Source organism: Lipophrys pholis (genome assembly GCF_963383615.2).
Source record: "Lipophrys pholis genome assembly, chromosome: 8".
NCBI classification, from domain to species: Eukaryota; Metazoa; Chordata; class Actinopteri; order Blenniiformes; family Blenniidae; genus Lipophrys; species Lipophrys pholis.
Genome location: NC_137630.1, coordinates 29,218,680 through 29,279,627, shown reverse-complemented (window position 1 = coordinate 29,279,627; position 60,948 = coordinate 29,218,680). Strand labels below are relative to the sequence as shown.

General features: G+C 44.3%; 2 protein-coding genes across 2 annotated transcripts in view; one reads left to right on the top strand and one right to left on the bottom strand.

The window, feature by feature from the left end:
- Positions 1–559: 559 nt before the first annotated feature.
- Positions 560–34,720, bottom strand: LOC308112870 (adenylate cyclase type 6-like). Its single transcript, XM_080468647.1, has 24 exons — positions 34,460–34,720; positions 32,004–32,208; positions 30,945–31,842; positions 14,863–15,012; positions 14,350–14,471; positions 11,177–11,288; positions 10,622–10,749; positions 10,234–10,392; positions 9,917–10,058; positions 9,632–9,760; positions 8,634–8,662; positions 8,241–8,388; positions 8,055–8,152; positions 7,842–7,929; positions 7,627–7,743; positions 6,222–6,377; positions 5,853–6,028; positions 5,651–5,683; positions 5,536–5,565; positions 5,327–5,459; positions 3,826–4,089; positions 3,501–3,705; positions 3,290–3,414; positions 560–1,218 (listed from the first exon to the last, which is right to left on the bottom strand). Exons 3-24 carry the CDS (start codon positions 31,839–31,841, stop codon positions 1,090–1,092), a joined length of 3,570 nt encoding a protein of 1,189 aa, XP_080324773.1. The 5' UTR covers position 31,842; positions 32,004–32,208; positions 34,460–34,720; the 3' UTR covers positions 560–1,089.
- Positions 34,721–42,384: 7,664 nt separating this feature from the next.
- The window catches only part of cacnb3b (calcium channel, voltage-dependent, beta 3b), a 19,099-nt gene continuing 535 nt past the window's right edge, over positions 42,385–60,948 (top strand). Inside the window, exons 1-14 of the mRNA XM_080468634.1 lie at positions 42,385–42,569; positions 51,731–51,850; positions 52,488–52,610; positions 52,988–53,109; positions 53,322–53,374; positions 53,622–53,641; positions 53,782–53,862; positions 56,872–56,930; positions 57,148–57,248; positions 57,407–57,558; positions 58,139–58,234; positions 58,327–58,497; positions 58,877–58,924; positions 59,013–60,948. The exon at positions 59,013–60,948 is cut by the window's right edge and continues 535 nt beyond it. Of these exons, the coding sequence (XP_080324760.1) occupies positions 53,075–53,109; positions 53,322–53,374; positions 53,622–53,641; positions 53,782–53,862; positions 56,872–56,930; positions 57,148–57,248; positions 57,407–57,558; positions 58,139–58,234; positions 58,327–58,497; positions 58,877–58,906 (798 nt within the window). The 5' untranslated portion in view covers positions 42,385–42,569; positions 51,731–51,850; positions 52,488–52,610; positions 52,988–53,074 and the 3' untranslated portion in view covers positions 58,907–58,924; positions 59,013–60,948. The remainder of the gene's footprint in view (positions 42,570–51,730; positions 51,851–52,487; positions 52,611–52,987; positions 53,110–53,321; positions 53,375–53,621; positions 53,642–53,781; positions 53,863–56,871; positions 56,931–57,147; positions 57,249–57,406; positions 57,559–58,138; positions 58,235–58,326; positions 58,498–58,876; positions 58,925–59,012) is intronic.

Sequence of the window (60,948 nt, the reverse complement as noted above, 5' to 3'; positions counted from 1 at the left end):
TAATAAATCAGGAATGGACACGCAACTCTGAAAAAGAATAAAGAATAAAAAATAAAAAAAAAACATGCCTCGCAGCAACCAGTTTGGCAAGAAAAGCATCTTCTTACAGATCTTAAAAACCTCACAGTGAATAGTTACAGTATGCCCCTTTATGAAGATCAGCATTCAGTTACATGTGCTCACACACACACACACACACACACACACACACACACACACACACACACACACACACACACACACACACACACACACACACACACACACACACACACACACACACACACACACACACACACACACACACATATATAAAAAGTTTCAAAACAGTTTCAACAATCTCGCGCTCTGCAGTTCCTTCCTTCACTTTAATGCAGCTGCTCTTCTTCCTTCTTTTCTTAACTTCTCGTTTTGGCCTGAACCAGAAATACCCATCAGCGTTCAGCCTGAGCGTCCAGACCGAGTGGAATCACACAAAGAAGGCCCCGATAAGGTACGCGGGAGTCCAAGCCAAGGTGTTAGTGTCTTCTTCTTCTTTCTTTTTTTTTTATTTTTATTTGCGTACGTGTGCATATGTGTCCATGTGCAAGTCCACCAGAAAAATAAGGGATTATCTCCGTGGCTTTTTGCTCTCAAAAGATGAATAAATTACTTGAGGTTACTGTACATCCTAACAGAATCATTAGTGTGAGTTTCATATCAAACGTTTGTTCTTTGGTTATTTTTCATCCGTCATGGCGTCCTTGCATATTTTCAATTTACGAAACGTGTGTGTTTTTTTTGTTGTTGTTTTTTCACGAAAATAAATAATGACTCCGGGTGAAATGAACTTGTACTATTGCTCATTAACACAAGCGTCGCCGCTTCCGTCCGTAAGGCAACTGGGCTTCGGCATCTCTCGAGCGGCAAAGAGCCGTTCGAAGGACGACGGCCGACACGTGTGCGTCAAGGTCTGTGGCGGCCGCCTCCCGTCCCCGAGGAGCTCGTCCTCCAACCGTCTCTCTCTCTCTCTCTCTCGCTCTCTCTCTCTCTCTCTCTCTCTGCCTGGTCAGTGCAGTGGGAGTCGCTCAGCGGGCGGCCCGGCTGTCGCTAGCTGCCCGGGGGGCCGCTGGTGAGGAAGTAGGTGGTCATCTCCCCCTTCCCCTTCACCTTCACAAGACCTCGGCAGTCCAGCTGATAGCCGTTGTTGGCCAGCACGTGGTGCAAGTCTGTGGTCACCTAGGAGAGGACACAGACATCCGACACGCTGGATATGAGACATCCAAAACCCTTCTGAAGAGAAACAGGGTCAGTCCCAGTTTCACACAGAACGAGCTCCCTGAAAGCAAAACGACGGAGAGCAACAGCTTCGCCTCAAAACGTCGGGATGTATCTGACATTTATGGATTTGATTAAATATTCTAATAATCACACATATTTTGTTATTTTCATGACTTATAAGCTAAGAGAAAGACGGAGGAGGGAGCTGCGTGAGGAAAAGGAAGCTGACCATTATAACACTTTGTGCTCATTATTCCCACAAACACATCGACAACATATTTGGGGTTAACATCCCAGAATCCATTTCATGGGTGGAGTAATGGTGATAAGAATTAATATTCTCACTGACTTTAAATAAAAAAGCATGGCTCAGAGTGTCTTTATCTCTTGTTGATGAATGGAAATAAATCTTTTACGAATTAGATGTGATTGGAAAGTAGTTTTCTCTCAAATGAAAAGTTTCATGGAATTTAGGCAAAATGTCCCGAGCATGTTAAACCTGTAAACCTTTACTTCATTTGAATGTCAAGAGATGTTTAAATATTTACTGCGTCCTTCAATCTGTTCCGTATGATGTTTAATTTAATGTCATCTTTTAAAAATTTTACTTTAAATCAGGGGTGTCAAACGTTCGGCCCGTGGGTCAGAACCGACCCGCCAGAGTCCAATCCAGCCGCAAGAGGACATTTTCCAGCTGTGAGAAATTATGACATTAACTGCAATATATTTTCGACCACCAGGGGTATAACTCTTGTTTTTATTTTAGTTTGTACTATATGGTAAATCCAAAAAGATGCAGAAGTTGACTAATTCAATCTCCCACCTGGTCCCAAGTGTCCTTTAGCAAGAGACTGAACCCCAAGTTTCTCCCAACGGTGTGTGACAATGAGGCAGAGCTGCTGCCACCAGTGCTGAGTGTGTAAGTGTGTTTGTGTGTGAATGACTGTGTGAGTGAATGAGTGATGGGTGAAGAGAGCTCAGACTGCTGAAGTGCTGCTGAAAACAAAGAATATCAGTTGGGCTGAAGATGTTTACTGGTATCTTTTGGCAAGTTTAGTAAAAAAAATTTAAATAAAAGAAATTTTGATTATTCAATTCATCAGTGTTCATCACCACTGTGCTGCTCTTGTGAAGGGGATTTTTTAACTGTTAGAATTCCTCAACACAGCAATAGTTTAATATTAGCAGCTTAGCTTTGTTTAGTAATATTTCAACAGTAAATGTAATAGTTTTTCCACATTTTGGACCAAAAAGAAAACCCAAAAGGACATTTCCTTCTTTGATTATTTCATTGTTATTGTTGTTGTTATTATTATTATTATTATTCAATCGAAAACTTGATCATAACATTGACAATAAAGAATAAAATGGTCCTGCCAAGAATTTAAAACTGTATTGTGCAGTAACACATTACATTCAATAGATGGCAGCATTGTGCTGTCTTTGAAGGGTTCAGTCCATATGTGGGATTTTGTTTTTGGGGGGGGTGGGGGGTGGGGTGGGGTGGGGTGGTTGGGGGGGGGTGAGGCCTGTGCTTTAGAACATGTGAGCAAGCAACAGCTCCACATCTGTGAAAAAGGCTTTTCCTCTCCGAGGAACACGACACGACTCTTCACCCGTGCGGATGATAATATTGGGGTGGCGACGCAGCTTCTATAGGGGATTTAAAATTAGCAGTCTGTCCTCCCTGGGGAAGCATTAAAACACTATTTTTTTGTTGGAGAACAGCACGTACTGTGCAGAGAGGAAGTTTTTTTTTTGTTTTTTTTTGCTCAAGGGTACTTCTGCAGAGTGGATGCCTCAGCTTAAATCCTTAAGATGAAAGACTTTGCACTGTCTGCGTGTGCAGGATCAAGTTTCTGCTTTTCAGGACAGTTGAAATTTCCCGCTGAGTCAACAAACTATATTTGCCACGATGTGAGTTGAGGAGGAGGATCTCTGAGGTTTTGTTTTCATGATGACAATTTCAGAGCATCGTGACTAGTGTCGGTACTTTGAGTGAATGAGGAGCTGTAACTGGGAAGGGTACCTGGATGTAGTCTGGTACTCCTGTGCTGTCCATTCGGCTTGCCACGTTGACCGTGTTCCCCCAGATGTCATACTGCGGTTTCCTGGCTCCGATCACTCCCGCCACCACAGGACCCATGTTCAACCCTGAGAACAAACCACCCGGCGTAATCAACCCGCCCTTTTATCGGAGGTCATCAGGTGATGTTCCAGGGCCGATTCTCACGACTCACCTATCTTCATCTGGAAGTTGTTGAAGGAGTGCTCGTTGATGTACTTCATCTGCTCCCGCAGCCTCATGGCGTAGTCGGCCAGAGCCAGGATGTGCGAGCGGCCTTCTTTATCGTAGGTGGAGTCGTTGAGGCCGGACGCTGCCATGTAGGTGGAGCCGATGGTTTTGATTTTCTCCAGCTGACGGAACCTCTCCTCACTTATGATCTGAGGATGAGCAACCAGCGTTGTGTGAGAGGAGGAGGCCGTGGTTATGACGATGACGGAAATGCCTCGTTCAATAAATGTTTCCTTCTCTCATTGACACCCACCGGTCTCCCTCCTCACCTCATCGAAGTCTGCGATGATCTCGTTGAGCAGCCGGAGACACTCCACCCCCTCGTTGTTGGCCTCCAGCTCCACGTAGAATTCGGAGAAGTTGCTGATGGAGGCGAACATGACGGCGACGCACTCGCAGGACTGGTAATACAACTCGTCATTCCGACGCTCCCGCGCGAGAAAGTGGGCAGCCACGTCCTTGGGCAGGATGTTGTGGAGCAGGCGGCGGTTGTACGCCTGCAGCTCCTCCATCTCCTCCTTCTCCTCCGTGGCCTGGAGACGGACGGCGAGGGGAGAGGACGCTCAGTCACAGGTCAGGGGTTCAATGAATTACCAGTGTGAGGATCCAGATCAAATGATGAAAGCAGATAAAATGGCTTTAATTCTATTATTGATTTCATTCCAACAAAAAGACTCTTAGTGAATATAATGAAAATAAAACAGGTCCAACTGTTGCACAGCTTTATATCAAGACAAATCTGACCTATCAGAGTCCAGAATTGTGACTTGAAATTAAACATATAATGTGCAGCATGGGTTGTTTTTTTTTGGTCAATCAGGTGAGTTTCACAATCATTTCATGAGAGTTGGCAGCTCTGCTTTATGTAACATACATTCAGTCATGTTTATAGCTGTGAAGTACCTTTAATTGCAATGAAGCCTTTAAAAAATACTTTAAAAGAAGTTGAATTGTACATTTGTAAGGGGTATAACGTCGTAAAAAGAAGGCCAGTCAGCATTTAATTCACCTATGTCACAAAACTAAAAATTTTATGCGTTTACATGAAAAGTGCATCATTTAAGGGATAAGCAAAAATAAGCCTTGGCTTCTGCTGAGACCCATTTCGGCTACAGATTTATTAAAAAAAAAAAATATATATATATATATATATATATATCAGAAAAATATTATTCAAAAGTGTCAGTAATATGCACAAAGATAAGCATTGGTCAAAATGAGAATAAAGAGTGTACCAAGACTAACATAGAAACAATTTCCAAAATTACAGCTGAATGCATCTTTTCTGGTGAAAAACTGGAGAATGAAAGTTTGAAACTTCAAGCTGAAGCAGCTCCATTCCACCAAAGAGTTTATCCTCAGAGAAAAGAAACTCATCGATATATTTCACATAACGTCTGTCTGTGAGGTTCCCCTCAACTTTTTCTAGTAACTGATCAGCAGGAGGTCGCTGAGGTTTACAATGACAAAACAGAAGTGGTTTTGGCACCACTGAACGAGAGGAAGGGAATATTCTTACATCGTATCCTGCATTGATTTATACTTACATTTTAGATGTGCATACAAATTCGTAATGAGATAAATAAAATGTCTAACTCTTAACATCCCATATGAATTTGGTTTGCACATGTTACAAGTCTTTAAAAAAAGATCCGAATCCATTTCTTTCTTCTTCTTTTTTTTTTTTTTTTTAATTTTAGTATAAGTGGAGTGGTGTATTTCTACTCCACAAGTCAACAGATCCTGAGTGGAAACGATCCAGTCATTTACCTGCAGTTTCCAGAGGAAGTCGAGGCGTGCCGTGGACTCCACCTGCTGGCCGTGCAGGTAGAGCGCCAAAACAAACACCGTCAGGATAATGGGAGTCATGACCTTCAGGTAAACCTTAGGCACGTTCTCCAGGCTGTGAGGGAGAAACGACAGTCAGGACTCAAACGTCCTGATGAACGGATGAACGAATCGAAGTGAGAACTACCTACCACTGTTCAGCAGTTTCATTGAAACTGAATCTGGAAAACAAATAGGAGAAATCAGGGGCACAAACCAGATTTGGGTCACTGGAAATTAAGTCATACGAAACACACAACCACTCACTGTTGCAGGGACTCGTTAACAGGTGATAATTGCCTGAAGGAAAAAAAAAAAAAAAAAAAGCACAGACGCAAGAATTAGGAGAAAAGTAGGTGTTTTATAATCTACTGTAAGCCTCATCGTAAAAAAAAAGTAGGTCAATATTAATAAACTCCAGCACCGCTACACAGACGGCGGAGTATCGGGGTAGGAAGTGTGTACTCACAGGGTGTTGGCGATGACCAGCAGGTCGGCGTTGTCGAACAGGGCCACCTGAGGCCACTCCACCAGCAGCAGGAAGGTGAGCTGGATGAAGAGCATCAGAGCCAGCTTCCCGATGCTGCTGATGTGGAGGAACACAGAGCAGGCCAGCAGGGTCAGCAGAACGCTGTAGCTGAAATACTGCGGCACGGAGGAGACAGTGGGGGGAGGAGGAGGAGGAGGAGGAGGAGGAGGAGGAAGGTTCAGGGTGAAAACTCCAATGTACTTTTCGGGCACTCAGGAAAGAGAAACGGGAGCACGCCGACACGCACCTGCGCTCCACAAGAGCAAACAGTAAGAGACGCAACGCGGTGGAAAACGTGGCGGGACTGACCTCGGGGAAATGGCAGGGCTCGACCTCGCTTCTGCACAGAGTCAGGCCGTCCTCTGCGCTCCTGGTCAGGTTGTGCAGCAGGCAGAGAGTCACCGACTCGTTTGTGTTCAGCTGTTTGGCCACGCAGGCCCTCAAGTCCTCTCTGCTGCAGGTAAACTGGCAGGGAATGAAGTAGTTTAATGGTCAGTGGGGAAGACCAGGAAACAGACATTCATATTCATATATTCTAGAAAGCCTTTATATTTCTAGTCTGTTGAGCTTGAGTCATTAGCGTTTCATATCGCAAACTTCCCTGATCAGCCTCCAAAGTCTGTTTGTGTTGGGACTGCATGTTCTCCCTGAGCGTTAAGGGTATTTTTTGACTCTGGAATGCACACTGACTAAGATATATTCCGATCTTATACATGTTCATACTCCTGTTTTATCACTGAGGTCAGCAAATCAGATGGTCTTTCATGTTCCAAGATCCAGATTAAAAATTAGAGGTGACCGTGCCTTTTCCTGCGGCTGCGCCCCGCCTGTGGAATCGTTTGCCTCTTTCCATTAGAACCACTCGTTCTCTTGAGTATCTCAAATGTCGACTCAAGACACACATGTACTCGCTGGCTTTTAACACCAACTGAGCACAGTAATAATTTCTCTCACAAAAAGGAGACATGTGAGCATTTTTGACGATTACCATCAATTTCCGCCTCACGACCGACGATACACGGGAGGAAACGTGAAGTCTAGTCACACAGCTCTAAGAGAAGCACAACAGACCGGTCTGTGTGTCACTGCACATACAAGAGAAGGTCATGTAGTGTTGATGCACACGGGAAACTATGACTGTGAAAATAAACAAGATTTCCGCAAATTATGACGCCCTCCTTCAGCAAACTGGACTTTGTTTAAAGTAAATATCATTAAGCTGCTTCTTATTACAGGAGCGTCCACAGGAAGTAAATACAACCTACATTATAAATAGATTCAAACCTGTTTAAACAAAACTCATTGCGCCAACAATAACTTTGTGCAAAATATTCTATTTAATCATTTGATCCAAAATGAGGCAGATCCACCTTTACTTCCTTTACTTCAACGTGTGAGTCACTCTAACACTGCTTGTTATTATAAATTACCCGCTTTACAATAGAGGAAAGGAGTGTCGAAGACTAATACTCCTTTTTTAAATTGCGGTGTAAGAAGCAGGCATTCTGGTCAGCTGTATAAAATATGTACACATTTCTCAGGCAATTAATAAAACTCAATCAAAATACACTTTAGTGAGCAAATTTTTACAGTCAAAAACTAAATATAGATCAAAAGGTATTAGTGTTAATTCAAGTAGTGTGTGGCTCCAAAGCAGATGACGATGTAACAGTATTTAACGTCAGTAACTCCTGATTCAAGCCCCGGACCTCACCATGTTAGCAAAAGAAGAAACGAAGACGAGGAGGATGGCGAAGACGCCCACCAACGTGCTGTTTGCTCGAGACTGGACGATCTTCCTGGATACCGTCTGCAGGGCAGCTGGGAAGAGCTTCAACAGGCAGATAACAAAGAGTTAATGCCATTAGGGACGCTGTAATAAAGACTGAAGAGATGAATCATATCAGCGGTGAAAGCGGCGTTTCTTACTGTGATGCAGGAGTAGATGGCACAGACGAAGAGGATGTTGGCCAGGATGACAAAGATGGAAATGTAGAGACCGACCATCAGTACTGTGCTGTGGAAGAGAAAACAGGCTCATTAGGAGTCACAAGTCCCATTAAGTCCTCGTAAACGAATCAGGACCACGACAAGTTGAGCGTGACCGACAAGGGCGACTTGTCAGGGAAGAGAGCGACTCACTTTGGAAAAACGATTCTCTGAATGAAAGCGATGAAACAGAAGACGAGAAGCGTGCAGGCCACGTATCCCCCGAAACGGTCGTCCACCTTCTTGGAGTACTAAAAGGAGAAAACCAAGTGGCACAACAGGTCGGCGACCAGATTATATTTGAGAGTTTTGCTGGATTTGGAACCATTTCTGACGCACCTTCTTCTCGAGGTCGACGGTCTGAAAGGTGAGCAGAAACTTCTTGACGTGATCTTTCCGCAGCTGGTCGATGCTGCGTGCGTCGATGGCCCGTCCGAGGAACTCGTCCACCTCGTCCTCGGGGTTCAGCGTCTCCTGTGTACAGCGGCTGTGAGGCACACGGAACAACAGGTCATCGTTTCTGTTTATCTCTGGGGAGTCGGCCCGCGACTCGGACGGGCTGCATGAGTCAGAGCTAATGTGGAATTAATGCTGTGTAGGATCTGACCGCGTTTAAAAAAACAACAAAAAAACCTAAACAACAACAACAACAGTGGGCTGAAAAGCAACAGCGACGGTAAACCACTAATAACAAAAGCATGCCCACACACAAGAACAGAGCGCAACACTCACTTCTCTTTACTGGATGCTGCATCGATGCCCTGTGGAAACCAAAAAAGACAGAGTAAGAATAAAAAAAGGAGAAGAAGAAGGAGAGATCATCATGTAGACACAGTACAAATGCAAAATAGACAGAGACTCAGACATCTGCACAGCTAATCCCTGTGAGCCAGACTGATGTTTTAATTAATGCTCGCAGGCTTCAAATTACACCCTCTTTGCCCCGAGGGCGCAAACCCTCAGAGATGGAAAGGACAAAAGGAGGAGGGGAGGGAAAAGGAGGGAAAGAAAATATAAAAAATTACACTTTTACCACAGAGAAAGTGAGAAAGGAAACATCTGCAGCCGCATCAGTCAACATGAACCCTGACGTGACACCCTCTTGTCGGTGTGGAGCTCTGCCAGCAGCTCTGTGAGGCTGCATGTTTATCATGTGACCACATTAACAGTAACGTCCAACGATCCCGGTTCTCTGCGCTGCATGTGTTTTTTTTAAGATGTCCACTGCCCCTGATTCAGATTAATGAGTTGTAATCAAACGCGGTCGGAGCGAATAACAACTCATTCATTTGAATTAGGTTTGTTGGATCCATCCATCTGGAGTGGACGTCTCCGAGGCGTGTAACCTTGAAAACACGTGAAAACAATCATTGCTGAAGTGCGGGCAGCATGTAAGTTTATCAGGACGACTTTTACTTCTGCATACGTGCCGGGCGTGTTCTCTAAAAGACGACATCGGAGGAAATCTGTGGGGGAAAGAGCGTTCGGTAGCACTGCTAGTACCTATTTTTATAATGAATGAACTGGGTTACAATAAAATTACATGCAGGTGGGATTATCTGGGCTAATTTTGGTTTAGTTTTTAATTCAATTCAAACAAAATACTCGAGAAGAATAGATTTGACTTTTTTTTCCCTCCACTCCGAGATTGTCCGTGCTTCATGTAGTTTGAGTTTCGCGTGAAGAGATCAACAGTGGAAAAGCTGAGGAGGCACTGCGCTTCATCTCACCATCTTCTTGTAGACTTTAGACTCCTTGGTTCTGGAGAAGGATCTATCGGGAACCCACCGGGGCATCAGTCCCTCCGCAGAATTAGCGCGCACCCGCTGCATCTTGGCCATCATGGCTTTCTCCTCCTTCTGGAAGTGAAGAGATCCCAGCAGGGTGCATGCTTTGAGAAACGAGGTCTTCAGTGCCAGGTGAGAATCCATTATACTGTTTGTGTCAAATATGGCACCAGTGTGATTTTCAGGAACACGTCCGTGCGTCTGCGTGTGTTTTGACCATGCACTAACCCTTTTCTGGCTGCAGCCCAGCACCAAGAAGGTTTCGATATTGTTCTCCTTCAGGTAAGCGTTCCTCTCCCCCCCGAATCCCGGCTCCACCTCGTAGTCTCCGTTCAGATACTGCAGCGTGGCTTTAGTGATGTGGATTCGTCTACACACACACACACACACACACACACACACACACACACACACACACACACACACACACACACACACACACACACACACACACACACACACACACACACACGATTTACAGATTGCCCTCAGTAAGCAGCAGGTGGGGGGGGGGGGGGGGGGGGGGGTTAAAGAGGTGGACTCACCCAGCCTTTCCCCCGGCCTCCATTTGGTTGGCGAGCGTCACGTCGTTGGACCAGACGTCAAACTGCCACTTGCGTAGGCCGAGGACCCCACAGTGAACGCGCCCGCTGTGAATGCCCACCCGCATGTTCACGTTAACTCCTGTCACCTCTCTCACCAGCCTGGAGATGCACACACACACACACACACACACACACACACACACACACACACACACACACACACACACACACACACACACACACACACACACACACACACACACACACACACACACACACACACACACACACACACACACACACACTGCTGTCAAAGAACCAGTGTCACTGCAATAACAGAGCCTTCACTTATAGTGTGTGTGTGTGTCTCTGCGTGTGTCCCACTCACGAGATGGCTTCGATCATGTCCACTCCCATCTCCACGCAGCAGTGGGCGTGGTCAGCGCGCGGCTCGGGCAACCCAGACACGCAGTAGTAACAATCCCCAAGAATCTTAATACGCAGGCAGTGATTCTCCTGCACATTAAACACACACACACACACACACACACACACACACACACACACACACACACACACACACACACACACACACACACACACACACACACACACACACACACACACACACACACACACACACACACACACACACACACACACACACACACACACACACACACACACACACACACACACACACACACAATGCAGAACAAAAAAGGTACACTTTAATTTCCAGCTCATTCGCAGCATGCCTATGTCACATAGATGCATAATTTAGATGACACATCAGCCTCTAATTGTCCAAGTCTAATTGGTGTGTTACACAATCCTTGAGTATCCACCCACCCCGGCAAGTGCTTCATATTGGCTTTGTCACACTAACAAGTGAAGGCTGCAGACTGTGGAGTTACGTAAAGAAGACGTGGTTCAGGCTCACCGAGGCCAGCTTGTCGAAGCGGGCGAACAGCTCGTTCAGTGTCATGACCAGCTCCTGAGCCGTGCACTGGGACGCCAGGCTGGTGAAGCCCTCGATGTCTGCAAACAGGATGCTGCGGGAGGGGCGAAGGTGGGGAGAGGTTAACCAAAACAGACATGGCGCGGCAACGGAGAGATAAAAAAGGAGACAGAGAAGGGGATCAATCAATAAAGTACAGGGTCAGTCAGCATGGTCTAACACCTCCCTGCTCCTCCACTGTCCAGCTGCCATGAGGGAGGGAGGGAGGGAGAGCGAGAGAGAGAGAGGGAGGGAGGGACACAGGCATTTGTTCAGCTCTGGCTCTCATCAACTTAACCGATGTAGGTCACCTCCTCCAGCCCTTCCCTCTGAGAACCCCCCCCCCATCCCCCTGTCTGCATGCCTTTCATTGCTAACTTTTGATAGTAATGAAAGGCGAGGATCAACAACAGCACACAGACGCGACTTCCTACCGATGGCGACAGATGGCGCTGTGCGTCCCGAGAGGTCATCCACTGGGGGAGGTCTGGAGTGTGAAGCCATGATGCACTCATCCAAATATGAAAGTATTAGACAACTTCTGACCAAACATGTTTTCTCCCTTATGTTTAGTGGCACTTCATAGAGTGGATGAGAGCTGGATTTTTACTTTGGCTTGCCACTGCAAAGAACGTTGCTGAAACAACTTTATAAAATGATGGTAACTAATCAAAATAAGCCGAAGATGTTAATTATATTTCAGAGTGATGAAAAATAATCATCTGACCTCAGTGAGGTCTTATACACAATCCATACAGCTTATTCTGAGGCGAGACTGGATTGGTTCTTTTTCTTGCCTATATTCCCCATTTCTTATTTTTATTCTATTTTGAATGACATAATTTGTCTATATTTTCTACTATTTTATTTTTGGTGATATATGTCCAAGGCAACAGAAAATTTCCACTGTGCGCCTGTACAGCAGAATTGACAATAAAGCTTACTTTGACTTTACGTTTTTTTTTTTATAATCACGTTTCAATAATATGCGCTGCAAAGTGCATCATCACTGTACTGGACTGAGGTTAGGTCAAGACATTAGAAAATATATTTATGGATAAATCCTTTGAAAAAAGATTAAAAATGTTAATTTTACCGATTAAATTGCGACACATTAGACATCTGTCTGAAGGACACAGACCATTAATGGGTCTGATTTACCAAAGTCGATGATTTGCTGCTGTTTTGTGCACAACTGGCCTGAGATCGGCGAGGGACAAAGACAGCAGGTTTTAGTCTTGTGTTGCATTCAGGGAAGCGGACTGTAAGTTTACACCTCGATGGAGCCGCGGTGTTGCAACAGATTGTTCCACTAAGTACATCACCTGCATCTATGTGGGTCACCTCTGACAATGCATTCCTGCTGCAACCTCGATTCACCGTGAAGCGTAACTGAACAGCACCGCTTGGCCTAATGGCGACAGGCTCAATCACCCACCCGTACCCAGTAAAAACCACTCAGATCCACCGGAGAATGTCGAGACACGAGGCCAACAAACTTTCCATTTGCTACAGAAAGCACAGCAGTGTGCCGAAGTCAATATCGTTACTGCAGCCGGTGCTGTCAGTGTCAATAAGCAACAACATGCATAATACATGCTGTCAGGGAAATAGCTGTTAGAGTGACTCTGTAACTGACACATCAGTCAGTGGAGTGAGGTCAAAGCCACGGATGTTCACTGTGACAGCGAAGTAAGCAAGTACGAGTGTCAGGGTGGAAGGAGGGAGGAGCCGGACGCCGACTCCAGGCTTCAAAACCAAAAGCCATATGATAACGTGAAAAAGAAGAGTCCAAACAAAAGCAGCCTTTTAGGTGTATTACCTGCTGCGCTGTTTAACTGCATGTTGCCAACCTCCACTGAATCAGTTGGCAACTGCAACAGCGTGCCTCAATATGCAAGAATAAAAACCTCCTCCAGGTACGCTGCTGTTGCCCTCAGGACATGAGTAAGTAAAGCGAACCATAAACCAGTAACGTTTATGTACACAGAAGAGGTTTGATATGAACGTTAACAGACAGTATGGACCAGTGCCAGCGGTCCACCTCAATAGGGGAGTCTATTGCTTGAGTCTACCACCAACTTTCAACTTTTTCTGCTGAATTTCTATTGGTTGTAGATCGTAGCAGCTGCAATGTAGTAAGATGGAGACATTTCTGTCACAAGAGTAACTCGGCCTACATTTGATCAACATTCAATATAAGATCAAGGTTTTAATGTCACAATGAGAGAGATCGGGATAAGAAATGCACAGCGGCCCCCTTTATACGACAACGTTTCAAATAAAAACGACTTGATTTTCTGTTTTCGATTCAGAAAAGTTTCACGTTTACTCGGCAACGTTCTGAAAAATATGTTACTTTACACTGCCAGGCAACGAGTGGATGCTGCGGTTTGTTTTTGTAATGAACCTACAAACACAAGCAGCAGAGAAGAATACGATATAGACACTAACAATGGGAATAAACTGACATTCGTATGAACAGACGACGAAGCTGGATCGTTATTAGTGACGGTCAACTATAAAACTACCAAGTCCCAGGAGAAGATGGACTGGGAGTCATGACACCACGGAGGAAACCTTATTCTGATTGTCCTTCTACTGAGCACGTGCAGAGGAACTATTTACTACGACGCTGGTAGCAAGCGTTAAAGTAGAGTTTTTCCGGGACTGCGAGCACCGTTGTCATGGAAACGAACACCCAAAAACGCGACAAAGGTTTTGCGTTTTAACTTGAAATCGTCGCCGTGTATACAGGCCCTTATATGAACAGAGGAAAGTCGGCGGGTATTCAAGGTACAGGTGGATACAATCAATGTAACCTGGAAGAGGAGAAGAGTAGAATACATGAAAATGAATGAGACCTGATAAAAACTGAACTTGTTTCTGCTGCTCATTCTGGATCAAGACCAGAAAGACGAAACAAGAATATTGACGCAGACTTCACCTTCAAAAACCATGAAATGAAGGATATTATACGATATGACCAGAAATAACAAAGCTGGATGAAAGTATTAAAATCTTGTCGGATGGTGAGAAACAACAGCCGAACACGACACAAGATAAAAACCACCAAGTGTGTTCGAGGCTGTCCGTGTTCGACTGTCAGCGTTTACCTGACGTTGTCGTGTTTTTGGATGTAGATCTTATGGAACATCATATCTTCCTTCTTGGCATTAATATCAGCCTTCATCTCCATGGCAACGTGCCTCGGCAGCACCGACAGCAGTAAGCGCTCCTGTGAGAGAGACCGAGGCAGAAAGAAAAGAAGAGAGAGAGAATATGAGAATGAGCAGAGGGAGAAATAAAAGAGAGAGAGAGAGAAAGAAATAATAAGAGGGAGTGAGTCCATTCATTTTCATCATTTTCCACTGTTTGAATGTTCGGTGAGTCACTCTGCCTCGTTGGCTCGTGCGTGGGAACGTGTTAGTCAAATAGAGAGGAGATGCGTGTTACACTCCTCAACATATTGTTGACCTTGAAAACGGAGACAAACAAATTAGGCGAGAAAATGGAGACGCCCATTTGTTGTTCTTTTTTGCATTTGTGTGCGTGCTTTGTACTCTGCTTTGGATGGACTCTGTGGTCGTGGTGTCGTGGTGTCGCGTGCGGCCGTGTAGGGCCAGTACCTGCTGCTGGTTTTCCCGCTGCAGGTGCAGCCGGGCCTGAATGTATCCCCGGGTCTCCTGGAAGGCTTGTCTCTGGGAGACCTCAGCAGGGTAGTGGGTGCAGATCCCGATCATGTTTGTGCACAAGAAGATCAGCACGTTGGCACTTATCTGAAAGCACACACACACACACACACACACACACACGTCAGAAAGGGAAAAAAAAAATAAAATAAAAAGTATGCGCAGAGAAGACAATGAACTCTGCCTGACCCGGGAGAGGTCACCGAGCCAAACCGATAAGACTCGATGTCACAGAAAGTGACTGCAAGGGGAAACATTCCTCAGCCGTCTGAGGCCCATTAGATGAGATCTGGTTAGAGACAATCAGCTCAGCCACATCGGACGGAGCTGTGCAAGAGGACGTTTCCTCACTTCGGTGAGCTGGAGGGTTTGGTGTAACACGTAATCAAAGTCATGTTAAGTCTCTTAAGACTCTATAAGAGCAGGGGAATAGCGTGGAGATTTACACGACGTGCAACAGATGATACAAGCTATTAAAAGAGGCTGTCTGTTGTTGGACTGAAGCGTTTTTTGTTTTTTTTGTTCACAGTAGCACAAAGCAGATGACGTTCATGCTTCTACTAATGGAACTGTACAGCTCCAGACAGAGCGGGGCGGCCCTTAATAAAACTTCCTTGTGTATAGTCGGTGTCGTGAGCTACGCTCGCGGAACAATGAGGCCCGGAGAATCTGCACAATCTGTATAACATTATCTGCAGCTTGAGTGAATTAAGTTTAGCTATGGTGTACAGTTAGCTTTGTGGGGTCATTGACCCTTCAGGCATTCCTCCGTGCTGGTGTGTGTGTGTGTGTGTGTGTGTTAGTGATTTTTCCTGCGCAGCCAAGACTGGACACACACACACACACACACACACACACACACACACACACACACACACACACACACACACACACACACACACGCACACACACACGCCCTCTCCATGTTCAGAAACACACTCCAGCCTGGGAAAGTCACTTGACCTCTGACCGGAGCAGAGAGTGCTTCCTCTGAAGATGATATCATCAATAATGAGAAAAAGACATGCAGGCACAGAGCACACATAAACGCTGAATTTCACTCCGTCTCACTCACATTAACCCCGGAGATCAGAAACATCTCATGACTGGTACCAGGATGTGTGAGCCATGCCTGGTATGTGGCCAAACCAGAATGAAGTGTGTGTGTGTGTTTGTGTTTATCAGGGGATGGATGCACAACTGAAGATGGAGGCTTGATTATCTGCACACCCACATACTTTGAGGGATGTGAATGATAAGTGTGAAAAATTGCTGAACCTCTGACTGGAAGAAGACAAACAAAAAAAACACAGCCTGAAAAACGCGGAGCGATGGGAGGGTTGCTACCGCGGCCCCGGCAGCAGGTTTACACTGTATACACAAGAACGTACCATTTGTTTTCACAACAAGACAAAGATAATCTAACAGTCAGTGCTTGAAACTGAACACCGTCTCCACAGGACGGACGGAGGCAGGCAAATTCCACTCGTTGTACTGGACAAGGAGTCGGGCGGTCGTCTCCTATTCCACCCGAAAACAAACGGCTAAAGCAGATTAGGGGCCATCCAGCAGTCGGCGAAAAATAAATACGCTGATGGCTCACAGGTGCAGCAGCAAACACACCTTTGATGAAGTGAGTGGATACCAATCCCCGGAGCAGGAGGAGAGACGCAGCATTACTCAGCCACCGACGACTGAGCATGCAGAGCCCGAGAAATCGTTTAAGGTCAGACGTGACGACCAACATAGAAAGACCCACTTGTCTGCGACCGACTGACTGACCGATTGTTCTCTAAGTGCAACATTAAATTTGTGCCATCTCTCACTTAGTGATTAGTTCATGGAGGCCTGACCACGTTAATCCCAAACAGATTGTTCTGAAAAGAGACTTCAGGGGCCGGTCTGAACTGCAGGACCACCCGCAGCTCCTCGGACCGGTATTGAGCTTCTTTTTCACTCCGTTTTCCAAACTGACTTTAATCCCGGTAATAGACATTCCTTGTTAATAGCTTTAATTCAGCCCAGGAAGACCCACAGTGTGGCTCTTCTCCATTTGTGAGCAACATGAAAACTCTCCGCATGTGCACACGCTCACTTATTTGCCAATGCAAATGTGGGTGCAGCCTGTACTGAAGCTGGAGGAATCCCACAAACACACCAGCAGGTACGTCCACGTTCAAGCGCAGCACAGGTAGCACTGCATCAATCCACATGGTGAAGGATGATTCGATGGCAACAGCCCGGCGGCCACGAACAAGTGGAGCTAAAGTGTGGTGAAACATGATGAATAAAGCTTGTGTTAACGCCAAGTTATATGCTTAGTCACCACACGGTCTTGAGATTAGAGGCAGTAGCATTCGCCGAGGGCTTTGAATAAGTCTGAGGTGTGAAGTATTTATGTGTGTGTGTGTGTGTGTGTGTCTGTGTGTGTGTGTGTGTGTGTGTGTGTGTGTGTGTGTGTGTGTGTGTGTGTGTGTGTGTGTCTTCTTTTGGACTGGCAGCTCTTTGATCCCGACGCGTGTTGTATCTGTTGCTGCTGGTGTATCTCCAGCGCAGCCTCACTCCAAACAGAGCTGCTTCCCCCGCCGTTCGCAGGGTGTCACAGGACTCATATCCAGTAATCTGGACGTTAAGACTCTTCCACTTCTGTCTCCCGGTGATCCTCCACGCAAACGCAGAGAAGATGAACCTGGCTCAACATTTACTTAAGCCGGGGGGGACCTCTTGGCGGCGGAGTTAAAAGGAGTCCAAACATTGGCTTATAAGGTGCGGCTCACGGTTCGGCGCTTTATAAAGAAAAGCAAAGAGGATAGCATGTAAGAGAACAAATGGAAGAAAGGGATGGAAAAGATTTCCACTTGGCAAACGCACTCCAAATCCATTCGGCCTTTAATAATATCCCACCGGACAAATTCCCTCAAGCACGAGCATGCTGGAATGTACATTTGCACGTATCAGGTTTTGACAGCAAGGTCATTATCCATTCAGTCGGGGGGCAACTGACCAACAACAACGGCCGGCTGATGGCTAATGTCACAGCCGCCGCTGTGCTGGTCACACACAAACCCGCCGCTCCGTCACACGTGTTTCAGTGGAGGAAGCTGCAGACGCTCACGTAGCGCGTCTCTCTGGCACACACAGATTTAAAAGGCGGTTGCTTGTGTAAAGGCATTGTCTGCTTGATCAATGTTTTTGACTCCAGATATTCCACAAACACTCGGCTCTGCCAAAGCTTAAACTCTGAAAGGCCACAAGCGTTACATCCCATAAGTCAACACACACAAGCTCCTGGGACAGCGGCTGCTGTTTACATGGGGAATACGCTCCAGCAAATGACCTTTGATAGGCATCTGGAGCTTTTTAAAATGTCTTACAGAGATGAACGTCAAAGCCCAGTCACACACTGCTGATCGCAGCCGGAAAAGATAACATGTGGTGCCGGAGCAGTAAAAATAGACAATAGCATGAGACTTTGTTGCACTGGTGCCGATCTAACTCGGGGTTACAGTAATGTGTAATTACTGCAGCGAGAGAGAGAGAGAGAGAGAGAAGTTATTCCTTATAAAGATAAATGTTAAGCGGAGGGTTGGGGTGTCTGTCGTTGCCATGTTGGGCGCCTGCCATCTGGAATCAGAGCTATGTTTTTGTCATGACTTCAGCCAAACCAAAATTGGTCTCAGGCGACCGAGTGAGGCCACGAAGTAATCTTTGTGAAACGCTGAAACAAATTCCACGCAGCTAAATAGAGCTGGACTCAGGCTGCACATCTGTCAGGAAAAGAAAAGAAAAAAACCCTAACCCTGTCCTGAATTAATACATGCATCAGGAAAGTCTTCCAGCGATCTCAGGAGTTGCAGAGCAAACAAACAACCAGCAGCTTCCATCACTAAGATCATGAGGAACATTTCAGCCATTTTTCTGCTTCCGGTTAACTTTGCACTATTGAGCCTGTCGAGGAAAATATTTTCTACTCGTTATTTATTCTGCAGTACCTGACAAGTCACAACACAACAGACGCAGTAACTGCTTTGTGGAAAATGTACATTCAGGAAGTTGGTCCATATTTGAAATGTAGTGTTTCGACTAAAACCCCTCAAAGTCAAACGTCATGAGGACCTTTGGCCACCGAATCAAACCTCTGAGTCAGATTGAATCCGTGCGCCAGTTTGCAAGAATTTTTCTGAGACTCGATAAAGTCACACGGACATAACGTGGAGCGGACAGCCTGCAGACGACCGTCTCCGAGCAGACGGATGAAGTTACTCTGGTGAAGCTCGGCTGAGACGGTAAAATTCTTTGTTACTGTTGTTTTGTTTTCTGAGAGAATTTGAAATAAAAGAAAGATTGGAAGCTAAAACAAAGCTGGAAGGTCACAATGTTTTTACTTGAGGCTGATAAATAACCGCAAAACAACTTGTGTTTAAAGCCGTTCAGACATTTATCGTTTGTCTCTTTTCTATCTCAGAGAACCGCATGATATGCTTCACTGAGCTTCACATGTTATTATGTCAAACTATGTACAGCGACCGATGAGTAGATCAAAATGGATTAGTACGGAAATGGAAAACATTTATCCACAAATTACCAAACCATATTGACAGCCTTTTTTTCTTCCTGTAAGCTGGATGTGATCCAAACTGAGCCAATCAAATGTTTCCTGACCAACGGTGACTTAGTGATCATAGATGAGAAGGAGTCTGCAACTTTTAGGACCAAAAGACCCGTTTTTGTGATTTTTCCCAAAAATCTAATTTGTCTAGAGCCACAAAACGTGTTAAAATTTAAAAATGAGGCTAAAACAGCTATTAACTTTTGATATGGTGATTTTGAAACACAAAATAGAAAAAAAAACCAAAACTATTTTATATTGCATTTATGAAGTTTCCATTACAAATTTTTGCTTTTGTTAGGAGCTTCGTCCTTCTTTTCCAGCATTTTTTTTCCTATTTTAGTTATTGTGCCTTGTTTTTAAAGCCTTTTTTTTTTTTCAATTGAAGAAATAGAAATCCTTTTAAAAATGACTCTGGTGTGTAAATAATTTTTTATTTTTTTTAAATAAAAAATAAAATTAAACAAAATAAAAAATAAGTAAATTATATATAAATAAAATATAAATAAAATAAAATATATATATAAAAAAAAAAGTAATTTAATGCAGAGCCACAGGTTGCAGACCCCTGATCTAGATGTTATTAACGAAGGTTTTTAATTGCTGTATCTGAAATGCTCTAGACGGCAGCGAGGGGGACGGCGACCATGAGATCTTTTGAGGAACAGACCAAGGACATTTGAGACTGAAGACTTATAATCAGAATCAAGTAATATTCAAACTGAAATGAGAATTTAGTAACATTAGAAAGTAAAAGATGCATATATGGAACTGTATATTCATTAATTGTTTTAGTTTGTTCCTCTCTTCCATTCGCTCTTTCTTTTTTCAGTTTTTAATCATGACTCTGATCCTTTGTTGTGCGAGTTGATCGCGATGACAATAGAAGACATTACTATGTCTAACAATGACAAGTTACTCGTAGGAGGATCAGTACAATGAGTTGTAGCATTAGTAATAAAACAACAACTGGCTTTGAGAACTCGGCCAGAAAGTAGAAGAACACACTCATTAATAAAAGCGATTTGGAGCATGTCAGCGGCGGTTTGTCGGCGGTCTTGGCTGCTGGATGGCGCTGGGGGGGGGGGTCAGTGTTTGGCTGGATGGACAGAGGGAGTGAAGGAGCGCCCTCCTCCTCCTCCTCTTCCTCCTCCTCCTCCAAGCTGTGTCCTCGCTCACCCTTCACTTCCTGCCCACTCACACAGCTGCAATTACAGCGCGGCAGCTGAAGGAGCACAAATCTGGTTAATTAGCTTAACCAACCAGCCAAACCAGCCACATTATCTTTTGTTTGGGCTCCGTGAGCTCATCCCAACTGAGCGAGGTGAGTTCAGACTTTCAGGAACTCCCGTTTCAGCTGCTGTCTGAGAACAATTTAATGTACATCATGAAGCCGGGGTCACAGCTTCGCTTCTGGTTGATGAATGTAACCTGAAGAGAAGGAGGCTAATCTAAAAGAGGAACACATGTGCAGAGCCTCGAGGAGTGAAACAACAACACAGCGCAGGATTCGGGTTCATTCCAGATTGGTAAGTGTTCATGTGAAGGAAAATTAAGCTACAAAAACAAACAAAAAATATTAATAAAAGGAGACAAGGAGTTTCTTCCAATAAAAACATACAACAGCTCAGTTTCACTGCGTCGTCCTCCTCTGCCTCCTACTGCATCAATACCATCACAGGAACTGGTTAAACAGCAGAGAAGAGTCATGAGCTGCTCAGTCAAGGATGAGCTGATACCAAACTCATGCATGTAAACACGTTTTCCTGCCGGGCCGCCTCCAGGAGAGGTCACGTGACGGCGCAACGAAGGCGAACACAGTTTCATGATTATGAAAGCGCAGGTGTTTGCTTTCGATACGTGCTTCGGAAAGAACCAAACAACAGGAACTGCAACGGCACAGCGCTCTTTGTCCTGACCTTCTCTCTACGACGTCTCCATCACCTCTGCTCAGCCGTTAAAGCTGGACTTCTCAAACCTTCTTCACCGATGGAGACTCCAGGTTGAGAACTTCTGCCTGAAAGACTCGACGTACATGATGAGATTCAGACATTTGGGATGTTAAAGAATACCCTATTTTTGTTGCCTTGCAGCCCTGAACAGGATGAAGAAGATGGATGGAATCCGCCAATTTTTTCACTATTATTAAAAGGTCATGGTGTTTTCCTATTAATTACATGATTAAAATATAAAACATGAGAAAACACAACATAAATACCTACAAATGCATAAAAAAAAAAAAAAAGATGTTGTGCGAGTCTTCAACAACAAACCAGCTTCTCAGGTTAAAGGTCATCCATAATCTGTGATGACAATAAATACATGGTCCATGTAAAGTGGTTTACACTGAAGGTGTCGTCTGTTTTTACAGTAATAGCGAACATGTTATTACAGCGTTCCCCAGTCGGCCTCACGTATGCCGTCGCTGTTTCAACCGAGTAATTGTGAGAATAACCAGACGGTTAGTTTGGTTAGTTGACTCAAGCAACTCAGATCAACATTTAACACCACTAATGGATCCCATATATATATATATATATTGGCTGGCTGCCCACGACCGTCCGGCCTTAAATCCCTCTATTTACTTTTGCGCTGGGCCAAGATGTTAGTAAACCATGAACTGTTATTAGAAGCCTGCACTTCCTCATCCCGACTCACATGGCTATTATTAGCCTGGAGATTATTCCCCTTATCGCTGGCTGCATTTTAAGAGCGACGTTTTCTCTTATCGTCAAATCCTAATTTCTCCCACCCGTGCTGACGGAACTTATCTGGGTTTGTCTCATTGCCTCTGGTTGTAATTCAATAAGTGAATGAGTCACAAGCTCGTTCTCCTTCTGTGAGGAGGGGTGTGGTCCAGTTAAAAAATAATAAAAAAGAGAGGGGGGGGGGGGGGGTATCTATTATTCCAGTCACTCAGTTGTTTGGGTCCCAAAGTACCTGATGACGGGTTCTCATCACCTGATAGCTGCACACAGAGATCACACACTGTACGTCTCATGATTGCCGTGTGAGTGTGTGTGTAGGAACACACAACATGTGTATAGTGGACACCAGTGTGTTCCGACTAAGAAGGACTGGATATCACACTTGAATACAGGGTGTCTGCTTACTGAAGTATGTTCACAGCAGTAAGACAAGGGTAAGGGTGTCAGGTTTTAAAAACGGCCATCAAATTTTATGTATGTATGTATTTTAGCGTGCTGGAATTATAGAGCCGACACTTTAAATGTATAATTATTTAGGTTTTATCTGTCAAATAATGCTTGATTTTGCACCAGTAGCAGGTCACAAAACGGTAAAAGGTACATCACCCTGTTTAAGTTAAAACATATATATTCATCATGACATCTCATGTGATTTCAAGGATATTCCGTATCTTTGTTTTGTTTTCGTATCATTAAAACAGAAAGCGTTTCTCGACAGTACACCAGAGCACACGCGGCTCGCGGCAGCGTTTGCGCGCAAACACCGTAAATCATAGCGTGAAGGTTAAGTGGCTTGTTGTGCGGCTGCTTTCAGGTTTTTCTTGCATAACACAAATGTTCTGGCCTAAATACATTATACATGCCTCAGTCATGCCTGTGACATTTCATTGATTGGTATCCCCCCAGCGTTAAGCTGAGGGATCAGTATGTTTCCACTAGTCCCGCGTTCGTTGACCCCATAACAATCTGCCGAAGAAACAGGTTTTTCCTCTGACTATCACCAACACGTGCCTCTTTCAGCCTTTTGACTTTGCTCTCTTTTTGGCCGGCCAGTCAAGCGCTGCTCTCTGGGAGACTTCTTTGAGGATCTGGTTCCAAATTTGTCGTCCACGTAGCTAATGGCTGCATGACATCAGGATGCATGTCGACTGGTCCTAACTTCTCAGAACCAAACAATGGTGCGGTAAGTCATCTAATCCCCCGTATGGCCGTATGAAACACAGCTGTTCGTGCTGGAGGTATAGAAATACATATAGCAAAGAGAAATAGTCTCGGCACGGCTCAGGATGTCAATCATGTAAAAGGTAGTTGTCGCTTTATCTGCCTGCGGGGGGGGGGGGAAGACATAATGAAAACACTTTGGACAGTCGGCCTCCAAAAAAGAAACACAATGTCTCTGTGTGTAAAATGTTTGTATCTGTGTGTTTGTGCACAGGACAGTGCTCAGAGCCAAAGACTAAAATCCTAATTCATGTGGCTCGTCCAAAGTAGGCCAGCAGAGGGGCTGCAGTCTGCTGAGGGCGCGCTGTGAAAAAACATCCACTTTCTGGAGGAGTCACACGACTTATCCAACGCAAAGAGATTGCGGGGGGGGGATAGGAACTGCACACACAGCTTATCATCGCAGGCCCACACCTGAAACTACTGAGAGGAAAACAATGAAACCACGGGAATCCAGACCGCTCCGTTTGTCATGTACATGTGGGGACGTTCAGTGTTTGCTCGACAAGCAGAACCGTCAGCAAACTAGACATGACAACAAGCCCGGAACACCGTGAGGACGACGGTTGGAGATTGGCACTTCATTCCTGACAAAAGCCTACAGGTCACCAAAAGCAAGAGCGAAGCAGCTTTTGAAACAATGTCAGCCGTCCGTCATGGGAGTGTTTTTATACACAATACTGTTACAAGGTTGAAGCAGAAATGAAGATGAGGTGATTATCAAACCGACACTTCCGTAGTCAAGTTAGTATGAATGAATTCAGGTTGGAGACTTTCTTTGAATTTGCATGTGTGCCCTCCTCACACAGTCCCAACTCGTACTTGTTCGGTCCATTGGTTGATCTAAACAACCTCTAATGTGTGTAATAATCACTATTTCAATAGTAAACAATTTTCACTTACATAGTGTTTTTCCACTGCTTGAACTGTCCCCAAAAGGCTTCACTGTGTATCACATTCACACGCACATGCAAGTTGCTCAATCCACCCATTCAGTGCCTTGCTCAGGGACACTTCGACATTTGGACAGATCAAATCGGTAACCTTCCGACTGAGAAACGACCACTCTACCAACTGAGCCACAGAACGAACACGCAGGGGTTGTTTTAGACTGGGGGAGGAAATCGGACCAAATACAGGAAGAACATGCAATCCCCGCTTGGTGTGTGTGTGTGTGTGTGTGTGTGTGTGTGTGTGTGTGTGTGTGTGTGTGTGTGTGTGTGTGTGTACGTTGCACGGGGCAAGCTGGGAATGGCTCCACCGCCATGTGAGATTGAATGAAGATCGCAAATTAGACGCACAAATGGAAACACCCTTCAAGAGTTTCCAACATCCCGAGTCGAGATTAGATTACGACCATTTTACAGTAATTCTACGAAAACCAGTGATTACAGCCAATAAAATGATGATAAATGAAGATATCTGAACTGTTTCACCGCAACATACAACACATATTACAGTGACAAAATGTTTGGAGAACGGCCTCATCCGGCAAAACTCATAAGAACGCTGTAGATTTCAGCGGGTTTTTTTTTTTTTTAAATTTGCTGCTGTAGCTCCACATTTTCAACATGAACGTCAGTTCAGCTCAGAAACAAGGAGAAAAACGACCACTTCTGAAAGCAAAAAAATAAATAAAAAAGTAGAACTTGTGTGAAGCTGATACTCACTGAGCCACCACACACCACAATGAACAAAGCCAAAGTTGTGCAACTGCTTTACAACAACGATGTCGAACAAAACCTTGTTCATTTCTTCTGGTGCTTTCAGACAGCGGACTCACTACAGCACACAGCCAAGACAGAACCCCAATTCAAATGCAGCAGGAACCGATGCAAAAACAGGTTGATTGTGGGTTTATCAAAGAAAGTGCTTGTTTTCTATTTGTCAATTTTTTGCAACCTGCAGCTCTCCGAAGCTTTCACTAATTTATACCTAAACACACATTTTTATATTAATTGTATTCTATTTAAACACATCATTTTCTAAAAGACTTTGATAAAACAAAAAGGCTTTAGAAAAGGTACAATAGCTAAAGTGGGGAAAAAATACGAGCAAAACTGCTTTGAAAAGAGATAGAAATGTTAAAATGTCCCTCCAGTCTATAAGACTGTATAACTCCTCCCTATAAATATTGTTTGCGGTGTTTCATATAATTTCATCCTCCCTGTGCTTGTATTACTCACCGTAAAGCCTTGGAGCATGTTAATGTTTACAATTACTGATTTATTTTTTTGTCCTTTCTTTGTATTTATTCTGTGTGACGCAAAGCTCAAAGGAATTTTCATTTTGGAATTAATAAAGTATTTCTACTCTATTCTAAAATGTGAAGAAAAAAAAAAGATTTTTTTTTTTGAAAAATGCAGAAAAAGAAGAATGAAACTGCTAAAATCAGGAATCAAAAACATCTGAAAATGTACTGAAATGTTAAACCACCCAAAATTACGAAACTTCATTGATGCAACATACAAAATAGTTTTTGTACGGGTTTCAAAACTACTGTATACATGAAACTTTAGAAGCTTTACAAGAAGGGCAGGCCTGTTTCGCGGCTCCAGGTCAATTAGATTTTTTGGAAAAATCACAAAAATGTCTCCTTCGCTCATGAAACTTGCAGATCTCAATACACTTGGAAGACTTTTAAAGTCTATGGAAGCCAGAAGAAGCTGGAGCACAGTGGAGGCTCCTCGCTGTTACACCTTCGTCTGTCCATAGTTGTGTGAGAAAACCCCTCAGTGCCGCTCATGAGAGCGAAACGTGGAGATCTCTGGAAGAAACCCCCACGAGGACGATGAGCTCGATCTCAGTCGGTTCTGAAATGAAAGCCAGTCCATCTGAGAGGGATTTTGTGAAGAATGGAATTATGAGTCAGAGAAAAGAGAGACTGGCAGCTCTTTTACAGCAGGGTGAGTCAGCCCGGCATTATTTCATGCTCCCCATCCACGGTTGCCCCCTTGTCTCCACTGTAACTCCTCCCGCCCCCCCACGTCTCCTGACTCGTCGTGGAGGTCCTTCACAAAGGCTCTGTCTGTCTCCGCCGTCATCGGTTTCACATCTCCTCAGCTCTGATCCTACATGAATATCTCCGCAGGGAAAATACAAATCAGGGAAGAGGCCGGGACACACAGAGGGCTACAGGATGATGGGAGTCCCAGAAGAAGAGTGACGCCAGTATCTGCAGACTTTCGGCGAGCTTTTCATGTCTAATACAGACAGCAGGAGAAACTGAATGGAGTCCTTCAGTATTCATACGACCGAGCGGAGCTCAGGCCGACTTGTTGACTCACTAAGCTGGGTTTTTTTTTTTTTTTTTTTTTAATTCTCGAGGCTGAACAAAAGGAGTAAAAGCGACGTCACTCTTAACATCCTGGGAGATGCATGATGTAGAAAATATGAAAACCGATGGCAATGAACAACCTGAACCAGGAGAACTGAGCCCTCCAGTCAACACACAGTGAGGTCCATGCAGCATTATTGATCGTTTGGACTAAGCCGGACTGCACGGAGGGTCCGGGCCCTCGGGCAGGGCAGCAGTCCATCATCACCAGACCGATGTAACCGACCAGGACTGGAGCACACAGCGGCAACACACCAGTGTGTGCGTCTCGTCTGGGACAGGGGTACTTAACACACAAGCTCACTGGACCAGTAGAGTTATGTCAATATTGCCTTACTCACTCTGGCTCCACATTTATCTGGTTGCCTAATACGACGGCTGGCAGAGAACAGCAACAGCATGTGACAGGGTTCAGTGCACTTGCCTTTCTTTTTTTTTTTTTTAATGTTATCTTCTAGCTTTTAATTATTTAAATCTATTTATATGCGCGGGAAAAAAAAACTATGTTCTTAAAGGATGCAGCCTAAACCGGCACACAAAGCTCCCAAACTGGAACGTGTCTCATTCAAGTAGATTTCTTCACTGCCAAGCCTGTAACAGCAGAACAACCTTTGGCACAGATGAACACAGTGGAGTGCAGGAAGTAGAATTAATTAAGCTGCACATGCATTTAGAAGAGTCGAGGTGTTACTAATAACATCACCAATGAATCCAATCCGATTAAAATATAGGTGCAAAGAAAACAGCCCGACAGTTTATTTATATTCACTATGATATACGTTTGAAACGTGTGGTGCTGAACTAAAGTCAAACAGAAATATAGTTACAGTGATGTGATGACGACTTTTCTACTTTCTTAGCGCAGCGGTTCCCAAAGGAACGTCCAGGAATACACGCAACTGGATTGACAAATATCACGGGAAACTATATCCTCGTTTCCGTGACAATGTTTCAAGAGAAAATGGAATTTTGTTTCAGAAAAGTTTCACGTTTACACCGCAACGTTTTGAAAACGACGTCCTTTTACACAAAGTGCCAGAAACACAGCAAACGATGCAGTTTTCATGTTTGGCCACTAGTGGGTGCTGTAGGTTGTTTTTTTTTGTTTTTGAAACCAAAAACACAACACGCTACAAACATTAAGAATGGGAGGACACGGACATTCGTATGGACTGACGACCAAGTTGGATTGTTTTTTACAGGTGACTCGTTGCCGCCATTGTTGTTATTGTCCATCTACTGAGCATGTGCAGAAGAACCATTTACTACAGTCGTGGTGAGCGTGCGCAGTAGCAGCGTTTCTGAAAAGTTGGATTTTCCTCCGTTTCTCCGGGGAGCATTTTTCAAAAACTTCCCCCTCGGAAGCAGTTTTCGAAAAGTTTCGTTCTTAAGTGGCTGTGAGCATCGTTGTCGTGTGAATGGGCACCAGAAACGCAGAAAAAGTTTTACATTTTTATTGATAATGTCATGTAACCGAGGCCTAAAGCTTTTTTTCTGCTTTAATGAGTTGGTGACGGCGTCCATCAGGATTTGTCTTCACTGTAAAGTTCTGGCACATCAGTGATGTGATTTTAGAGGCGACCCTCCAAGCTTAAAAGGAAAAACGTTTGGGAATCACTGCTGTAGGAGATTTTTACTAATGCAAAAAAAAAAAAAAAAAAAAAAAAGGTAATTTACATTAAAATTAGTATATAAATGCTACTTTTTCTGGCATATTTCACCCTGATCTAAAAACATTGTCAAATTCTTTTAAGGAAAATAAGTGTTGGTTGTGCTTAGTGTTGTTCTAAAGTCTGCTCTGAAGGTTTAGTGGAGTTATAGTTGAATTGTTGAAACTTTAAAAGGATCAGTATGCACAATACAAAGACTGCCTTCTGTTATGTATTTATTGGCTGTCCCGAGTTCATCTTTTTCTTCTTATTGTTGTTGGAATCTGTTGCAGTTTCTCTGTTGTGTTTTCTTCTTTCCTAAGTCCTTCGAGTTGGAACTGGACATGCCGAGGTTACCCGGTCGACCTGTTAATCTCGGTACATACATTTACAACACTCATTAATTAAATAACCTTGTTGTCCTCTTTTATTAGTCTTTCCCATATGAAAAAAACTAAAACATACTGTACCTTTAAGTCTTTTTTAATGATGATATCTGCAATTGTTTAAATCTAATTGATCCAAACTGTGTCCGTCACGAGGGAATCACCACTGAACATCAGGAAATACAAATGAACACACAAAAGCCACAAAGAAATGCTTCCAGTGAGCTCTGACAGAGATCTGAAGTCATTATAAATGTCTAATCCCGTTTGTTTTTGTTGTTTTGTTTTTTCTCTCTGTATGACTTCCAAAATGAAGAAGTAATCATCCTGTTTTCCATAAAATTCATTGCACAATCTGAGTATCTCACCCCACCCTGTTTCATTTTACGACAATAGCCTCCTTGTTTGAGGGGGACTGTGGCCTGAATGGCACCACGCTACATTATCATGATATTCCTCCACAATGCAGCGAGACGGGCTCTCTCGAACCCGGGCGACCTTCGTCGAAACCCCACGAGAGCCGGCGATGGCGGCGTCACGGCACAAAAAACATGGGCTCATTAAAAACCTCATTTGAAAATCTGCGGAGATCGACGGCACCATCTACTTTTAGTACGACACCTTTGACATGGAAGAGTGGTTGAGGCGTCTGCACAATGTTTGTCCTATATCGATGGGAGCAGAAAGTAGGCCGTTCCTACTGGTGAATACAGTAACAACATTGTACTCAGTTGTGTGGTGATAATGGTCCGCTGTGACCAGCACCAGCGTCACATATTCTGTCCCATTTTCCTCCCAAACGTAAACGTCAGCTTTCACACAAAGACGCATAGTTTCAATTTACTGCAAATAAAACTTCACAACAACAACTGAATGATAATAATAAAGGAGTAATTCTGCTTTTTTGATGGGACTTGAGCACGATGGTGAACCAAATCCACAGATTCCTTCAATAATTCACCATTTGGACAACCGATATAACACCTGAGCAACCACAGCCTCGCCGTCCTCCAGCAGCCGCCAACGCCGTTTGATATGAGACATGAATTCCAATCAACAACAAAAAAAAATCTGTTTTATTTCCAGCTCAGGTGCACGGAAGTTTTCTAACTAGTTTTAGATTCACAAGCATTTTTTTTTTTTTTACCCTACAAGTGATCAGTGCGGACCGAAAAGGGCAATTACAAGATTACAAGTAGTTAAAACTGGAGATAATTTGGTATAATTACTTGTCTAATTATTTCCACAAACTTTGACTGAGGTCACATGTTCGTCTTCCAATGTGTGGAGATTTCATTAAAGTTGATGGATTTTCTCAAATCAATAGTCCGAAGATCTTTTTTAGCATTGATTGAAAAGAGTACTAAAGGTTGATTACAGGTTTTTAAATTGCATTGATTCCTTTATGAACACCGACACACAGATGTTATACTGGAATTAAATCTCAAACAGTTTGTTTAAACAAACAAAGTCTGTTGGAGTTTCTGACTTTGTGGCAATTTGTGTGCTTGTTTTGTGAAACAGTGACAAAAAAACCCCCAAAAGTGTATATTTTAAAAAGGACATAAAAGAGAAAAAGTAAATACAAGAAAATGCTGAACTTCATTGGACGATAACAGAAATCAACATCATCATTGTTTTAACTTTAATCGCCGTGTCTCATCCACAACATACACATAAACTTTAATGGCACTTGTCAAGATTTAAAATCCTATTTTTAGGCACGATAGATAATTTGGCTTATTTTAAGTGACTGACTTATATATAGTCCTTGATTTTACAGTATGAACTTACGTCTAGATTAAAAAATCTTATTTCAATATTTTTAAAAATTCAATCGCTGCGTGGACAGATAATGTCACTAGTTTTAAGTAATTTTCTCCTCAGATCTTGTGTTTACGTCTTTATATTTGGGCTCCACTTTTCCACAGTGCGGAATCCCCGCTTCTTGTCGCAAAGGAAACTGGACCTCCTAAAAAATTTTAAGACATTTTATCAGCGAAGCTCCATCAGTCTTCGACAAAACGTCTTGAAAACAGGAAGTGGGGTTTCATAATTCAGACTTAGCAATCCCGATGCGGACCGGGTTCGGTCGTCGCCGTGGCTCACCTGTGTGAAGATGAACTTGTCCTCCTGGTTGAGCTGCCAGGCGGTGATGAGGTGTATGGCGGACAACGCGCCTCCACTGAGCACCGCCGCTCTCATTCTGACCGGCAGCAGCGTGTAGATGATGTAGATGAAGAAGACCGTCCACCAGATCCCCTCCGAGGCGCTGCGCGGGAACACCATCAGCACCCCGAGGACCTGCACCGCCATCAGCACGCCGATCACCAGGTAGCTCACCATCCACATGTAGTCCTGGTGGAAGCCGTTGCGGTTGCACACCACCATCATCGCCATGAAGACGGCCATGGCCACGGACAGCACGGAGATGTAGGCCACGCTCAGCTCCGTGTGGACGCAGTGGAAGGCCAGCATGACGCCGCACACCACCACCAGCACCCCCATCAGCATGGTGAGGGAGCTCTGGTTGAGCCTGAAGAAGTAGCGCTGGTACAGACGCTCCAGCTTGGTGGACTGGAACTTCTTGGATTGGAAAACCCAGACGACCCGCTTCCAGCAGTCGGCGGCGGTCATCGCCCCGCAGCTGCCCTCCGCCGGCTCCCCGCGGTCCTCGTCTTTACCGCCTCTGAGCTCGCCATCCTCGAAGCCCAAGTCGACGGCCCTCAGACCCAGATCTCCGCCGGCGACCATCCTCTTCCCATAGTGGTCCTCCTGCCAGCCGCAGCGCAGTCCAAAGTTTCCCCCGCTGGCGCCGGCTCCACAGTGGTAGTGCTGAGGGGCCACGCTAGAGGTCTCGAAGTCGTCCGGGTCCCTCAGGCAGCTCATGTAACGTGGGCTGCATAGCGAAGAGCTGGCTTTCCTTTTTTTTTTGCCATTGCGCTCCCCCCACGCCGTCTTTCGCTCGTCCACTCTGCCCACAAAGAGCTCTCTGGCCCACGACATCCTGCAGAGAGGCAGGGATGCAAACAGAGCAGAGATATATATATATATTAAAAAAATAAAAATAAAAAAACTAGTAAGTGGCACATAGAACTAGTTGGTCCTCTGAGCTTTTTAATCCCAACCACCTGTTTTGGAGATAAAGAGACGTGAAGAGCCTCTCACCTGTGTGGGCTCTGTTGTGTGTAGCAACACGGTGCTCGTTGGCCAGGCCACTAGTTCATCGCAGCGATCACACACCATCAGCTCTGACTGGCCACGGGCATCAGTGTGTGTGTGTGTGTGTGTCTTGAGCTGCAGTTCTTTTGTAGAAACAATCAGTGTGTCAACCCAGCACGCCGCCTCGTCTCTTTAGAAACAGGCTCTTTTCCTGCGGAGAAATAAAAAGACACACACATATAAAGAAAATATGTGCTGTTGTTGCGCAAACAATGAGGAAGAGGGTCACTGTGAACTCAAAAACATGAACTGCATTGGTTATATTACCTGTGTTATTGAGGTCACAAGTGTACATCTCCTTTTGTGTTGCGTACAACCAATTACTAACAAAGGAAAACTGTTCAATTAAATGACTTGTTTTTCCACCTGCGCCCCATGTGAGGACTTTCACGGCAAACATCTCACTCGGATAAATCCTCCGGCGGCAAAACTGGTTATCGTTGATATCAAACCATAACAATGATCACGGTGCCGTTTCACGTGTTTTCTGTACCAGCGGCTCTCCTTGGTGGACGCCGCTCTGCTCTGCCCTATCGCCGCAATCTGCCCCTGACATCTACAGGGATGGGTGTGCTCTATTTGACAACAAAGGCCTACTGAGTAGGCACCATCAGAGATCAAGAGCTCTCCAGTCCAGATTAAATTGTCCATGCCTTCCCCATTAGCTTTGATGACTCACCACGGCTGGCTTCTGGCAGTGCATGTCAAGGACACCGCTAACCTCCAAACTTAATAAGCAAATCTGTGCCGGGCCGACCGCGCCGAGGTTAATGGTGGGAAGAGGACACACGAACGGCACACATGGACGTGTTTATCATCAACAGTAGCGTGCAATATGTGCCGCTCAACCATCACTGTGACATGCAAACAACAGAAACACTGAATGAGTCAACGGACTGACCAGAGCGAGTTACCAATGACGATGCCACACTCGGAGACCGTGTCTATTTGTGGAAAAACAACTTTTTTTTTTTACCCCATTATTCGGATAACTCCCATCTGTTGAAGCATTAATGTTCAGTTAAAACGGCTTCTAACTAGCAACTTGCAGTGAGTTGAAGTCACACTGATCATGTGACCCAAGTGAGGTCTGATGCACATCCTACATCCATGGACAGTTACAGCTTTTCTGAAGCTACACTATGTTGAATATTGCACATATTCAGGGTGTATTGTATTGAACATTCCTTTTTTTTTTTTTTTTTTAAACATCTATTTTGAAATCTTGTTGCACTGCCTGTATTCTCTATTCTATTTTGGGTGATATATGCCCAAATGAGGGCAAGTGAGACACATTTCCAATTCCACTGTGTGTCCTGTATGTCCAGCAGAAATGTCAATAAAGCTCAGCAATTTTCTTTCCACAGACCAAAAACGTGTATTTGGAGGTAAGTGGTGGCCTCACATTGTGAGAGTGATTGTGTGTGTTTGCCTTGTAAATAACTGGGAATCTGTCCATAACTTCAGTCTGTTGAGTTTGGCTCCAGAACACTCAAGATCGATGAATGGATGAAGGGGACATTGCTGTCACCTTCCCTCCTCCTTCCTGTTTGGTTTTCACCTCTGATGCATTAATACAACCTGCGCATGCATGGATCTGTGGTGGCTCGTGGAGCGATTGGAGTCGGTCCCTGCGTGCTCTGCAAGTGAGCTCGCGATGGTTTCTGAAGACGTGCCTGTTTTGGGGCGTGACAGTTGACCCTCGCAGACCTTTTGTCGTGATTGTTGACGTGCGGCTGATGCTCGAGGAGCCATGCTGAGCAGGAACACGTGCAGGCCCGGGCCGAGTGGCCGCGGGCAGACCGGCCGGAGCGCATTACATAACCGGGACGCTCCTCCGGGGAGGTCGGAGCTTTAACCCGGAGACAGTGCAGGAGCGGTGCGGTGCGGTGCGCCCCGGAGCCGGGTAAACACCGGCCCGGAATGTGTGTGTGCTGCAGGAGAGAGCACACACACACACACACACACCAACTTATACAGGAGTGAAACACTCCGACGGTAACTTGACGGGGATGTGCGTGCGGGGCAGCTCACGCACTTCGACGCGGGCCTTTATCACGCACAATATCTTCAGAATCCAAAGAGGAAAAAGCGGAGGAACGCCGCGGGGCTCAATGCCAACTGTCAAACAGCTGGCCGGGATCGTAATTATAGCGATATCTCCTTGGGGGGGAAAAAAGTGCACTGCATGCGTGTGCGCGCTCATGTACGTTGTGTGTCCAGTCCTGCAGAGCCGCAGTCATCAGCCAAACAGTAGAGAACAAGTCATCTACCGGGATTTATCCGACCTGCAACACATTAACACGGTGCGGGGCAGCCACACGACCAGCCCCGGGGAGAGAGAGAGAGAGAGAGAGAGAGAGAGAGAGAGAGAGAGAGAGAGAGGAGGGGAGCGGACTTACCAGCCGACAAGGAGTTAAAGTGTCAGACCGCAGCGGGAGATCCGCTTCAGCCCTTCAAGCCCCGCGTCCTCCGCGTCCTCCGCCGGCACGCAGCCGCTTCCTCGCGCGCGCTTCACATGCGGGTCTGTGAGCCCGGAGAGGCGCATGGGGGAGCGGGGAAACACTGCGACAAGCTCCGCTCTGCTTCCCAGCCAGTGGAACAGTACTACACTCCCACCGTGTGTGTGTGTGTGTCTCTGTGTCTCTCTCTCTCTCTCTCTCTCTCTCTCTCTCTCTCTCTCTCTCTCTCTCTCTCTCTCTCTCTCTCCTCTCTCTCTCTCTCTCTCTCTCTCTCTCTCTCTCTCTCTCTCTCTCTCTCTCTCTCTCTCTCTCTTCTCTCTCTCTCTCTCTCTCTCTCTCTCTCTCTCTCTCTCTCTCTCTCTCTCTCTCTCTCTCTCTCTCTCTCAGGCTGATTTTCCATTCCTGAACGCAGGAGTCCCCCTACAGGAGACTCTACTGTGTTTCACCATACTTGTCTTGCTGATTTACTCTTTATCTGCTCTTTATTTTCTCTTTAAACTCTCTCACTTCTCTGTCACTTTGACTTCAGGCTGATTTTAGCACAATATAGACCAGAAGAGGGAAAACTGTGAAGAGTAATGAGAAACTCGGGGCAAATTTTGTTGGAGCACCATCTAGTGGCGGTGATACGTTATACCATACATCCATCCATCTATCCATCTATCCATCCATCCATCTATCCATCCATCTCCCCACAATCTGATCTGTCTCTCTCCGTCTATCTACAGGTAGAGAGACCATTAATAGAGTGTCAATAAATGAACCTCTTCCTAAAGAAAAGTTGAGAATATCTAAAGTGTTGAAACTGCTTTAAATAATCCAGGTGGACGAACTGAGCTGAGATTTATAAACAGTAAAATTACTGAAATACTGATTAGTAGATCTAAATGCAATGGAGACGCCCAACCAGTGTCTGTGTTTTTGTGCTCTGTATCTTAAGTGGGGAAAAACGTTTTTTTGCTTTGTAAACTAGTTAAGGCAGCTTTAATAATCTTCCTAACAGATTAATTAAAAAAAATCTGATTTGGCTCACACTTCCCCGACACTTCTTTTGTAATGTTAACACAAGATTAAATTCATTTCATTGACCTCACTCAACAGGAACATTCGTCACAGCTGCAGAAGCTGAAGACACAGATAACCTTTCAAAGATACTACTCTCCAGCTAGTCTCTCCAACGTTGTGAGATTATTGAAGAAACACAGCAGCTGAAGTGCAACCTACATTTAAACAGCCATATATGTACTAAGAGATAAAAAGTTTCCTGTGTCTGCAGATGTTCAACATTGTTGATTTTCTGTTGTTTTATCTGACAAAAGAACAATCTAATCTGCATTATGTGCTGCCTTGGCGAGAAGATATGTAAAGCTATGTATTGTCATGAACTCTCAGCTGGTTATTCTACCTTCACACCAAGTTAAAGGACTTGGAGTCGCATTTGTATTCAACATTTTGATAAACATTCCCACATTCTTTTGTGCCATTTAGAAATGTCATTGCCCTGCAGCACCGTGCGTATATCAGCCGACACTGACTCTGGAGTGGTCGGAGGATTAGACCTGCTCCTGGCTGCGATCCACATGGATGTGACTCAGATGCTCCTGAACAAAGATCACAGTCACGGGATCATTTAAACTTCTTCTCATGTTCACTCGTAAAGTTTGTGGTCTGAGAATAGCCGTCTTCCTGCACACAGTCTGTGCAGAGGTTGGCCTTGTGCGAGGTCGTCCACATTATCTGACCATCCCTGAAGCATCATTTTCCACAGATAATCCTGGTGCCGAGACAGAAACACTTCCCATCTGCTTTTCAGTGTAAACAGCTTCCATCTGGTCTTAGTAGAGTGACTCCTCCACTGGCTGCTAACCACTGCTGCAGATGTGCTTTAGTTTCTAACGATGCTTCGGTTTCCTGTCTTCTCTTTGTGAAACCTCACTTCCAGACAATCCTTAGAGGTGTTTAAACTGTTTTAACTGGAAGTCACTTTTTTTTTAAAGTAGCTTTTGTATGCATGTGCATATATGCATGTATGTGACGTGGTTAACATGCTTCCCTCATTGGGCTTGATGGCCTTTCTGTTTGTGTTTGTGTTTTCCCTCCAGTTTCTTCCCACAGTCCAAAAACATGCATTGGCGGCGGTAAAATGTGTGAATGTGTGTGTTTCCCCTGTGATGGGCCGGTTCAGTGGGACTTCACATGTTCGGCCAGTTCGGCTTTAGCATTCCGGGCAATTATGAAAGATGAATGGATGAACCCAGTGTTTGCTTATTTATTCACAAACACACCAGAAAACCCAAACTTTACCTTAATTATGTAAATCATGGATATTGATGTAATTTTAAATAGTTTAACATTGTTTGAGTCTCTGGGAAGCGAACAGTGAGGTTTGTGCAGGTTTGTCCAGCAGGGGGCGCCATTGGATATGAACTGGTTTACTCGTCATGTTTCTATGTTCAAAGTATTTAAACAGCAAAATGTTCTCTGCAGTAACATTGAACGATTTGAAACTAGGTGAGAATCTGCGTTCAACCGTTCAGTGTTAAAGAGTCCGGTCTTTTCATTTCTACTTTATTCATGCAACATTTTGTTTTTGGGTCCCGTCAATAAGAATTTATATGATAAAACACTAATTTGCGGTTAACAGCTTTCACAATCTATGTGCAGATACTGTGAATATGTTTTCCAAAAGTTTCATATTAGTCATAAGAAAACAATATGATTAAACTGAAGATTTTCTCCCCGTAGACTGATGAAGAGTTTGACATGATGTATGTGAGTGTGAATGTGTTTGGTCATGGTGACTTTCCCCTTTCGTTTTGACATTGGCTGTATATATTTACATGAGGCTCCGCACTGAAGCGGTCGATGGGAGCAGTGTAAGTGAAGGGAGCTTACAGGATGTGAGGGGGGGGGGGGGGGGGGGGGGGGCAGACTGCTGGATCAGTGAAAACTGAGAAGACCTGCATCCAATCCTCCATCCAGGTCCAGGACAACTTCAACTTGAGGACACAAATTTCATTTTGAGTGGGCTGGACCATTAAAATAACCTTTGAATTTAAACTTTAAAGGTTTTTTGTTGTTGTGGCGCAGAGTATATGTCATGAAAATGTTTATATTTTCCCAAAACCAAACAATTACTATAGAAGAAAAGACTGGAATCGCAACACAAAGCCAATTTTAATGAAACATTCTGGTGCAAAATACAGTGAAACGTAAAAAAAAAAACATTCTCCAATAGCTATTGCATGTTATGCATGTTATATTATGCATGTTTTTACAAACTCATGCACACCAAGGCCATCGTAAACAGTTCTTCTGCACATGCTCAGTAGATGGACAATAAGAACAATGTTTCCTCCAGAGTGTCATGACTCCCAGTCCATATTCTCCTGGGACTTGGTGGTTTTATTCTCGACAGTCACCGTAAAAACAATTTAACTTCATCGTCGGTCCAGTGTCAGTGTATTCTCCATTATTAATGTTTATAGAGCATTGTTCTCTGCTGTATGTGTGTGTGGTTTCATCACAAAAACAGCCAACAGCACCCTCTAGTGGCCCATCATGAAAACGATCGATTTCAAAACGTGAAACTTTTCTGAAATAAAACGCATAAACTATGAGTTTTCTGTTCTGGATTGTTTTGGGTTGGGTGTGGAAATTCAATAATTCATCGTACATTTTTAGACATTTGTTCATTTGTGTGTGAAGCACAGTAAAAGAGACGTTGTTTATTTTGGTGATGTTTGTGTAAATGTGAAACCGGAAGTACATATTTCACTGGTGCTTTTGTTTTGTTGAGAAACAGGAAGTGCAGTTCTGTTTCGACATTTATACTGGTAATGATTTATTTTCTTTTTTTTAATGCTCGTCTGTAACAGAATCTTTAACTTTCAACTTTAATTTCAAACTGAATTCTCCGGATTCATTAAAGAAGCTTCCACTTCACAACATTTTCACTTAAAACTTTGTTGTGTAAACGCTGACTCAGAGTTGTGTTGTATCTGCTACTCTTAGAAAAATCATTAGGAAACAAATATCACAGATTTCTTTGAATATTTTTTTACAATTCGCACGGTTTGGCGGCCGGATCAGAGCCTCCCGTGGGTCGAATTCGGCCCACTGGCCTCATGTTTGACACCTCTGCTTAAGAGTGTCTGCAAATGTAGATTATCATATTGACATTTCATGAGTATATAAGAACAGAATGACTGCTCACCCTATGAACCTTGAGCTCCAGGAGACACATTTTAAAATGCATTGCTCTGGATTGTCCTGTGTGCGTTAACGAATGGAGTGAAATCAAAGAGGAGCGACACGCAATTCACAAGTCATCATAAATTAGGAGGGGGAAAAAAAAATAAAGAGTAGAAATCTGTCATGAAGCCACAGAAGTCCAGGGGGACCGGGCTGTGCGAAAAGTGCAGGTCTTGCATAATTTATCAGGAAAGCTGAAATCTATCCATCCGTGTGTCCGTGCATATGGCTTTGTGTTCAGTCATTGATAAATATAATGTGGAGGTTTTGCAGAAGCGTCCACATGAAGGAGGACGTGTGGTCGAGGCTCGAGGCTGGTGGCTGAGATCTCCGTCAGCTGCGGATGTCCCTGAACAACTCCAGCGTCTTTCTGCTCAACGAGGTGGGATATATCTTCCTCTCTTTCTGTTTCTGTGTGGAGGGAGATGTGAAAGCCATGCTGCATGATGGGAGCAGGTCCTTGTTGGGATGATTAAATTAGGCAGGCAGAACTCACTGGGAACGTTTGGAGCCTCGACACTGTCATTTTAATGCTCATCATAAGTCCCAGCTAAAATAATCATCATGATAATAATACAAGTGGTCAGCTGCAGCAACAGATGGACTGTGGGTTTGTTTATGCTCCCACTTAATTTTCTTTATTTTTCTATTAGGTAATTAAATGCTAATTGCATTTGTGCTCGACAACAAACAGTAATTCCTTTTGGATTATAATAGTTTTATTATCACAGGATGATCTAGCTGAGTAAATTCACTTTAAATCCACAGCCTTTACTGTCAGCCTCATATATATATATATATATATATATATATATATATATATATATACACACACACACACAGTGCTGTGCACACATTGTAGAGATGAAATATGGTGCAAAAGCAAGAAGCAAGAAGGCTTTGAAAATAGAAGAACATATCTGTATTTTTGAATCTTTACCATCCAAACACTTGCAAGTAGATTGTTCCAAACATCACAGAGGAAAAAAAAACACAGGGAGGCTTGATCACATCCCTCTCTTTCCTCATTTGGATGATCTCTGTGGGAGTCTCACCTTTTTTTTTTTTAACACAGAAAATAGTTGTCAGTGACATTGGGTGTATGTTTGGGCTCCACCACTGTTTTGGTAAATGTATAAGCTGCATTTTCACCCAAGCAGGTCTGTTTGAAGTTTTTTTTCATATGTTTAGAGAAACATTTCAACAAAAAAAACCTCCTAAATTACTAAAAGTTGTGTTTTATTTGATCCATTTGGTATCAAATCATTTCATTTTCAGTCGGCAAAAGATTTCTGATGCAATAACAATTCAAGAATGAACTAATCACATCTTTCTAGACCATTTTTAGTTCTTTTTTTTTTTTAAACGTTTTATTTAAAGACGACCTGGATTCTCCTTTTGTCACCCCCAGTCATAGGTTAGATATTGATGGACTTTAGTATTTTTTTCTTCTAAATAAAGAAACTCCTTGTCTTTATTTATTTTATTTTTTTTAAAGCACACAAGTATGAAAGGTGTGAAAACAGTGGCGCTCACTGGTGAGGTAATCCATCATCCCGGACACCGTCAGAGCATCCATCTGCATCCCTCTGAGCCCGTTGCCCTCCCAGAGGGTCTGGACGGTGTTAAAGGTGACTGAAAAGTCAAGGCGCAGGGTTTTTCGACATGCTGCCGGCCAGCCGGCTGAGAAAAGCTCCATCATTTGCTTCACTGTGTGTCTGGTGGGCAAACAGCAGGGGGTCCAGTTGGTCTCCCAGCATCAGAAATATGCTAAAAGCCTCTCCAGTATCTTACTGTCAGAAAATGCGGAAAATCTAAACTGTTAGTCCAATAAATGTCTGATTACTGATGGAAAAACATCCAAATCACATCACTTTGTCAGGTAATTGAATCACATTTTCCAGAAAGCGCTTTAGGTGTGGTCTAAGTGTGATTTGTCTTCCTACTTTTCCCAGTATGTAAATTAAAGGGGCACAAAAAGCTAATCTGAAGCATTTCATATGCTTTCATGCATGCTGATAACTAATTATGTTATAAATCACGGCTGCTTTATATCAAATATGAGTCAGTGTTATAATTACAACTATATTTTTTAATGGAGTCACTGCAATAAGACCAAAATCCTATATTATTACAGTACACCCCATTAAATTTCTTTGAGAAACAATATACCACCACAGAAATGCTATTTGTTTGGGAGATGTTGTTAATATTCATATTATTTTGAGTTTAATCAAAAGTGCAGTTAAGTTAACCTCAATGGAGATTATGTGAAGTGAATATGTGTGTGTGTGTGTGTGTGTGTGTGTGTGTGTGTGTGTGTGTGTGTGTGTGTGTGTGTGTGTGTGTGTGTGTGTGTGTGTGTGTGTGTGTGTGTGTGTGTGTGTGTGTGTGTGTGTGTGTGTGTGTGTGTGTGTGTGTGTGTGCCCCCTCCTCTCAGAGTGTTTACTTCAAACGGGGCTCGCGTCTGTGTTGGAACACACTCTGTACCGGCATGTCTGAACCCGTCAGATACTGTACAAAGCTCATGAAAGGATTTGGCAGCAGCCAGGTGTCATCTCCCTCCTCTCCAAAAATCAAAACACAGCATCCCCGGTGCCTTAAAATAGCCCCTCATCCATAATGCACCGGGAGCCGCTCTGCCCACAGAGGCGCTTCATATGGGACATACTGACAGACATCTGCACTCACTGCTTGGCTGCAGCTCCTCTCCTCCTCCCCGCTCGCTGCCAAGCACAGTGGAGTTTAACTTTCCAACCTTCGTTCATTCATATTTTATTCACATCTCCTGCTCATGCAGAATTCGAATGGCCCCCTCCCTCTCCCTCTCCCTCTCCCTCTCCCTCTCCCTCTCCCTCTCCCTCTCCCTCTCCCTCTCCCTCTCCTTCTCCCTCTCCCTCTCCCTCTCCCTCTCTCTCTCTCATCAGATATTTTTTTTCTCTTCTGCCTCAGTTTCCTGCAACCTATCCTATGAATTATAAATCTCAGACTTGCTGGAGTTTTTGTTGTCGTTGTTTTGCTTTTTTTCACATCAGCCACCGTCATGATTTCATCCTCTCAGGTTGTTTGGTTGGTTGGAGGAAGTTTCTTCATCTCAGCACATAGTAACACACAAGGAAGAAAAGGTCCACCTTCAGAGCCTCATAACGTCCGTGCGGTTTCCACCCGGCAGCTGAGCGGCTGTCAGAGCACAGCCAGCCATGACATGTGCAGAACACAGTCGGTGAACCAGAGGGCTACAGTGGGGACGCCTCCACACGTCCACCCCCTCACCATCGCCACACTTTTTTCTTTTTAACTTTCAGCCCTTGACGTGTTGGGAGCTAAAATGCCTGAAATATATTTGAAATTTGAAGCTTGTGGGCAGATAAAAGGGGAAAAAAAATCTCCCAGTGAAACATGGAGGCTGCCGCGGCCGCATGCTGACTTACACTGGAGGGAAATGCATGAAGTGACTTCTAACATTATGGAGTAAAAATGAACGGTCATGAATGAACTTAGCATGTGTGTGCAACACAGAGTCCCATTGGATAGGCGAGGCATGGGATGAGAGGAGGAGAGAGGGTGGGAAGGATGAGATGCGGAGCATCACTGACGTAGCAGCGGCTTGTGTACTGAGAGTGGTGGAGAACGGGAGGGGATGGGGGGAGAGGGGGGGGGTGTAAAGAAAGAGAGAATGCTTACAAGCACGCCACAGTACACTTCAGTGTTACCCCAGAGAGAGAGCGCACCATGACTGCCTAGCAGAGAGAGCAAGCAAGCGAATCGGGGAGTGTTCTCTCCTCCCTCCATCTGAGTAAGTACCCCCGCTATCTCCTCCACCATCGCATCTCTTTGGTGGAAATTACAAAGAAATTCGGTCTGAAGCTCAACATTAGACCTGGATGTGCTTTCTGTGATTACATCTTGTTTTTGCTTGTTTGAAAAAAAAAAAAAAAAGATGTAGGTTTACTCCCAGGGAATAGCAGCATCTTTAAAGCTCGGCTCTTAAAAAAAAAAAAAAAAATTCTTGTTTGAAAGTTTGTGAAATGGAGTTGTTATAAGTGTCATATTTGCTTTAAAAAAAAAAAAAAAAAAAAAAAAATGGTGCATGACCAAAGTCCTCAGCCTCGGCGCTGACATTTCTGTGGAAAGTCAGAGTTACGTTACAGCAGAGAAAATGGCATTTCGTGCAGTTGTGTGACGGCGGCGCGGCGGTGGGAAGCTGTGGGCATACTCACAGGCATTCATGCTTTCTGTGCCGATGGGGGGAAGGAGTGCATTTGGGACCGCTAGGCTTCCTGTGTGGGGTCAATTAAATACTGCATGAGACAGAGCACTAAAAGCCTGTCCCATGAGGAGCAAAGTGCTTTGTGTGTGTGTGTGTGTGTGTGTGTGTGTGTGTGTGTGTGTGTGTGTGTGTGTGTGTGAGTGTGTGTGTGTGTGTGTGTGTGTGTGTGTGTGTGTGTGTGTGTGTGTGTGTGTGTGTGTGTGTGTGTGTGTGTGTGTGTGTGTGTGTGTGTGCATCAGTGTGCAATGCCTTGATTAAATTTGATGAACCAGCACTGTTGAGAGGGTCAAAGATTCCAGTTTCAGCTTCCTTTAGTTCCTGTTAAGAAACTCTGTGTGTGTGTGTGTGTGTGTGTGTGTGTGTGTGTGTGTGTGTGTGTGTGTGTGTGTGTGTGTGTGTGTGGTTCACTCGTGAGGAGACAATAAAAAGTCTGCACACTGGAATACCAGTATATGTTCTCTCCTATTTCTGTCGGAAGCTGATCCAATCCAGAACAATCGCTCCTTTTCCATACATTTACTTAAGTTCCGTTAACTTGGATCTGAAATCTTTACTCGCAAAGGACCAAACCTGCGTTCTTCTCACTGAACTCGGTTCCTGACTTGAACCTGCGAGGAAGCGCAGTTTAAAAGAAAAAAAAAAAGAAAGCCGGAATATGTGAGTATGTAGGACACCATTACATATTGATAAGTCTGACTTTCTCTCGGTAAGCTCAGCCCACTCGTCAAGAAGCACCAATTAGGCCTTAACTCAAACCTCCAGCCAGAATCAGGTCATCTCCAGTCGACAAACACATCAGATTTAATGAAGGATGCAGCGCTCCGTGGTGCTGCGCAGGGCTCTATGTGGGTTATCCGGAGCCTGCCCGCACTTTGAAGCAGTTTGGTGAAGTCAGGTTGAGGGATCCCTGAGGGGGGAAAAGCCTCAGTATGTACGACGTACCCGACGAGGCCGTGGATGAAAGACAGCGATGCCGGTGCCAGGCCCGCAGCATCCCTCTTCCCTCTTCCTCCGTTCTGCGCGAGCTCCGCTGCCAACTCACCCGTGATAATTCACATCTTTACTTTGCCACTGTTGCGTTCGGTTGCGTTTCCTCCATGCAGACACCAGATGCATTCTGCACTTAAAGATGTTTTGTTTCCCCCCCCCATGAACCCTGGAGTTACTGCGGGGACTCGCTGCGCTGCAGAGAAGCAGCGGTTCTAGCGTGCGTTGAAGTGACCTGGAAGGGCTTATTTATAGGCCGCGGGGGTCTGCCAGGGCTCATTACAGACAAGGGGAAAGCATCCTGAGGTAACATTAGAGGAGGAGGAGGAGGGTGGAGCCGCAGAGGACAGTATGGAGTATCAATCTGTGTGGCTCTGGTATTGATCCACTCTGCCCTACTCTGGTTGCACTTCTCTCTGGGCTCTGAATGATCCACCGTAATGCTGCCTCAGCTCCGGACTCTACGTTTAGCGAGGCGCATCTTCACAGGCGGAAGTCAACAAAGGTTCGGTGCCCGAATCTCCACATTTTGTTGGGAACATCTTTTCTTTCTGTTGTGCTTCTCAGCTGCCGAGGAGGAAACAATACGGTTTCAGTGTTTCTACCGTTTACGCGGCAACGAAAACGAAGTCCACAAAACTTTCATCACTTTTGGAGGGTCCGTTTACACGACACCGGTGTGTGGATCCACTGTATCCAAAGTTTTCATCCCGGCTCCCAAGGTGGAAAGATTCTTTCACGGTTGCGATTCCCTCCTGCAGAGGCTGCTGGAGGCTATGAGCGCTCTTACTGCGCTTACTAATTTATCGTCCATATCAGTAGTTTAATAGTTGAGACTCACCCCTGATAGCATCTAATTCCTCATCAGTCCATATGAAGGTCGGGTTCTCTCCATCTTCTTCACGTTTATATCGCATTGTTCTCTGCACACATATCTGTGTGGTTTCATTACAAAATCAAGCAACAGCGCCCTCCCGTGGCCCGGCATACTAACTACATCGTTGTCAGTGTGTCCCTGCAGTGAAAAAACACACATTCGGTTTAGTCACGTGAAATATTGTCGTGTAAACGGGACCAAAGTCTGTTGGACTGTTGTGCTTTCATTTAAGTAAAGTGCAGCATTTGCGCAGTTAGCATTTACTATTTGAGAAGTTTTTGAAAACAAAGCAAAAAAAAAAAAAAAAAAGTGTTGCTGACTGCACCAAAACTGTATTTAAAAAAAATAATAAATTGTCAGCACAAGTGTGAACCACAGTTCTATGAGAAGTTTCATGCACCAAAAAAAAAAAAAAAAAAAAAGCACAGCTGAAAATCTAAAAAAAACCAGACTGAACCTTTTGTGTTTGTCTGATTGGATCTGGAGTCTCCGTCCTTTTTTCTCCATGTACACACTTAGTTCACATTCAGACGGGCTCTCTGGCTTCACTCACTGGAGCTGAGCCCGTCTCAAATCTGCTTTGCCTTTTCTCGGGGGAATTCATGAAACTCAGTGAACTTTGACAGTCCTCCTCTTTCTTTCCCCCGCTAAAAAACCCCAGTCTGTGCTGGGAGGAGGAGAGGAAGGAGGAGAGAGAGAAACACAGAGAGCGGGAGAGAGCTATATTTAGAACAACATAACAAAAAAAAAGATTATTGTTAATCTCTGGTACGGTTGTTTCAGTGTCGCCCATCTCTCATCTCGTCCCATTTTCATCTTCTTGTTTTCTTCTCGCTCTCTCGCCGTTTGCCTCTCATCTTAGTCACTCTGTCGCTTTCACTTCGATTGCAAATCAGGAGCTCGAGGAAACAGAGAAGAAAGCAGACATTAAAATTGTATGAAACATTCGCTTCTGTATAAGTTCTCTTTTTGTTGCTTTGTCAATTGAATTACCATATTTTATTCATTTTTTTAGTTCTCTATTTTTATTCCCTCCATCTTCTGCTTCGGTTTAGGGCTGTTTCATGTACTAATGATGAAGATACAGTATCTTCTTCATCCCAGAGGCATCTGGAAGTTGTTGTGATACAATAACTGTGTGTGTGTGTGTGTGTGTGTGTGTGTGTGTGTGTGTGTGTGTGTGTGTGTGTGTGTGTGTGTGTGTGTGTGTGTGTGTGTGTGTGTGTGTGTGTGTGTGTGTGTGTGTGTGTTTGTGTGTTTGTGTGCGTTGCTGCTTGCTCTCCTCTAAAACTGAAATATCGCCCGGAGACATTTTTTGTGTAAAAGCCTTGGTGGAGTGCACTTAATTCTTAAGCAGCCAAAGTTGAATGAGGGTGATGGAGAGCGCATACTGCCAGTTTAATGGAACCCAAAGTATGGTCCCGGGTGCCCGGGGCGACCTGGAGGGTCGGGGACAATACCAGGCTGTCTCCCACAATCGAGGCCTCGCCGCCTGCTTATTAAGACATGTGATGGACTCTGGATGGCTGCTTGCTGACTCACCGCTGCATTTCTGTTCTGTAGGCCGATGCATCACCTTCCTGTCAGGGGGATGGTGCAGGGCAGGCAGGCAGGCAGGCAGGCAGGCCCTGCCCTCCTCCACTCATCCTCTCCCCCTCGTTTCTGTCCTTTCATTCATGTCCGCTCCCTCTTTCATCCATAACTTTGCGGTAGAGTACTTATTGGCCGACAAATGGCAACTTCTCCACTTCACTGTACGTGGCCGTACAAGCTGAGTCTTTGTTCCGCCTTATTTATAGAAGCTTGTGTTTGTGCCAAGTGAAAAATAATATTCTGCAGACTGAGTAAACATCACGACCGTCTGCTTGATGTGATGTAATTTTAAAGGGATTTCTCCAGGCAGGAACCGATAGGAGGAGAGTGTATTTACTGACTTGATAAGATTTTGATGGGTGAGAGGGAGAGGTGAGGAGAGGAGAGGAGAGGAGAGGAGAGGAGAGGAGAGGAGAGGAGAGGAGAGGAGAGGAAAAGGAAAGGAAAGGAAAGGAAAGGAAAGGAAAGGAAAGGAAAGGAAAGGAAAGGAAAGGAGAGGAGAGGAGAGGAGAGGAGAGGAAAAGAGAGGAGAGGAGAGGAGAGGAGAGGAGAGGAGAGGAGAGGAGAGGAGAGGAGAGGAGAGGAGAGGAGAGGAGAGGAGAGGAGATGATCAGAGATGATCAGAGATAATCTTCTCCTCTCAGATGAGGGCTGGTCCAGCTCTACAAACCGTCTGTTCACCACCAGCACGAGGGCGTGTGCACAACGCTGCTGCAGTCGGAGCATCAATTTTGTATAGGAAACGACTGTTGAGGCAGCGCAGCATCGGTGGTGAACCACTTAGCTGAGCGCCTCCCTCGCTCTCCTCCTTCAACCACGGGGCTGAGGAGGGAGGAGGGTTCGGCTTCTTGTGTGCAATGGGGGTCCAGGAGCGCTGGCAGCAGAATCATGTCTGCCTCCGACTCGAGCGCCACAGGACTCATCTGTAACAAGGTACGCCGTCAACGCTCTCCCCCTCTTTTTTTTTTTTTTTTTAAATCATCCTGCATGCAAACTCAGCCTCCATCCCCGAGTCCCCCATCTGCTCTCTCAGAGACATCTCCCCTCTGTTTCCCTTCCTCTCCCTCCCTCTCACTCTCATCTCAACATATTCTGCTTGTCTCACTCCATCCACTCATAATCTCTTCCATCACTTTTTCTTGTCTTCTCTGGACATCTTGTCCTGTGGCTCGTCTTTTCGTCTCAACTCTGAAGCTTAGCTGATGGCTCATCTGTTGAGTTGAATCAGTCAGTGACTTTAGTTTGAGTCTTTTTGAAGTCATTCATTATTGAATTGAACCATAGCTGAGAGAATTAAAATCACCCTGCTTCCTTTTTCTTTCTTTTTTCATGATGGTACTTTGGTTGTGCAGCAGTTTAGAATTTACACATGCAGTAAAAACAAATGCACGCTCCCTGTGAAGTGTGGACCAGTCGCACTCTGAGAGTTGGGAAATGGCCAAATTGGAGCAGTGAAAGTGTCGCTCACAGCTGGTTCTTTTGGTAAAAGGTTGTTTAGAACGTGCACACTTCCCTCTGCTGGTGAGAACCTACGGCTGCTGCAACGTCCATCTGTCAGGACCACCGGGGTGTGAGGGATTTCTCCATCAACTCACTTTTTTTTTTTAACTAAAGACATCTGCATTGTGAGCCGTCCCTGTTGTGTCCCTGTTGTGTCTCTGTTGTGTCCCTGTTGTGTCTCTGTTGTGTCTCTGTTGTGTCTCTGTTGTGTCCCTGTTGTGTCCCTGTTGTGTCTCTGTTGTGTTAATAAAGTCCAGACATTCAGAAAACACAGACTTCTGAGTCTTCCAGACACATTCATGCTGCTTTCAGAACTGAAGCTGGTGTGAGATTCGATCATATTCCACTGTTGCTTTCTGTTGTGAAGAAAGAAAGACTTTATTTTGTCTTAATATGTTTATGTTGTGTTTTTGTCATGTTACAGTGATTTGAAGTGATTGTAAATAGAGACTTTGGAGGTACTCTACTTTCCTCCAAAGCTGGGTAAATTTATTTTAGTTGTTGTTAACTGAAGTTGGTGATTCTACATTAATGAGTGTGTGAGAGGCTATATCTTCTTATATGTGTGTGTGTTAGTTGTGTGATGAACTTCCAAACATTTCGGGTGGTTTCCTGCTGGATTAGGTGCATTTCCAGCTCATCTGGGTAATCGATGGATGAATGGCACAGTTAAAACTGATTGAGTTAAGCCTGCTGCTTATAATGCAGCTGATCTGTTGTGATCACATATTAACACATGTTCAGCTTATTTTATAACATCCAGACTTCTTATCAACTGCCTTTATTCGATTTTGTACAAACGAAGAAGCAAAGAAATAAACAGTTGTATTTTCCTCTCGTTTACAACATACCATTTGAAGTTGCCGTGGAGGTGAAGCTTTAATCATTTCTGCTGATTAAACGTATTGAGGAGGAAAGACTGACTAACTCACAAGAAGTTTACAAAACCTTCCCACACAAATCTGTGAATCTGAATCTGTGCCTCTCCAGATTATTGAAAGTTGGTGTTTGATTATGATTCCGAGTTAAAATATTGTTGATGTTAGTTAGAAGAAGATACTCTATAATGTGGATGTTTGCAAGTTTATTTTTTTTAATTTTTTACTTTTTTAAATAAAATTGTTCAATGAAGTGAGAAAACACAATAAACGAGCCGAGCATGCACAAAGCTCAATTTTAGTTTAATAATCATGCATTTATCAGTCATATAGCAGTTTTCCAACCATTTCCACTACATCAATTGGCTGATACTAAGGCTCTGACTCATAAAGAATCTTGCATAAAGCAGGTAAACTGCGCACCCATGTAGACTCTTTTAATTTGCGCTCTATTAACAGTAACACTGTGATTGACATCAGGCACTGACAAGAGTATTCAAATGACTTTTAGACACAAATCGCTTCTGTGTTTACTTGCATGGAGCTCTGAGCTAAGAAACTAGTGTTTCTGGAGGAAGATATTAAAACACATTATCAGGAGATGACGTGTCACAAAGTCAAATCAAGGATTAATTTAGAAACTATCATAAAGTCTGTGAATAAAAGTATGAGGTGAGGAAAAGCTTCTTGTCACAATAAAAGCAGCTCCCCTGCTGAAGGCTGAGATGCTTTCAAACGCGTTGAAAACAGACGTAATCATCAACGAATGTTTCTGGAGGTAGTAAATAGTTTTGTGCGTTGTACTCGAAGTATTTTGCACAATCAGCGAGACGAGCCTGATATTCCTTATTCATGGATAGTGTGTATTATTTTGTGTGTCTGTCAGCCCTTTAGAAGAGCAGGCCAGTGAGAGACAGCAGCTCTGCAGCTGTTTTCTCATACAACGAAGGGAATGAAACCGGTCATTTTAACAGCAACACACTTTCATATTCATAATAAATTACCAACGAGTTAGTTCCAGAAGCAGAGCTGCTGCAGATCAGATTACATCAAACTTTATTAACCCCAGATGGCGACATTCGTTCATCACAGCAGCCGTTTCACATTTTGCACAGAATAGTTAAAGACAATTCAGTTCCACACAGACTATGTATATCTAAATAGAAAATTAGATCAATATATACATATATATATGTGTACACATAGAAATATAAGCAATCAAGATGGGGGAAAAAATACCCTTAATAGCAGCAGTAGTAATATCTATAATATTTACAGTATTCAGTATACATTAAGGTGATCCTAACACTGTTTATACTGCATGCAGAATAATCTTGTTTGGCTTTAAGCTAAACTAAACTAATGATACTTTATTATTGAGAAATTCCTTCTTTTTATTTCACATTTACTCAACCTATTTCTAGGACGGCCACACGACGACACTGCAGGGAGCCGATGGGGGCAAAGGTCTTGCTCATTTTGAGGTTGTGAGTCTTGCTCAAGGACACTTTGACACGTGAACAAGGAAATGGAAATCAGTCTGCAATCAACACCTGCCCCCAGATTAAGATTAGAAATATGTTGACAGTAATGTTGTGACACTGTGACATACTTCACTGCTCCCGATGAGGAAATATACATCATTTACCAAAACCTTACTGAAGTATCTGAAGCATCATTGCAATACTTTTGTCTGAAAGGTGTTTTCAAAAAGGCCAGTTAGTTTTTGCTTCATTCCGTAGATGCAGGAATTATATAGTTTTTCCAGGATATTTAGTCTGGGTGGTTTTACACAGAGCTGTGGGGAGCTCCAGCAGTCGATAAGATCCCACGTACAGTAAACGACTGCCATATCTTCCTTCTTCATCCGGTGGAAACTCAGAAACAGTTTCAGTAATAGAGTCGTCAGTGTAGGTGAAGATAATGTATGCACGCTGCGTCCTAATGAGGCTCAGTCTGTGCTTCAGAGTGTCGATCCTCTTCAACCGTCTGAACAACTTCATGTGCTTTAATTAGGTTTTGTTTCTTCTCCTCGTTGACTCTTCAGGCTCTGGCAGGCTTTGATATTCAAATGATATCCACAGACTGTGCTGGATGCAGCTAAATCACTGTCAGGTTTTTTCTTTTTGGTTTTTTTGGAGGGAGGGAGGGAAGAGGGAAGGAAAAGGCAAAATGGAGCAGGTTGGGAGGAGAGGGAGCAAAAGGGAGGAGGAGACAGGTGGAAGAAAAGAGGTAAAGGAGTGATGACGTTTGCATGGAGCTATATTTGGCTGCTTTATGTGGGTGCTCCTGTCTGGTATGTGAGGAGTCTTCCAGCCCCACACTCGGCTGGGACTGCAGCCACCGGGGGAAGAGCAGGCGGCTGACGGAGTTTAAAGTCCATGACGTGAGCTTCGTCGGGTTTATTTACATATAGGTGAGGCGTTCGCTTCAGTGACTTTTAACTGTGTCATTAACTTTGCATTGTCAGTCGTGGGGAAAGAAGAAAAAAGAAAAACACCAGACAAACGTAAACAGCCCTCTGGCTTCAAACTCTCAAGTTCAGAAAATAGAAGGGATACTGTGGCTCACGTCAGCGTGCTCGGCTGAAAAGCTGGACTCCTGCCAACATCTGGTGAGCGGATAAATAGACAACAAGGTTGTTAGTGTTGCAGTTCTCACGCACTCGCTCCCCTGAGGACGCTGCTATGGAAAGCTGCAGGAAAGGACATGCAGGCGCGGAGGCAGGCGGACGAGGAGGAAGACATGGGGGACACGAATATTCAACGTGCTGACAGTGCTGACGTTGTCTTCAGTGGGACTGAAGAGCCGTGAAGAGCCTCCGTCCTGAACTGTCTTCTCCCTGTCCCCAGGGTTCAGCCGATTCCTACACTAGTCGACCCTCTGATTCCGACCTGTCCCTGGAGGAGGACCAGGAGGCGTCTCGGCGTGAAGCCGAGCGCCAGGCTCAGCTGCAGCTGGAGAGAGCCAAGGTGGGAGACCAAAGGTCAAAGGTCATGCTCGTCTTTAGGGACCCGCGTGCACGTGAAAACACAAAACTTTCATTTGTGGTTTCCGTGTTCGGAGTTACTGAAAATGCAACTTTTTGAAAACTCCGTCGGCATGTAAACGGAGGAAGACACGCGCCGTCTCCGCGTAGACGTCAGAAACGCAGCTGCTGCGTGAATAGTTGTTCTGCACATGCTCAGTAGACGTACAATAACAACAATGTTTGCGTCCAGAGTGTCATGGCTCCCAGTCCATATTCTCCTGGGACTTGGCGGTTTTATAGCTGAGAGTCACCGTGATAACCATCCACCTTCATCGTCTGACGAATCCTATAGCGTTTTGGTCTCTGCTGCATGAAAACAAACAGCAGCACCCACTAGTGGCCCATCATGAAAACTACATTGTTTTCAGTGTTTCTGCCGTTTCCCTGTAACATCTTAAAAACGTGAAAAACGTGAAAAACGTTGTGTATTCACTCGAAATGTTGGCCTCCATCCACTTCCGTAGCGGCTACCCTCAAGACTGGTGAAGGTTTGATTCTATGAACCGTACATCTGAAGAGCCGTCCGATTATGTCACGACTAATATAATATTTCTTCCCGTCTTTTCTGTTTCTCGCAGTCGAAACCAGTAGCATTTGCTGTGAAAACCAATGTGAGTTACTGCGGCGCCCTTGATGAAGATTGTCCAGTCCAAGGCGCCGCGATTAACTTCGAAACCAAAGACTTTCTGCACATAAAAGAGGTGACGTCCATTTACAGTTCCACATTAGTTGGCAATAAAGGTTAATCACTGACTTTAGGCTTTATGCATACACATAGTTTGCAGACTATTTGCCCTTTTTTTATTTTTAAATGTACTGTCTATGTTATTAGCTTCACAGGTGACCTGATTTTAAATTTAATTATCTTTTCTCTTGTTCTTTAAGTATTTGCCTGTTAGATTTGCCACAGTGGATCTTTTACCTCCAATACCCCCCGTCTCCTGCAATTACCTCATTAAATTACAAGTTCGATTAAAAGTAATATGAAGCCTTTATTGTGATATATCCCGGTGGTAGAAGTGCTGCTCTCAGCTATAAAGTGCGCCTTTCTCTCTCTCTCTCTTTCTTTCTTCCTCAGAAATACAACAATGACTGGTGGATTGGTCGGCTGGTGAAGGAAGGGGCGGATATCACATTCATCCCCAGCCCAGTAAAACTTGAGGCCATGAGGATAAAACAAGAGCAGAAAGCAGCAGCGAGGTCAGAGGTCATCCCGCATACCAGAGACTAGTTACTTCCTGTATTTCTGTGCCTCTCTTCACTCCAATCGACCTAATTTCACTCTTCTTCTCTCGCGTGCAGCCTTTGACAACTTTTTCTTCCTCCCGTATTTGTTTTGGAGGTCCTTCTGTCTAAATTGCCTCCTGAGGGAATTCACGCATCGTGAAGCTTTGCATTATGTTGCTCCACAGGAAAGGCGGGAACGCTTCATCCGGAGGCTGGAGGTCCACGCCGCCATCTGCAGGTGAGTGAGACTGAAGACGTCCCGCTGCTGTCGGCTCACGTTGTCTCACACTAATGGGATTACGAAGGCCGCCTTCATGTTTGATAATAATTCCTACTTATCTCCTCGCATCAAATCTTGTTTCGATTATGATCTGAACTGAGATCAGAGCACCTTAATTACCAGACCATTATGAGAATAAACACTCCTGAAGTGCCAGTGGGTCAGTTTCCCTTTGTCTTAATGTTCATTCTGTTTATCCTGAAAGCCAAACAGAAGCAGAAACAGGTATGTTTGCATCTTCCGCACTTCATTAAAAAAAAAAAAAAATCAACAGACCACAAGCAGCTAGTTCACAATTCTTTTCTCTGTGTTAACTTTAACCTCTTTGAAAACGTGATCGTTGCTCGCTGTCTGTGCCTGTGCAGACGGAACATGTCCCTCCGTACGATGTGGTTCCTTCGATGCGGCCGGTGGTTCTGGTGGGACCGTCTCTGAAAGGCTACGAGGTGGGTTCAACTCCAGAGCCATCCCGCTTAACAGAATATAAACCTGCGTTGAAATCTTTTAACGCTGTTGATGAATAACGGCCCGAAAGCAGAATTTCATTTCAAAAACAACGACTGGTCCGTCACAGAGAGACACACATTTCTAGAGAAGTTCAAGTCACCCGTCATGTTTCTGGGAGGAAGCCTGAGAAGACACACACACACACACACACACACACACACACACACACACACACACACAGACTAAATTTGAACTTTTAAGTTTTTCTTTGTTGTGACGTCGAGTTTAAGTTCTGAAAAGGTCCGTGTTTAGTTCCAAAAATACTAGAGTCTCAACGTGAAGCCAATTTTAATGGAACCTTCTGGTGCAAAATGTTGTTAAATGTCCAGAAAACGTCTCCTGTAGCTGTTGTGTTATGCGTCTTTTTATCATCTGTCCACCACTTGCAATGTTGCTGGACCAGACTGGGGTCGGTATCAGGCCGGTTCTGGCCCATGGGCCCTATGCTTGACACGCCACTGATTTGAATAATGAATTAAGAAAACAAAAACAGATGTAGTCTTCAGCTTTCTCAGTTTTCTTTATTAAGTTTTCTTTTGAAGAATCAGAGGGAAAAAAAGAAAAATCTCATTAATCCAACACAACAGGTCTTTACAACGATCAACATCAATTATAAAAACAGACTCAATGAAAACTGTTTTTTTTTTTGCTAAATAAATCTGCTGAGTGGTGTTGTTAAAAGTTATTTGAACCATTTTTACATTTTTTATCGTTGTGGCTTCTTGAGGTCACTGTAAATAAAAGCTTTAATGTATGTAATTGAATTTGTGAATTGGAAACACTTTAATTTCATTCTTTCAAGTAAATTCACTGTAACAGTATTTATCAGTTTTTTAGAAACAGTTTTTATTTAAATCTATTCACACGGTGTGCGGATGTATCGATCGGTCTACCACGTCTAACCTGAAACGCCTCCGTAAACTTTTCATCAGACACTCCAGAATAATTCTGACCTTTATGATGCCATTTCAAACTTGAGTTACTTGAAGCTTTACGTTTATAAATGTGAGTGAAATACCTCAAAAGGTTTCAGATGAATTACTATGTGAGGACATCTATTCGGGAGATTTTCAGATTTATTTTTTTTTATATATACGTGTGTCTTCATCGGGTCACAATCTGACTTTGTCCACTAATCTGGTTTATGAGAAATTACCTGTACAACCTAAATCTCAGTCTCAGTGTTAAACTGCTTCAGCCTCGGAGTGCTGTATTATTAGATATCAGTGTACTCTCATGCAACTGTGTTTATATGAGCTTTTCCCTCTGTGTACTGTCAACATCTGCTCCAGTTTAATCTGGATTGTATTTTCTAATCCAGGAGGACGAGTTTGGTTTTGATGGATTTGTCCCAGTAACACCAACACACAGCCCTCACATCCTGAACACATTGTACAGAAGACACACACAGCAGGCACCTCGCATCCATCCGAGTGACACGGTGCTGCATGTGTCAACCCATTTCAGAGCTCTGCACACACACACACACACAGACACACACACACACACACACACACACACACACACACACACACACACACACACACACTCACCCACACACTGATACAGAAAAACACACTAACAGATGCTTGAATATATTCTAACATGCTATTGTAAAAGTCTCTATCCTTTAGATTTTTATTCTTTCCACTGTGGCTGTGCAGGTTGTGTGCCGAGGCGGTTTTTCAATGTGTGTGTGTGTGTGTGTGTGTGTGTGTGTGTGTGTGTGTGTGTGTGTGTGTGTGTGTGTGTGTGTGTGTGTGTGTGTGTGTGTGTGTGTGTGTGCGCGCAAGTGAAATATTCATGCACTGCTCTGCTGCTGTGCTTCGGGGATGCTCCAGTGGTGAACGCCAGCTCCCCCCCCCCCCCCCTTTGTCTTCCTCGTTCATGTCATTTTCAGACGCTCATCAGCTTTCTTCAGTGTTCTTCACCAGAGCTTACTCCCCCTCCATCCTCCCTCCCTCCCTGCCTCCCTCCCTCCCTCCCCCCTTTGCACTCCCATACCCTCTCTCTGGTCCCCCCTCGTCTCTCCGGTCCTCTGTGAAAGAGCAGCACCAGTGCGTGCCTCATCCTTTATTCCAAAAGGCCATTCATTTTTCACGACTGTTTGAAAATAGCTGGCCTCGCCTCGTCTCCAGCGGTGCAGTGTGCGCACGCAGAGGCTGGCAAGCGAGCTCGCGCTCGCCATGTTTATTTATCTGCCTGCATCTTTCTTTAAGATCTCATCCACACGTCTGCATCAACAAACCGCCTGTAGGAATCATTTCTGGATAGAAAAATTACATTACTCCCCCACTCCTTTTATTTATTTTTTATTATTAAGAAAATGCTAACATGATTTAACACATGGAACATCATGGAAAGAGATTTTTTTGTTTGTGCGTGTGAGATTATAGAGACTTCTCAGCCTCAACATCCAAGTGAAGTAATGTTTAATAAGTTAGAGCGTCAGAGGTGCTCGTCTCTCTCCGCGCTGACTTACATTAATAATGCAGCCGTTTTAAAAATGAAAGGATACGGTTACTTTAATCTCTTCTCAGTCCAGTTTTATTGTGCAAAAGGAGATTATTCAAAAAATTATCCTGCATCATTCAAGTGGGTTGATGTCTCTTTTTTTTTTTAACTCATTTTACTGGAACATAGTGCTCATGATTAGACAGAACAGACTTTGATTTGTCGTCGGTATTCCTCAGGTAATGATCCCTTTATGGAGGTTGATTAGAAACTGAACATTGGAAAGATGAAGAAGAGAATTTTATGATTCTGTACATGCAAGTTGAAACAGAACAGCTAACTGTTTACAGCTGCGTTGAATTTTATTATTCATTTTGAATATATACTTATGATATGGCACTGAATGCATCACAGAGACTAAGAGTAAAACTTGTGCATCAAGGTGCTGTGTGTGCACTTTAACCTAATTTTTCTTCCTCATATCTGTCGCCTAGGTAACAGACATGATGCAGAAAGCCTTGTTTGACTTCCTGAAGCACAGGTTTGATGGCAGGTGGGTATGTGTGTGTGTGTTTCAGTGTGTCTGTGTGTGTATGTGTGTGTGTGTGTGAAGCGCAGAGCCGTTCATGGGACTCTGCCTCTCACGTTTCGTGGTCGATAGGACACATGGCGGTGATGATTTATTTTTAGCTGTGAGCGAGTACGAGTTCATCTCCTCCTTTGAAACGGAACAGTTGTGGACGTGATGTGATAAGACGCCTCTTCCGTAGGATCTCTATTACACGGGTGACTGCTGATCTGTCACTGGCGAAGCGCTCCGTGCTGAACAAGAAGGCCATAATGGAGAGATCCAACACTCGCTCCAGTCTGGGTGAGCCGGGAAAAAGTTTTCATTTGATGTCTCTCTCTCTCTCTCTCTGGCTAAATAGGGATTATTGCCTGCTAAGAATAGATGCCTCTTCTGTCTTTGAATGTGAACGTGATCGAGCGTCGCCGCTCATCTCTGTGTTTGTATGGTTGGTTTTCCAGCTGAGGTTCAGAGTGAGATCGAGAGGATCTTCGAGCTGGCCAAATCTCTTCAGCTGGTCATCCTGGACGCAGACACCATCAACCACCCCGCTCAGCTCCTCAAGACCTCGCTGGCTCCCATCGTCGTCTACGTCAAAGTGTCATCGCCTAAAGTAGAGTGCAGCCCGCATGTCCACAAAGAAATACATCCAAACGTCCCAAATCCCGTGTGCTTGTGTGCTTGTGTGCTTGTGTGCTTGTGTGCTTGTGTGCTTGTGTGCTTGTGTGCTTGTGTGCTTGTGTGCTTGTGTGCTCGTGTGCTCGTGTGCGTGCGTCAGGCCAAACCTCTGTAATGTTTACTCGTATAACTTATACTTAGTAGATATATGGGTGTAATAATCATTTGTCAAAAATAATTATTTAAAACTAGTCAAATTATCCAAGCAGTCCATGCAGTAAGTACATTTTATTTGATATGAAATCTTGAAATAAGATTGTTTTTAAAAAAAAGACTTAAGACTACATTGTAAAATCAAGGACTAAATATAAGTAAACATAATTTAAAACAGGCCAAATTATCCATCAAGTCTAAAAACCTTATATATAAGGTAAATAAAGTTTATATTTGTTCAAATTTTCCCAAAAACTGATTTCATGTGGTGTGTAACAACATTATGGTTTCATAGAAGCAAGAACATTGAGAGTAGAGTTTGATTTGTTTGACATTTTTTTTGTCGTTGGCTCACCTCACAGGTCCTTCAGAGGCTCATCAAATCTCGAGGGAAATCACAAAGTAAACATCTCAACGTCCAGATGATGGCAGGAGACAAACTCGCCCAGTGTCCACCCGTACGTCACGTTACGTAACCATCCGATGACTCACGCAGGTGAAGTCCGGTCGGTCATTGTTGACGTAAATGTTCCCTGTTGTGGCACGTTAGGAGATGTTTGACGTCATCCTGGATGAGAATCAGCTGGAAGACGCCTGCGACCATCTCGCCGAGTACCTGGAAATTTACTGGCGTGCGACACATCTGCCCTGTTCTGCCCCGGTTAACCCTTTACTGGACCAAAGCGTGATCACCCCTCCTTCAGCCAACTCCAGCCAACAGGTTCCACAAACACACTGATCATTTATTAACCCTTGGATGCATGTAACTACTAATAATGTAATAATTGTTGCCATTCTCAGTAAAGCCTATATTGTAATATAATGCCAATAGCGTAATAAGATAATTCATCCTTTATCATGATGACTTTTTGCCAATAATGAAATAAATATGATTGAATGATTGAAGTTGCATTACAAAATCTAATAATAGTCGTCATATTCATTTATTGAAAGCGAAGACTATGCAACAGTTTCTCAAATTTTACAATTTTATTGCATTGATAGCTTTATTACACTCAGAATATCCAATGCTATGACATTATCTGTAGTTAAAAATGTATTTTCACTGACATCTTCTCCCTTAACTGTGTCCATTTTAGTTTTCTGAGACTCAAGAGCTTATAGAATGATCTCCACCATGGATATAGGTGAGAGGAAACGCTTGTCTTTCTTTCTCAATTCAGTTCTAAAGTAGTTTAATTTGCTGCTCCTTACCGGCTCCTCGCTGCCCTGCAGGAGCAGCCTGTGCTGTCGGCCGGGGTCAGAGCAGGAGGTCATGGAGCACAGGGACCGGGCGCCACCAGGGGGCAGCAGCAGCCCTCATCTCTCCAAGGCCAGCACCACCTTCCCTGGTCACATCTGGACTTGAGAGTCCAGTCAGAGAGAAGGAGCAGGAGGCTGGAGAGCTGCAGGAGGAGAATTGACAGGAGGAGGACGGAGGTTTGACCAGAGCTGGCTGCACCGGACCGAGGAGCCTCCTCTTCACTGCTGCCCCCTCGGCCAGAGCTCGCTGCTCCCACCGTACGTCACCCTACAACTCAGGGCCGCTTTCTGCAGCTGCACGGCTGCTGATGACAAAACAACCAGTGCAGCCGTGCAGTCACTATCCACCACGAGACCCCCTACCCCCACCCCCACCCCCACCCCCACGCTCATCCTACCATCGCGACCTTAAAAGTGGTCCTCACCTCTTGCTTCCCCACCGGAGGGCCTTTTCGCATCCTCACAGAGCTGAGTCAGCCTGTGTGTGTGTGTGTGTGTGTGTGTGTGTGTGTGTGTGTGTGTGTGTGTGTGTGTGTGTGTGTGTGTGTGTGTGTGTTTTTGGGCCACTCTCGGGTGTCTACACACACACACACACACTGCTTCAGCTCTGGCTGCAGACAGATCACAGTAAACATGACCGTAGCACAGCTATCAGGATGTCGTCTCTACATCCTTCCTGAACACATTTCCCACATTTCCCAGGGTTGTACGGCTGAATCGTCGTGACAGAAAATCAATTCAGTATGTCTTCCATCTCCGCAGCTTCCCGTGAGCTGGCGTTCCAAATGTTTGACCAAATGTTTCCTCAAAGGTACAGTTACTCCTGTCAGAGTCACCGATGTGTCACCTGTGGTGGGAAAGCCAAGGAAAACACACACACACACACACACACACACACCTTCGTCTCACTTCCAGTTCATCCAGTAGCCTTTTAATGCAATTCTTTCGACGTTACATTAATTCTGCTCTCAGAATGCATAAACATATGCAAGAGTGATGCAAAACACGTGTATAACAAGCACAGACAGTCTATATGCATCTTTGTCACAGCTGTGAATGTATGAATGTGGCCCCATTAGCACAGGAGGGGGATTATTTTACAATAACTGCGGTTTGTTTGCAGACATTTGGAGGAAAATCCCACTTCAAACAGTTCTGTGAGAGAGAAAAGCCCGCCTCCAATACCAAACATTGCCAAGTCATACGATGAGGAAGTTCAACATGTTAGTTTTGATGCAGTCGAAAATATCTGAAGACTCAATAACATTAAAAGCACATGCAGGGAACTCCAAGTTAAAGTCAAACAAAAGAAAAAAGGAGACAAGAAAATAGTTTTTAGATTTATAGTGTGTTTCTTTTCCATAATATACATGATCTAATCGTTACTCCAATATTTGTTTCAGACTGCCACATGAACGCACCCGCATACATGAGGAAAATGTACCATTTCTAGGAGTTTGCATACTCTATTATACTTTTACCTTGACTCCTACAATGAATGCACTGAATTCCACACATTCATTCGACTGCTTGACTCATGTGAAACTCCAGAAATCAGCCAACGTGTCACACATGTAAATAATCTGATGTATGTGCATGGCATATCGTAATCCTGTATCATCAGAAGGGCTTTCCAGGACAGTCCACACCCAAGCCGTCAATCTGAAACATGACCTGCATAACTATTTACATATGAATTATCAAGGCTTCGCTGTAAATACTGTATATTCCAGATGCAGATATTATTGTTATTACTATCTAATTGCACAGAAACAGCAAGCGCTGACAGGAAGCAGAGAGGTTATAATCACAGTACACTCTTCTATATTCGACGCCTCAGAAAGCATGTGTTTATACGTGACGTCCTCTCTTCTCGGAATGATGCACTGCTTATTTAGGAGCACCACGG

Coding starts and splice junctions, on each gene's coding strand:
- LOC308112870 (XM_080468647.1), bottom strand. CDS start 31,841: ATGTCGTGGGCCAGAGAGCTCTTTGTGGGCAGAGTGGACGAGCGAAAG. Junction 14,472..14,862: donor AGCGGGAAAACCAGCAGCAG/GTACTGGCCCTA, acceptor TCTCTCTCACAG/GAGCGCTTACTGCTGTCGGT. Junction 7,930..8,054: donor CAGAGAATCGTTTTTCCAAA/GTGAGTCGCTCT, acceptor TCTCTTCCACAG/CACAGTACTGATGGTCGGTC.